General features: G+C 40.3%; 1 protein-coding gene across 1 annotated transcript; it reads right to left on the bottom strand.

The window, feature by feature from the left end:
* Nucleotides 1–3311: 3311 nt before the first annotated feature.
* Nucleotides 3312–29453, bottom strand: LOC126161643 (thioredoxin reductase-like selenoprotein T homolog CG3887). Its single transcript, XM_049917617.1, is given in 4 exon segments — nt 3312–3809; nt 20509–20704; nt 28786–28915; nt 29087–29453. Coding segments are annotated over 4 exon segments (561 nt in total). The 5' UTR covers nt 29221–29453; the 3' UTR covers nt 3312–3708.
* Nucleotides 29454–60620: the final 31167 nt, after the last annotated feature.

Raw genomic sequence — 60620 nt, 5'->3', positions numbered from 1 at the left:
AATTTATACAGGAAAGGACAGTGGACTGCAGCAGAAAAAAAAACGGAATAATAGTTGCTGATCTTACCGCTGATTTGCAAGGTCGAAATGTAACGTGACAATTTTTTTACATCATACAATGTGACAATTTTAGGAACTATACATAAAAATAAGCCAGAGCTTCCACAAAATACGACCAACAAGGAGGTTCATAGCTCTTTATTTTACTTCACAAATGACACTCCAGTGGTCAGTTATATTCGTAAGAGAAATAATTATGTTGTACTAATGAGCACACTCAATCATGGTGGGGAAATAAGTGACAGGGCTGATAAGAAGCCAAGAATTATTTGATTGTAATTCAACCAAAGGGGCTGTAAACACACTATCAGTTAACAGGTACTAGTACATATACAAGCAAATGTAAAATCAATAGATAGCCCATGATAGTTTTCTACAATATTCTTGATGTTGCTGCTGATAATCTGTGTCTAGTTGACTTTGACCTTAACTGGAATGCAAGAAAATTGACTAGGAGAATATTTGTGGAAGAACTTGGAAAGTTGCTGGTTGCAGTGCACATTGCATCAAGGAAGCATTTTCCAACAATAGAAGAGTTTTTGAAAATGGTCAGAAGCATCCAAGACACTGAAGGAGTGGCAGGTGTGGCCAAGTCAGTAACAAGACAAACATGGGATGTGGAAAAGTAATAAACATTTATGTAAAACACACGTCACCAACTTGTGTCCAAACTGCAGTGACTGAGAAGGAAAGAAAGTGATAGGGGCAGGCAGTTAGGTGTTAAGAATGACTTTGGTGGAAATGTCTGTTGTTCCTAATATACCCTGCATGAATATTAAAATAAATTTTCTTCAGTGAAGTGTGTATTATTACTACTGCTACTACTATGATTGCTATGATCATTAACAACATACTGCAATATAACTACAATGTCGATTCACAACGGTAAGAAAAATAGGTGTGAGTAGGTTTTCTCTACGTTTTATTATGGCAGATTGTATTTACCCGAACAGTACATTTGTACAGTAGAACAGAACAGGGTCAAATATCTCGGCATAACATTACAATGCGATATGAGGTGGAACGAGCACGTGAGAACTGTAGTAGGGAAGGTGAGTGGTTGACTTCAGTTTATTGGGAAAGTTTTGGAAAGAGTTGCATGTGAAGGAGACTGCACCTAGGACATTGTGCAACCTATCCTTGAGTACTGCTACAGTGTTTTGGATCCACACTAGGTCAGTTAGCGAAACAATTTAGAGATGAACTGCTAGATTTGTAACTGGTAGGTTCGAACACCATGCAAGTGTTACGGAAATGCTTCAGGAACTCAAATAGGAATCTCTACATGAAATGTGATGTTCTTTTCAAAAAACACTATTCAGAGATCAGCCATTTGAAGCTGACTGCCGAACAATTCTGCCAATATATATTGTGCGTATGGACCAAGAAGTACAAGAACTTAAGGCTCATATGGAGGCATATATAGTCTTTGTTCCCTTGCTTGTAACAGGAAAGGAAATGACAAGTAGGGGCTTAGGGCAACCTCCGCCATGCACTGTCCAGTGGCTTGTGGAGTATCTATGTAGGTGTAGATGTATTACCTCTTATTACACATTTACCACTACTCAGTCTTAAATCCCCTCAATGAGACACAAACACTCCTGTGCCACACACCATGTAATTGCAGAATCAGAGCAATGTTGAGGTTGTGGAGTAATAAGTGTAGTGTATCTTGGGCTGAGACCAAATCATGAATATATCAATGAACCTGAACCAGAGCATGGGTTTGGTGAAGCTATGACAATTTCCTCTAGTTGGGCCATGAAAAAATTGGCACAGGAGAGTGCCACGCCAGTGCCCATGGCTGTGTATATTTTGATCAAATGTTTTGCTGACAAGTGATTTGTTTTTCCAAGACATTTGTGTGGCATTATGTTTCAACTGAAACAGTTAGTACAAATAGTAGTCCACTTTACCATCAAATCTAACAAAATTATAATTCTTAATGTGAAAATATTTCTGCTGAAGCATTTTTTTAATGAGTTATTTTTTGTTTAGTAGTGGTTCGGTACAAATTCAAATCCAATGCACCACTTTTCCTAATGCAGAAACTGATGTGCCAGTTTTGACAAAAAATCTTCTATTTGTAAAAATGAATATCATAAAATGTGGTTTCTTGCCGCAATCCATTTTCTTCCACTCATATGAAGTTTACCTCGCAGGTGCAAATATCATTCCTGTGCGCCACTTTTCAATGGAAATCAGACAAAAAATATAGTGCTCTGACTAGTTGATAGCAACAGAAAATGACAGCATGAAGTATGTCCCAAACCCCAAGCAGCAACATATGAGGTGTGATCAAACAGTACTGGGAATTTTTGTTTTCTTAAAGAATATATTTATACATCAGCATCAACTTTGTTCCCTTCCAAGTAATCCTCCTGAGATACAATACACTTGTGCCAGCACTTCCTTCAATTTTGGAAGCATTTATGGAACTCGCTTTAAGTTATGGTGTTCAACTCATTCATCAATTTCATTTTTATCTCATCAATTTCGGCAAAACGACGTCCTCACCAGCAGTGCCAAAACAATGTCCTATCATGGTTCTCTTCAGCCTCAGGAATAGAAAGATTCAAGGTACCATGTCTGGTGAATAGGGTGACCGTGGCAACATGTTTTTTTTTGCCAAAAAATCACGAAAAAGCATTAAGGATGAGCAGGTGCATTATGGTTAAAATTTCCTGGAGTGATTTTCCCACATTCTTGCTGTTTTCTTCAGGTTGCTTCATACAAATGGCACATAACTTCCTTACTGACTGTATGACAATAAGGCAGGAACTCTTGAGGCTCTATCCCTCTTTTGCTGAAGAAAATGGTGAGAAGAAACTCCACATCTGATCGAACTTCTCAAATTTTTTTTCAGTCTTGTCTCTTCAGGCAGTTTCCAGTGGTGAAACTATTAAAGTACCTCACTCTGTGCTATGTTTTAAATATACGGTTCATATAAATAATGAAAATATCAACAATGAAAAATCTGTATTTTAATCCACTTTACTTTGATACGGGTGAACATTCTGCCGTTTTCCCCCTCTTCCACTTCAAATCATGGGAAGTTAAGGATGGTGTGATTCTTTTCATACTTGAATGATTTTGGAGAGTGATACTGAACTTCAACTACACTGGTTTCACCCAAGTTTTTGCCTAAAAACCGTATTTGTTAAACACTTCTTCTAAACTGAAAGTTATTAAAAATTCAAGTTTTATGAAGAATGTAACTGCATAAAAAGGAAAGCATACAACCTTTACACTAGTTTTTGGGAAACGAATGGTATTTACTATACATTTCAATGTACATAACATAAGATACAGAAAGTAATACTGTAAATACAGCTTTACATGAGCAACAATGGAAGTTCTCACTTTACAAATATCCAAAATAACAGATTTCCAATAAAACATAGTATTACACATTTAAAACAAGACATACTGGTACACATTTATTCTAGCACAAGCACTAATCATTCACTTCAACAAATGTGTGTACATCTGCTTAAAAACTTCTGGCAACTTCCTGCAGGTATTTCCCACTTTATGAAGAAGCCTTCATACTGTAGCAAATGGAAACACATTTATCTCAGTGAAAAGAATAAACAAATTAACCAGACATATTGTTAAACAAATTCAAACCAATATTTTACACCTTAATTACGACTGGCGACCAAAATGGAGGTGATTATCAATGATTTGGAATAATTCTGGTGGCTGTGGTATCCTGCCCGTTTCCAGTTTTGACCAAATAGGAACATCTGTAATACAAATAAATAATATTAATTTACACGCAGAAACTCTGAAAAATAATATGGCACGATCAAAATGAGAAATTAAAATGTTATGAACAACAACTTATTCTGGAAATAACAGTATTGCACAGCTAAGGTAAGAAATTTTCCTACAAGAAGAATGGCAACAGTATATATAAAATGGACTAAAGAATTTAAATTACAGCAAACTTCTCTAATATATCCTATACAGATGAAATAATGGGACTCAATGTTGGTTCTAGAACCTTCTAAATCAAGTGATGTTTTTCGAACAGGTAGCAATTACTCTTAAGGCTGTGCCTTCAAATGCCAGTTACCTCCAGGTAGCAGAAGTTCGGAGAAGGAGGGGGGGGGGGGGGTGGTTTGGCTTCTGCAGAGAACAGCTCTTATGGACCTCCAAAAGATTCAATTCATGCAGCCTAAGGGGATCGTACCAACCTTCACACGATTTTCACATTCCCCTGCTCCTAATGAAAGGGAAACAAAGGAGTGGCTGAACCTCTGCTGTCAAATCTGTCTCTGTATATGTCGTTATGCTTTGATGTGCCATTCATTGATGTTGAATATTAATGTTTTGATAGTGTTAAATACTGATATTTATTTCTATTAGGAGTTCTATCTATTGTAGGAAAGTCTGTAATGTCTTTCTACAGAGCAGTAGAATAAATACACTTTCTATGAATGATTAGAGAAAATATACATGTGAAACATGTCCACATGTCCTGTTACCATCAGTTGCCAAGAATTTCCTTACTTCTGACAGCATTTGTGGGATGTGCACTATACACAAATTTCTTTTTGTACATGTACTGTGCCCGAATTCCTGTAAGCCTTATTTTCTTGTAAATAACTTTAGGATACCATGAATCAAACCGCACAATATGAATTCAGTGTACATTTTATCAGGCAAACACTTGGAAGATGAGCTTCGAGTAACAGTGAAAGCACATTATGCACCCACTCATTAATCAATCAAGAACGAAAACAGTCAAACTTCAGGCAAGGATATGTACATAATTTCAATGGAACGATATGGCTGTATAGTAACATGTTTTGTGACTGACGTTACATTATGCAACACTTTTTAACAATAAACCATACTAAAAGTGATGCTTTTTGGGGACATCTTTAATGGGGTGAATCACATACATTGCATATTTTTATAATAGACACATAAATATGTAAACTAACAAATATAGCATATTAGCCTCACAAACACTTAAGTTCACATAAGGGCTATTCTGTTTTTGTCAACCGGAGCACATGAACATACATACACTATGTGATCAAAAGTATCCGGATACCTAGCTGAAAATGACTTACAAGTTCGTGGCACCCTACATCGGTAATGCTGGAATTAAATATGGTGTTGGCCCACCCTTAACCTAGATGACAGCTTCCACTCTCACAGGAATACTTTCAGTCGCACTGAGGAGAGGTATCAATGTCTGTCTGTGAGGCCTGGCACGAAGTCAGCGTTCCAAACCATCCCAAAGAAGTTCTATAGGATTCAGGTCAGAACTCTGTGCAGGTCAGAACTCTGTGCAGGCCAGCCCATTACAGGGATGTTATTGTCATGTAACCACTCCGCCACAGGCCGTGCATTATGGACAGATGCTCGACAGTGATGAAAGCTGCAATCGCCATCCCTGAATTGCTCAACAGTGGGGAGCAAGAAGGTGCTTACAACATTAATGAAGGTCAATGAAGGTCTGTGCTGTGATAGTGCCATGCAAAACAACAAGAGGTGCAAGCCCCCTCCATGAAAAACACGACCACACCGTAACACCTCCACCTCCAAATTTTACTGTTGGCACTACACATGCTGGCAGAGGACGTTCACTGGGCATTCGCCATACCCACACCCTGCCATCTGATTGCCGCGTCGTTTGGCATTTATCAGTGTGATGTGTGGCTTACAAGCAGCTGCTTGACCATGAAATCCAAGTTTTCTCACCTCCTGCCTAACTGTCATAGTCCTTACAGTGGAACCTGATGCAGTTTGCAATTCCTGTGCGATGGTCTGGATTGATGTCTACCTATTGCACATTATGACCCTCTTCAACTGTCGACGGTCTCCGTCAAGTCAACAGACGAGGCCGACCTGTACGCTTTTGTGCTGTATGCATCCCTTCACGTTTCCACTTCACTATCACATCATCAGTAACAGTGGACCTAGAGATGTTTAGGAGTGTGGTAATCTCATGTACAGACATATGACAAGTGGCACCCAATCACCTGACCACATTCAATGTCCTTGAGTTCTGCAGAGCGCCCCATTCTGCTCTCTCAGGATGTCTAATGACTACTGAGGTCACTGATATGGAGTTCCTGGCAGCACAATGCACCTAATATGAAAAATGTATTTTTTTGGGGGTGTCCGGATACTTATGATCACAGTGTGTATCTCCTAAACAACATATACACACAAAATCCTTACCTTTAAGTTTGATTTTCTCTTTTTCATGGTTCATTTAAAAAAAAAATGAAATTTGATTACTTCTGTGACATAACACCAAAGTGTTTGTTAGTTCTCATTTAATGTGCATTATAGGCCTGTATAATAACGTTCATCTACTGAATGCAACAACAGAAGTAGTTTCAATTGGGACTGCTTCATTCACCACCTCCTGTCACTTACAATTAAATTGAACATCGAGAAGTAACCTCTCCACATCCGAACTATTGCACGTGGCCAAATTGCAGATAAAGTAGCTCTTACAAATCCACTGTATTTAAGCTGTTCACAGAGTAGAAGCTGCACTATACCAGGCTTCTCATAATGTTCCAAACAGTTAACAAGGTGTTGATGGAATGACGAATATGCTTTAAAGCAAGTGTCAGATGGAATACTTTCTAACAGTGTAATTTTTTTGCTGTATTAACAGCAGCAAAATCATTCAAATACAGTGTTACATCACAAACTGCAAGGTTGGAGACATTGTGAATACTTTTGCAAAAAATGTTAGCTGTGTCTGGAGGTGTGTGTTTACATAGCTTTTGTAAACTATTCATACCTGCAGATCTGAGATAATTTTTTGCAGATGCTTTCTGTGCTAATTTCTGAGTATGCATAACAATAGTGCTTGTTGGAAAACAACCTTCAGAATTTCTTTTCAATAATAATTTGATTAAAGTCCTTCCCATAACAAATGTACGAACGGATAAGTTGTATCTTCTAGTGTTGTAATTAAACTGACAATGCTGGTACATGTGTCACTTACAAATATGCTTTGTAAGAAGACTAAATGTGATACAGCTTCATTTATTAAATGAGCAAGAATGACCTCAACAGCAGCATTTTTGTTGTGCTATTGTCTGAAAACTTTGATGATTGCTGGTAACTGCAAATCCAAGTATTACATGGCATGGAACCAGCGATTACTTCTTTTGATTATCGGATCAGAAAAATTTTTCTTCACAAATGAGGAAACTTCCTTGAAGGAACTGAAGGTATAGACTTTTCATTTTGCGAGATTAAGAAGTCTGGTCCCTTCAATCCCACAAACCAACAAACCAATCTAAATTAAGAAATGCGACTTTCACCTTACTGACAGCAGATTTTAGTTCCTTTAGTTCTTTCACAAAGATGTCACCTGCTAATTTAATTTTGTGTGTCCAGCATTTGAAAGGTATTAGATGATCTCCAATCACTATCTGAAGCTGTCAGAGCCTGATACTAAATCCACAACATTTTCATATTTAAAGTTTCAGTCTTTTAGGGTATCTACTGTGGCATGGGCGCAAGTACTTTTGTTAGCAATATCTAAAAGTTACAGGAAGCCAGATACAGTTTCTGGTCTGATTTTGCAGTTGTCGTACAAAATAAAACTGCAAAAAGTGGGTGTTTTTTGTCAAAAGTTTTGTCAGCAATAACCACAATAGGAACATCCTTCATAACATCTTTCATTTCATCACTACACTAACTGACATATTCTCATCGAAGTTTATCTGAACTGGGTATACAACCAGCAGCAGCGGCGACATGTTTATTCAAAAGTGACCTAACTTCAATGTTATCTACATTTGCCAATGGGATGTCTGCCTTTAAACACATTTTAACTATATTGTGGTGCACAGATTCAGTATCAGTTTTTTTTTCCTCCTCTCTCTCCATTGTATAGAATCCCACCAATAGCAACCTGCCTTCTAGATAAAGTGGTGGAAAACGTCTCGATAATATTTTATTCAGTCTGCTCCTGGCCATCTGGCAGCTGTACAAATGAGAATAGCACCTATACACCTCCTACTTCAGTACAGAAAAACTGAAGAAACGAAAGTACAAACAGTACAAGGAAAGGAGAGTACACAATAAAGTCAAGGAACCCCTTCCTGTCTTGCCGCATTATGCTGACAATGTCGGTTTTATTGCTGGTTAGTTTGTCCCCCAAACCTGGAATGCAGTGACCTTTCCGGAGTATTTCGTGCAAACTCCGAAACAATTTAAGATGTTATTGTTTCTACTGGAGAGTGGCTACCATAATTAGTGTCCTTTCCAGTGTAAACAATGAAGTGCCACATATACCCGGAGCTGCTTCCACAGAGTTCATAAAATTTGATGCCGAATTTGTTGCGCCTTGATGGAATTAATTGCTTCTAGTCAAGTCATCCTTCCCAGAGTGATGATTTGTCAATGGTGGTGTTCCCCTCTACAATAGAAAACTGATCTGAATTTGTGCCCCAAAATGCTCCCTAATTGGGTGAATTTTGAATAGTTTTCTGCTGATAGTGCTTAGTGGCACAGTACAAGGTATCGTCAGCAAAGTGGTGGTATATCAATAAAAGATGAAACCATTTTTCACTCAACAGCTTCCCTGTTTGTCAGATGACTCTCTCTTTGAAGAGTATGTCTTGTGCTCTCGTTTGTGACAAATTCCTTGAAATATGAGCATTCCAGTAAGTGTTTTTTACCTCAACTTGTAGTATCCCGCAAACTGCAAAGCCTTGGGCATGCCACTAAACTGTAATGAGAAGCTATGAACTGTTGTGGATATAAATTCATCTGTTCAGCATTATTTTGCACAAAGCATCATACACAAAACACACAAAACAATTCATCACATCATACTGTTTTAGAGGCACAGCTGTACCACTACAACCACTGAACGAATATTGATCACGAACTGAACTATCACACACAAATGCGCTAGTTTGGTTGGTTGGATTAAAATGGGGGGTGGGGGGGGGGAGGGACAAAACAACGAGGTCATCAGTCCCTTGTTCCGAATAAAACAATGCCAGAAGTGTGAGAATAAAACAAACGAGACTGACAACACAAGAATGGAATAAAAGGAAAATAAGCACAAGAATGATGAAGGGCAACTAACGTGTAAATGGACAAAAGGAGGACAAGAAAACCATAGAAACACAAGAAATGGGATGAAGAGAGTAAAACAACAAAGCAGACGACCATGGTTGGCTGACCATGAGAATAAAAAGGACAAGCCAGCCACCCTGCAACACATTAAAACTTCCACCCTAAAAGCACTAGGGTAGAGGACACAGAGAGATAAAGGACATGCGCTAAAACTTAGATCAAATGATAAAACCTACCATCACAAATAAAACATAAAACTAAATCAGCCAATGAGGCGTTGTCAGATAAAATTAGTGGCAGCGGGTCCGGTAACCCAAGATTCCATCGCTGGGCAGTCAAAGTGGGGCAATGCACCAAAACATAGGACATGTCATTTGGGCTCCACACCAACACTGAAGCGGGTCTTCATGGTCAAGTTCAGAGATGCCCATCTCCAGAAGTAGTTTCCGTGTAGCCTGCTTGGCCAGCCTTTCGGCAAGTTCGTTGCCTGGTATTCCGATGTGACCTGAGGTTCAGACAAACACCACTAAACGATTAGACCATTCCTGGATGGTCACTACCAAAGGATGACAGGAGAAATGAGTCTTCTGGGCATGAGCGGATGTGCTCAAGAGAAAGAAATATGGCTCCCAGTTCTGCAGTGAAAACACTGCAGCCATTGGGCAAGGAGTGCTGTTCTATATGTCTTCCATGAACATAGGCAAAGTCAACGTGACCATCTGCCATCGGGCCATCTGTGTAAACCGCTTCATGGGCCTGGTACAAGTCGAGAATCTGGAGGAAGTGACGGGGGAGAGTCGCAGGGTTAACTGAGTCCTTAGGGCCATGTGAAATGTCCAGGCAAAGCCGTGGCCTAGGTGTACTCCATGGATGTGTACGTAAATGGACCTCAAGTATAGGTGGTAAAGGGAATGACTCCAGTTCAGACAGAAGGAATTGCACGCGAACCACAATCGTTAGCCCTGACTTGGGCCACTGATGCGGGAGACAGGCTGACACAGGTGGGAAAAGGAGACGGAAATTTGGATGCGCGAGAGAACTAGGAACGTGTGCAATGTAACTGACGAGCAGTTGTGCATGCCTAACCTTCAATGGAGGGACTCCGACCTCCACCACGACACTGGTCACCGGACTCATTCTAAAAGAACCTGTTGCTAGGCGAATGTCACAGTGGTGCACTGCGTCAAGTAAATGCAATGCTGAGGGCACCGCCGAACCATAAACCACACTCCAGTAGTCAAGGTGGGGTTGAACAAGGGCTCTGTAGAGGTGCAGAAGCTTAGAGCAATCTGCACCCCATTTGGTGTTGCTCAGGCAGCGGAGGGCATTGAGGTGCTGCCAACATTTCTGCTTAAGCTGACGAAGGTGAGGTAGCCAAGTTGATTGGGTATAGAAAACTGGTCCTAATAATCAATATGTCTCCACTACAGTGAGTGGATCATCATTAAGATAAAGTTCTGGTTCTCGATGAATGGTGCGATGCTGACAGAAATGCATGACACACAGCTTCGTGGCTGAAAACTGGAAGACGTGGGCTAGAGCCCATGACTGCGCCTTGTGAATGGCTCCCTGTAGGCACTGCTCAGCAACACTAGTACTGGAAGAGCAGCACGAAATATAAAAGTCATCCGCATACAGAAAAGGTGAGTGACAGCCCTATAGCTACTGACAGACTGTTAATAGCCACTAAAAAGAGAGACACTCAATACATAGCCCTGTGGAATGCCATTCTCCTGAATACGTGGGTGGGGGTTGAGGAGGGGGTGGGGGGGCGACTATTGGAGGCACCGACTTGGACAGGGAAAGTATGGAGCAACATTAAGTTTTGGATAAAAATCAGGAACGGCCCTGGAGACCCCACTCATACAATGTTGCAAGGATATGTCGTCGCCAGGTCGTGTCATACGCTTTTTGTAAATAAAAGAAGAAGGCAAACTGGTGTTTGTGTCTGGAAAAGGCTGTTTGGATAACAAACTAAGGATAAAAGATTATCAGTAGCAGAGCGACCCTGGCGGAAGTTGCCCTGCACGAAGCCAGTACGCCACATGACTCCAAGACCCAACCCAACTGTTGACACACCACACTTTCCAGCAGCTTACAAATAACTTTGGTGAAGCTGATGGACTGATAGCTATCCACATCAAGCAGGTTTTTACTGGGTTTGAGCACCGGAATGATGGTGCTGTCCTAACACTGATGGAAATATGCCATCGCACCAGATCCGGTTGAAGAGGACAAGGACATGTCGCTTGTAGTCAGATGAGAGATGTTCTATCATCTGACCGTGGATCTGAACTGGCCCAGGAGCTGTGTTAGGGGAGCTCCCACTCTGTAAATGGGGCATTATAAGATTCACTGTTGCGTGTAGTGAATGAAATCACTTTCCCTTCCAGCCACCGTTTGAGAGTGCGAAAGGCAGGGGAGTAATGCTGCGACACAGAGGCTCGAGCATAGTGCTCAGCAAAGTGCGCATCAATCGTGTTTCCTTCGGTAGATAACATGCAATTTATGTAACAACTGTTGGGGTCTGGTACCCAAAAACATGTTTGATTTTGCTCAGACTTGGGAAGGTGACGTATGGCACCCAATGGTCGAGACATATCTCTTCTAACACTCCTGTTTCCGTCATTTGATAAGATGGCGAATGCAGGCACGGAGCCGTTTAAAGGCTATGAGGTGCTCCGGGGAAGGGTGCTGCTTATGCAGCTGTACAGCTTGCCGATGATCCTTAATTGCTTCAGCGACTTCCAGTGACCACCAAGGGACTGCCTTTCGCTGCGGGCACCCTAAAGAGTGAGGGATTGCGTTTTCTGCCGCAGAAACGATAGTTGCAGTCACATGCTCAACCATCACATCGATGTTACTGTGTGGGGGAGATTCAACAGTGACAACGGGTGAAAGTTTCCCAGTCTGCCTTGTTTAAAGCCCACCTGGGCAGGAGTCCATGGGCCTGATTCCGCGGCAGTGACAGGAAGATGAGGAAGCGGTCACTACCACACAGGTTGTCATGTGCTCATCAGTGTATAGATGGGAGAAGGCCAGGACTGCATACCGAGAGATCAATGGCCGAATATGTGCCATGTGCCACACTGAAATGTGTGGGGGCACTTGTATTTAAGAGGCAGAGGTTGAGTTGTGACAGTAAATTTTCAATATCTCTGCCTCGGCCAGTAAGCACAGTGCCACCCCACAACAGATGGCAAGCGTTAAAATCTCCCAAAAGTGGAAAGGTTTAGGGAGTTAATCAATCAGTGCAGCCAATGTGTTCAGGGGTACTGTGCCATCTGGAGGAATATATATGTTGCAGTCAGTTATTTACTGCATCACCCTTCTCCTGACAGCCATAGCTTCATTAGGGGTTTGAAGGGGCACAGGTTCACTGCATACTGAGTTCAGGACATAGACGCAAACTCCACCTGACACTATTATAGTCATTAAGGTTCCTGTAATATCCCTTATAGCTATGGAGGGCATGGTTCCACATTGCCAGGAACAAGGTTTCCTGGAAGGCAATGCAGAAAGCAGGTGTACAGCTTAACAGTTGCCGTAGCTCAGCCAGGTGGTGGAAAAAACCGCCACAATTCCACTGGAGGATGACATGATCGTGACGCTGTGAAGACATGGAACATTCAATGAGGCAGTTTATGCCTCAGGGTCACCTGCTGCCACAGATTTATTTCCTGACCAGTCTGTATCCATGGTATCTGAGGGTCCGGCGAGATCTAGGTCCTTAGCGGATACCAGAATCTCCACCTCATCCTCAGAAGCAAAGCTTGTGTGCGTGCCACCCGAAGTCCCTTGGTCTTGGGGGTCTTCTTTCAGATTTCTCTTGCTGGGTTTCTCTGGCTGGGAGGGCTTGACTGACTGTCTCCAGAACTGAGGATGGTCGTGAAGCCCTACAACCAGCTACTTTTGGGCACTTCAGCCAGTTGCGGGAGTCATCTTTACCACTAGCAGAAACCTGTGAAGGGAGTGACCCGAGGGACCCTTTCCTAGCGAGAGGTGCCGAAGAAGACTTACGTTTCTCCGGCTGAGAAGTGGGGAATGGTGTCCCTGATGGTTGGTGGAGGGGGGGGGGGGACAGGAGGAGCGGTGTTCCCAAGATAGGTGGTGTGGGGGCAACAGGGATGGAAGTGCCCCCCACCATCAAGGGGGCAGATATAGTCTTCCGACTAGGAGAGCCGACCGCAATTCGCGAAACAGATGGGGCTACAACTGTTCTCGTACCGGCAGCTTGGCAGCTTAAGAGGAAATCATAACCACAGGATGTAGATACTTAAATTTCCTCTAAGCCTCAGTGTAGGTCAGTTGGTCCAGTGTCTTGTGTTCTATGATTTTCCTTTCGCGCTGTAAAATCCTGCAGTCTGGTGAACAAGGGGAGTGATGCTCTCCGCAGCTGACACAGATGGGAGGCAGGGCACATGGAGTATTGGGATGTGACACTGGAATTACAGCGAGAAGACACATGGCCGAACTTCCAGCACTGAGATATATGCCTTTACATCACAGCAGTAGACCATCAATTTGACCTTCTCAGGCAATGTGTCATCCTCTAAGGCCAAGATGAAGTCACTGGTGTCAACCTGATTATCCCTTGGACCCAGACGGACACGCCAGACGGAATGGACACCTCGGCACTTTAAATTGGCACGCAGCTCATTGTCAGATTGCAAAAGAAGGTGTCCCTGTGGAATATAATACCCTGGACCATAATTAAACTCTTATGGGGCGTGATGGTAACAGAAACATCCCCCAGCTTGTCGCAAGCGAGTAATTTCCGCAACTGGGCAGAGGATTCTGTTTTTATCAAGACTGAGCCTGACAGCATTTTGGACAAGCCCTCCACCTCCCCAAACTTTTCCTCTAAATGGACTACAAAAAAACTGTGGCTTCATCGAAACAGAGGAGCCTCCATCAGTTCTCGTATATATGAGGTACCGGGGTGAATAAGGTTTGCTGCCATCCTTAGCCTGGCATTCCTCCCATGGTATGGCCAGGGAGGGGAATGGTTAGGGTCGTACTTCCTTGCACTGTACTGAGACTTAGAACACTTAAGACACTGCTGGTGTTTGATCACCAGCAAGTGATGACGTGATACGCTTCATCGTGCATCATCCGCCCTGATGCTATCCACTACAACCAGGGGCCATCCTCATGGGCGCCACCCAGCCGCAGCAAAGGGCACCTGGCAGGATGGTCATTACAGGGATTCCCGATGTTCGAGGAACACAGGCATCTACTCCTTGGAACACATGGGGAGTTAACGGTGCAGGCATCAACTGAGTGATCCCTGTGCTGTCGGGGCTACAACCAATACGATATATGGCAGCCCCACCACAACTGGCTACTGTGCTGGATATCAGGTGCAAGCAAGTCCATGTTCATCGTCGGCGCAGAGAGCGACACTGCATAGTGCATGGTGGAAAGTGCACACAAAAACGTGTCCTCCCCAAGAGATGGAGAACGAGTGGGACTGCAATGCGATGATGAGAAAGCAGGCTACAGATCTCTAGGGATGATGGACCATGAAAGGTGCCCTTCCCCAACTGGCTCGGTCTTCGGAAAGATTCTGAAGAACGGAGGTCAAATTCTACAGGGGACCATCACATAAAGGCCGAAACGTGTGAGACTCCTTTTAGTCACCTCTTGCGACAGGCAGGAATAACTCGGGCCTGCAGGGGGGGAACATGCTAGGTACTATTTGCTACAGTAGTCTCATCGTGAGGTGTTTCCCAATCAAAGTTGCTTTCACTAGCCAAAACATCCATATCTTGAAAACTTTCAGAATTGTCACTGAAATTATGGTAACTTTCAGAAAGCAGTTGCTCTATCTTCGAATCTGATAAATGACTTTTCACCACTGAAAAAGATCACTCACCAATGCAGCGGTAAACGTGGACGAAAAAGACATGCTTCTGCGACTGTTTCAAAGGTCACATACTGTTGACTCACACTTGAGCTGAAAATGTTCTAAGTGTCCCAGAACACACAGTGTTGCCTGAAAAAAGCTGCCATCTAGTGGCTGAAGCTCAACTAATATCACAGTTTCAATGCCAGACTGACAACTCGCCATTCCCATTAGCTACCAGCCACAGAATACAATGGACAGCTATATCCATCCAACCCACTATGAATTAGCAGAGCACGGATGGAACTTAAATAGTGGCAACACTGCTGTGGAGACACTATGCCATGGAATCAACTATTGTTGCTGATAGCACATGTTGTTGACATACCTACCTTACCTCTGAGCAAATGGACTCTCCCATCCCACATCACCAGCATGCACACAATCGAGGGAAAAACAGTCATTTGTGAGCGAGCGGTCTAACGTAACGGTGTCACTATGTTTTGAAACAGGAACGAGCTGGATCAAGATTGAATGTGTCGTCAGAGGTCATACAGCACAACAGTGTCAAGGTCTTCAAGAGGCGTGTGGGGAACAGTGGCACATTCGGTAAAAGCCTTCAACAAAGGTCGGCAAACTGTAGCATCCTAACGCATTACATTCCTCCATAGCAGACTGTCAATGCACAGTATTACTGTTCATTTATGGAACATCACCTGTGACCAAGCTTCGCGAAAGAAGCGGCAACACTTTCGGTGCAATCCACCCATCATTTTGCACGACAATGCATGGGCGTATACAGTGCAAGCTGTGGCTGCTCTGTTCAGTCGATGGGACTGGGCAGTACTGTACCATCCACCATACTCCCCTGACTTAAGTCCTTGTGACTTTGATTTGATTCCGAAGATGAAGAACCACTTCGTGGCATTTGCTTCAGAACTGTTCCAGACATTCGACAGGCAGTAGACTGCTCCATTCGCACCATCAAGAGAACCGGCTGTAACGGTATACTATGCCTTCCACATCTATAGCAACAAGTTCTACACAATGCTGGTGACTACACTGAAGGACAGTAACCTGTGGAAACATGTAACTCTTTTGTATCAGTTGTGAATAAATATTTGCCACTATTTAAGTTCCAACCCTTGTACCTTAGGCCCAATCAGGTTTTCTTTTGTATATTCAGCTGCATGACATGCTTTTAACAAATACTTTCATATGTACCACTAGGAAGTGTAGCCTGCTAATAAATTGATTAATTTTTTGGTCCTCGTCTGAATTTAACCAAGTGGTTTTTAGGGAGTCATCAGACAGGAGGCAGTAAACATCAGAAAAATACTGAGAAGGGCCTGGTGAAGCCAATTCGTGAGTATGTGTTGAGATTTTAGAGAGAAGATCTGAGACTGTCTTTCTCATAGCTTCAGATAATAATGACATTAATAAATCAGAGAGTTTTGAAGTGTTTAGTGGGTGGGCTGGATTGCGGTAGCTGCCTGTTTTACAGATTGGGGTAAGAAACTTAAGTATGGGTACCCATGGCAGTCTACTGATTAGTTTTTAGTTTTCTTTCAGAAGAGAGGTAGTTTTGGGTCAAAATGTGCTGGGCCTAAAAACATATTTGGAAGGAGGAGGATATAGTGTGAAGTTACTGTTCCATGGCAGCAGGACCACTGATGTTTCTGTGCAGTGATACAGATATTATGCTTAAGAGTAAGAGTTATAATAACTGAACACGAAATGTGAAAGAAAGTGACAGAGTGAACAGCCTCTCGAATGTTGTGTCTGTTGACAATGATTTGTTTTTTTATTGTTCATTTAAATGACGCATGGCTCAAGGTTTCCTTACTGGGAAAGGCTGTGACAATTGCTGATCAGAACTAAGGTGCCAGGGCACTATAAAAAATTTGCAGACTCATTCAAAAGTGACACTTTTGGAGAGAGAGATAGCGCAGCTAGTGTTAAGCTTTCCTCCATGCTAAATATTTTTCATGTTTTCAGTTCCAGGTGTGACACATTTTGTATTTTTAGAGTGCGTTCAATCTGCAGTGATGTTCTGTGACATTATGGTTCATGTCTAGAGATGCGTGAAATTCGAATGTCCTAAAAAAGTGAAATGTTTTGCAAGTATAAGAAATTTATTCCAACAGTACCAGGGTATAGGGTGTCATGTTTTCAGTTGATTTCAAAGAGTAATAAAACGTAAAAATTGGTATATTCAAGCAATTTTTTTGAAAATTTTTATATTTCAGCAAAGCTTATTACTTAAATGCTAAAACATCTGAATAAACAGGTGCTAGACTTGTAATGTTTTAAATATATGCATGATTATATGTGGAATCTCCTAATAAATATGACAAAGAGTGAAAATTATGATTATACAGAAATATTTCTTGTGTAGCTACATATGTGCTACAAACGACATTCTGCTAACCTGTCCAAAACACACACACACACACACACACACACACACACACACACACACACACACACACACAATGTACAAAGTGGTGGGGTAGCGCCACTTAAATGGCGAAGACTAAAAAAGCAGTGCCCTATACGCAACTCAGAATGACCTCCTGTCAGCGGGAGGACCAAGAGGAGGTCATCCAAGCCGCCAGGAATGGCTTAAAAACCTGAAGCTTATTTCATGAAGGGAGGACCAATGGCAATACTAAAGTGATGCCACCTCCCGATGGAGGGCAACAGAGATCATTGAAGGGATTATAGGAACTAGCGGGCTGCAGCCTTGGCAGCAGCGTCAGCTACCTCATTTCCTGGCAGACCGACATAAACAGGAACCCACATAAACATCACAGTGGCTCCATCAAGTGTGAGCAAGTGACAGTTTTCTTGGACCCATTGCACTAAGGGATGGGCAGTGTACTGCACACAGAGACTCTGAAGGGTGCTGAGAGTGTCTGAGCAGAGGACACAATTGAAAAGTCTGTGTCATCAGACGTACTCCGTGGCCCGATACAGGGCAAAGAGCTCGGCTGTAAATACTGAGCAGTGTGCCGGAAGCCGATACAAAAAACTGTCAGTGCCAATGATGAAGGCACACCCGACACCAGTCAGTCCATCAGTGTACACCAAGGCTGGAGTAGTGTCCTTACAAACTGAATGAAGGCCAAAGTGAACACAGGCCACCGCATGAAGCCAAGATGGTGAAGGGTTTACACCCACCAGGAAAGTTGCAAGGAGCGTCAAGTTAAGCTGCCGGAGCAAGAGCCGAATGTAAACTCCAGGAGGTAACAGATGAGAGGGTTGCGACCCATACTGGCGAGCAAAGGAGTCATCGAAAAAAGTGGCATAGGATGTGTGGCCACGCAGGGCAGACAAATGGCATGCATACCTACTGAGGAAAAAAGTCACGATGGTAGGACAGTGGTAGTTCAGCAGCTTCTCATACTCTCAACTGGGCTAGTGTATAAAAAAAGCACACACCGTCTAGTTTTGAACCGACAAGGGACCAGTACAGACAGAGAAGGATGCTTCGATCTGCACCCCAGGAAGTACCATTGAGGACATGTAGGACATTGAGAAACTGCATATGGCAGGCTGCAGGTAAGACACATGGGAGGACCAAGGGAGTTTTCTATCAAGCATGAGCCCCAGGAATTTTGTAGTTTCAATGAATGGAAGAGCAACAGGCCCACAAAGTAAAGATGGTGGGAGAAGTCAATTGAGAAATTCATACTGACAGTTTTGTCAGTGGAAAAATGAAAACCATTGACTTGTTAAGACACTGCATGCTGCATATGTTCCGTAAAAGAAGCACAGAGGCAAACAAGGCAGAATGAGCTTTGTGATTATTCTTGTTGAACATGTGGTCTTATCTCCACTAAGAATAGGGACATCAGTAGGAAGCCAACCCAGAACATCAAAAGCAACATGCCTTACAGCCAGGCCTTTTCCAGACCTTCTGCTACCTACAACAAAGAAAGACCAACAAGAAGGTGTGGGCCATGTATGAGGAAAAAACTTCGTAAATTGACTTCATATTGGTGTGCAGAATGCCAAGTTTCATTATGTACAGGACCTTGCTTTAAAATGTTTCACACTGAAAACAACATCAAGCAAATAAATTTATTAGCGTCTGCAATATATTTTATTAATTCTCATCTGATATCAATTTAAATTAAAAAAATGAAAACATGGAGGACAACTTTTATGTGAGTGAAAAGTACTGTGTGACACTGTACCAGGACACACTGGTGCAAATTACCAGCTGAGAAATGAAATTCTCAGATGGTCATTATCCCATTCTGTTCTTTGAATAGATGATTAACTATGCACAACTGGAGACAGTCAAGAATTTTGGGTTAATGAGCTTATGTGAAGCTTTGAACTGTTCAGGATAAATACAAAAATAACCGCAGGAAGTCTCTACAAAACCACAGCTTCTTGCAAACACCGAAATTCACTACATTTTATTTATTTACTACTACCACGTATTTATTTTCTTCACCACCCTCAAGATGTGCAAATAAAAGCAACAACTATTTATTATCTGAACTATTACTCATGTTTACTATACAGCAGCTGACTATCTCTTAAGAAGTGTCATTTAACAATTAAACTGCTGAGCCCTGTCCATGGCCACACATAGTTGGCAACAACATATTCAGACAGTATTGGCAACCCAAACACTGAATCTTAAACAGGATTACCTATTCCTCAGCTTTGTGTCACATGAATTTTCCTGGGCCCAGCTTCAATGACATTTAATGTCAAATGCTTTTATCTATTTGCTCCCAAAGAATCCTTTTGTTCTTAAATTTTGCCTTTTATTTCCAATTTCAGAAATGACGTAAGTAAAAATGCCTCTCTCCTCACATTGCTCAATTTACTAATCCTACTTATTCCAATGTCAACGATGTCAAATACTACCCCATTAACCATTGTCCTGAGTAGATTTATTTTGTCTTCTCTGTCTGATCCATACATGCTACTTCTCAAACATTACTAAGTATTTCTTATGACTAAATATTGTACTTCTTAAAAAATATCCACCTTAGATGGAACACCCCTCAATTTGATGTACAATAACCACAATATGGCTCATTTCAGAGCCTTCACTTAATATACTTTGCTAGCCTTTAAGCTTCTTCCAACTTTGTGCTCTTAATCCCTTTTCATTTCTGAACTGTAGAGTCATTTCATGCAGATAAACAATAAACAGTAACTTTTACTCATCAAAGTTTCTTACCTTGTTTTCTGCTATCCTCTACTACTTTAACCTCTCTCGATTTACCATTTTCTTCATGTCACTTACCTATCTATGAACTTGTTTCACTCTAATGGATTATAACTTGCTAATGCTTTTATCCAGTAACACTTCACTTTCATTGATTTCTTGAGAATTTCTAATAGGTATGACACCATCCTGCTTCAACATGTTTCTTCAAATTATTGACTACAATATGGCATATATTCCAGTATCATTCAGCAGCAGTACGCTAGGTACTTGAATATTTAACACTGATAATATTTTGAAAAGAGAGAGAATAAAAACCAACCATTGAAAGAAATTTCAAACGCTCCAGTTGAAACCAGTTGACCCTCAACTGCATTGCACACAAAAAAAGTCATCATACAGGAGTATATTTTGTTGTTGATGCACCAAGTCCACCATGGAGGTTGCTCTTGACCAAACAAATTAAATATATTCATTCCACTTAATATGCAACCAATTAACAACATTTTTGCAACTCCCTGTAAAATGAAAACAAGTTTTAAGAAAAACAAGGAAATAATCCCAAACAACTAATTTAAATTACAAATAACCATATTAAACTTAGTGTGTCACTATGGTATTGTGTACATTCCAAAAGGTCATTGAAGATTCCCTGGCAGTACCACTTATTCTGAATCAAGCCAGCAATAACAAACTAACTTAAGTTTTTCCTTAAAATACTCCATTAATTAAGCATTTATATACTTCTTTGCTTTTTTCAGCTTTTCTGTGACACTCCTGTACATCAGACAAACTTGTCACCATATGTATTGCCCTCCCTGTCCATGTCATATTTGCCTTTAAACCTAATTTGTATGGGTTCCAAACACTTCAGCAATATTCTAGGATGGGCCACACATGAGTTTTGTAACCAATCTCCTCTGTAAACTGACTACATTTTCTCACTATCCTACCAACAAACAGAAGTGTAACACATGATTTATCTATACTTGATCTTAAATATGATCATGCAATTTGATATAATCAACATGGTTACATCCAGATAATTGTACAAGTTTATTGCATAAAATTACAACTCACATTTTAATCATAGGATACTGTGCTTCTATATTTGTGAAGTGAATGGTTTTAGATTTCTGGACATTTAAGACAATGTTGTCAGTCTTAGCACCACTTTGAAATCTCACCATTTTCTGACTGGATATTTTTGCAGTTTTCCTCAGATAGTACATTTTATATAACTGGATCATCTACAAAAAGACTGTGGATACTACTAATATTGTCTGGAAGACATTTTAGTAATGTCAATCTAGTACATCATGAGAACTTTGCTAGGTTTCAAGTCTGGAGGTGCTTGCTGATCCCGACTTTTTTTGTTATGGTTTTAGGGCGCAAAACTGCTACGGTCATTAACGCCCGGTCTGTGACTTAGGAAAAGGTAAAAAATAAACGATGCTGGAAACCAGCAGCAACGGGAGCAAAACTCAAAAAAGTGGGGAAACCAAAAACAAAAGGAAAGCTTAAAAACCACTATAGAAGGGGGATTATTTGTCCCCAAAAAGAGCTTCAAATGGCTGACGTCATCTCACTGGCACTAATGAACTCTAGAACGCGATCGTCTGAGTGCGTGACATCTGCTAAAATGGAAGATATATCAGGCGACAGCTGTAGACGGGCACGTCACGGAGTAAAATAGGGGCACTCAAGTAAGAGGTGTCTCACCGTCCACAGGTGAGAGCAGTGGGGACAGAGTGGGGGAGGATCGCCGCTTAAAAGGTGTTGATGACTAAAGATCCTGGCATTGAGGAAGCGTATCAGCGAGTGTGAGTGTGTACACAAACTGATGATATGCTTCCTCAATACCAGGATCAGCAAGGACCCGCAGACTAAATCCAACAACCTTCTCACGATGTACTACATACTTAGGCTGATATTACTAAAATGCCCATCAGGGAAGAAGTGTTAGCTGTTTGTTTTGCGTATAAAGTTAAGGAACCACAAGTTTGTTCTGCCCGTTTAACTGGCACAAAGTTTGCTTTCTCCTGTGTATTGCCATATAAAGGATGATATATAAATTAGAATTTAACGTTTCACTGACACACCAGAACAAAAGAAACACAATGTGCAGTAGGGCACACAAATGTATAGAAATCATCCTAGCCTGTTGAGAAACCAACCCAAATTTGCCTCAAGTGACTAGAGTAATCAAAGGAAACAATGAGTGGTAACACAGTTAAATGACATTTTCCAAATGTATGTTCACTGCCTGAAACACAGTCATCTCAGCCGCTCCGAGACAAAAGCTGGAAAGCAACTGTATCAGACTATTACTGTGTACTGTGTTTCATTTGAAAATATACCATATGCAATTCTGCAAACAACTGAAGTGCATGGCCGAGGGTGCTTCCCATTTTACCAGTCGTTATGATCCTTCCTGTTTGATTCATGTATGGAGCGTGGAAAGAACTGACTGTTTAAATGCCTCTGAACATGCTATAATTAATTTAATCTTGTCCTTATAATTCTTATGTGAGCCATATGCAGAGGGTTTTAGTATATTTCTAAGATTAGTGTTTTAAAGCTGGTCCTTGAAGTTTTGCTGGTGGGCATTATGCCTTCCAGAATGACAAGATCATCCAGGAAGTGCCACGAAAGCATTTCCAAGACCACAATACTCCCTCCAGGTTGCAAGATGTTTGCTTTCAGACATCTCATACCATAAAAAAAAATCAACATCTGTCCAACAGAGCACAGAATAAGATTCATCTGAAAAGACCACCTGACATCAAGTTACGGTACTGCTGAACACCAGTCAACATGGATGCATGAACCACATACCTGCTGCAGAGATCTGTAAGCAGCAATGTTCACTGAAACTGTAATTGGCGAGATAGTGTTGGTAGCCCCTTAGTTCATCTGCACAGTCAGTTCTTCAATAGTTTCATGTCTATTTGCCTGTACACATCTCCACAGCAGTCATTCATGCGTATCATCTATGGCCTGTGGTGGACCACAGTTGCCTAGATGCCAGTTTTGGACAGCACCACTTTACCATACATTGTTCACTTCAATCATAGTGGCATGCCAACAGTTTACATACTTAGCTGTTTCATAAATGCTTCCACCCTTGGCCTGAAAGCCAATGATCATGCCCCTTTCAATGTCAGATAAATTGCTCCATTCCTGCATTACGACAATGACTGCACTGTTTTCCATATCCTCCCGACACCATTTACATGCCCTCTACTGCTAGTGCTGCCACCTGCTCTTTGTGAATGGTTATTGCATGTCGATGTCTAACATAAGCTATGGTCACATTAACGCGACTAGACTATATAGTATAAGCTGACCAAATTGAGACATACTGATATAGTCACAGGTTACCAGGTTTTTTTTCCATTTTGTGAAGTACATCTTTTTATGTTTCTTAACATTTAAAGCAAGTTGTCAATCACTTCCAAACCTTATCAAGATCTGACAATATTTGTGCAGATTTTCTCAGACAGAACTTCATTATAAGTAGATGCATCACTTGTGAAAAGTCTAAGACTGCTATTAAATTTTTTGCAAGTTCATTAATATACAAAGTGAACAGCAATGGTCCCAACAAACTATTTTGTTGCATACCTGAAGTTACTTACACATCTGCAGATGATTCTCCATCCAAGATAACATGTTGCACATCCTCCCTACCAAGAAATCCTCTATCAATCCAGTCACAAATTTGAGTAAAATTCTATCCAAATATCGAAAAATAGGGTGAGATGTGTGATTTGTGTTTCACATTATCAATGTTTCAGAATCCATTCTGTTTGTTGTGGAGGAGGCCATTCTTTTTGAGATACATTTTAACTCAAAGTATCTATAGGAGTCTACAACAAAATGGAGGTCAAGGATATCTGACAGTACTTTTGTGGGTCACTTCTGCTCCTCTTCATCTAGACGGATGTGGCTCTGTTCTCTTCCAACTACTGGGCTTGATTATATTAGAAGATTAGCAATTATATGAAGAGCAATTAGAATCAATGCCTCACAAAAACAAATTGACAACAGCAGGTGCACTAGAATCTTGCTAATCCGGCCGTTCCTTGTCCATATGGGTGCTGGATTAGCAAAAGTGCCGGATTATTGGCACTGTCTTAAATTCAGTGTAAATCCAAAGAGACATTCATTTTCATAGAAAACTTAGTCCCTGAGTGTGTGTGTGTGTGTATATATACAGTAGTATCACTCACTAAGAAATCTGTCCCAAATTTTTAGTTGCAAAAATATGTTATGGCAGTATGCTTTATCACACTACAGCTCTACAAGCCTTACATTAAGGCTGCATGTTCCCGATTGTTGCATAATCTACTCCAGGAAGATGTCTCAGCACCAGCAGTGAGAGGTATGTTCATGTTCTCTTATCCTACATCTTCTTCTTCACTACTTTCATCATAATTTTATTATACACTTTTGATTATCTCTTCATCTAATAAAGTTTGGTCACACAGTTGCTCATCCAACACTACTCAGCTGCAATGGCTTTTCGTAAAGAACCCCAGTTCAACTAACCTCTTATTTCAAGTTACTGTTTGAAGTCTAGCATGACGTGTACCCCTTTAAACACCATGACATTGAACCATAAAGAAAGCCATAATTTCAAACATGTACAGTATTGTAATTAACTAAAAACATTGCTGCACATGAGAATTCATTACTATATGCGTCATCTCAGCTTGAGCAACTACAGGCTGGATGCAGACTGGATTACTGAGAGGCCAGACTAGTGGGGGCCAGATTAACGAGATTTAGTGTATTTCCTAAACCCTTGAGTACCACAGTTCCACGATAAAGTCATAACTAGCAAGAGTTCTTATATTTATACCATATCGAAACAAGGCCCTGGGAGTAGACAACATTGCATTATAACTACTGATAGCCTTGGGTGAGCCAGCCTAGACAAAACTCTCTACCACCTGGTGAGCAAGATGTATGATACCAGCAAAATACCCTCAGACTTCAAGAAGAATATAATAATTCCAATCCCAAAGGAAGCAAGCGTTGACAGGTGTGAAAATTACCGAACTACCAGCTTAATAAGTTACACCTGCAAAATACTAACAAATTCTTTACAGGTGAATGGAAAAACTGGTAGCAGCAGACCTCGAGGAAATGAGTTTGGATTCCGTAGAACTGTCAGAACTTGAGGCAATACGGACCCTACAACTTATCTTTGAAAACAGATTAAGGAAAGACAAACCTACATTTCTAGCATTTGTAGACTTAGAGAAATGCTTTTGACAATGTTGACTAGAATAAACTCTAAAGGTGGCAGGGATCAAATACAGAGGACGAAAGACTATTTACAATTTGTACAGAACCCAGATGGCAGTTGTAAGAGTCGAGGGGCACGAAAGGGAAGCAGTTGTTGGAAAGGAGTGAGACAGGGTTGTAGCCTATGCCTGATGTTATTCAATCTGTATATTGAGCAAGCAGTAAATGAAATAAAAGAAAAATTCAGAGTAGGAATTAATATTCATGGAGAAGAAATAAAAATGTTAAGGTTTGCCGATGACGTAATTCTAGAGACGGCAAAGAGCAGTTCAACAGAATGTTTTGAAAGGAGGATATAAGATGAACATCAACAAAAGAAAAACGAAGATAATGGAATGTAGTCTAATTAAATCAGGTGATGCTGAGATAATTACATTAGGAAATGAGACACGAAGTAGTAGATGAGTTTTGTAACTTGGGGAGCAAAATAACTGATGACAGTCAAAGCACAGGCGATATAAAATGTAGACTGGCAATGGCAAGAAAAGCACTTCTGAAGAACAGAAATTTGTTGACAAGTATAGATTTAAGTATCAGGAAGTCTGTCTTTTCTGAAAGTGAAACATGGACAATAAATATTTTAGACAAGAAGAGAATGCAAGCTTTCAAACTGTGGTGCTACAGAAGAATGCTGAAGATCAGATGGGTAGTAGATGTACTGAATAGAATTGGGGAGAGGAGGAATTTGTGGCACAGCTTGACTAGAAAAAGGGATTGGTTGGTAGGACATGTTCCGAGGCATCAAGGGATCACCAATTTAGTACTGGAGGGTAGTGTAGAGCGTAAAAATGAAATGACTACACTAAGCAGATTCAGAAGGATGTAGGTTGCTGCAGTTACTTGGAGATGAAGAGACTTGCACAGGATAGAGTAGCATGGAGAGTTTTATCAAACCAGTCTCTGGACTGAAGACGATGACAACCATAGGTACAGAAAGATTTATGGGAAGTACTAACTGCTGTGAAAAGTCAATGACAAAACAATATACAGTGCAGATAATACAACCACAGCAGTGTGGTGAAGTCATTAAAAAGTACACATGGGCAGAAAAAGTCGTAATAATATACTGACAAGGGAGAGGTTTAAGTACTAAAGGATCCACAACACCAGCAAACTATGTAAATTAGCATTTTTCAGTAACTGCAGAGAAATGATGACAAAAATTTCCAAAGGTAGATGTATCACTTTAAATAATTATGCACTAAGAACAATGATGTTACTGCCAGCAACACAGCATGAAGTCAGTAAAACTTAAAAAAAAAAAGAAGAAAGAAAATTTCCATAAACTTACACGAAGAACCAACAGATATCCTGAAACAATGTATACAGCTCTCATAACAAACATAATAAATGAATAATTCACAGCAAGGAAATTTCCAGAGTATTTAAAAGCACAGGAGGTTTACTTTTTTTTGTGGCAGTAGTGGTGGTGGTAACAAATGCATAAAATATAACAATGGTTTTCAAAGAACAGAAAAGAACCATACAAAAACAGTAGTGAAGCTCATTGTAAAGTTATGATCAAAACAAAGGGGATTTTAACCCTACCACCAAAAAATACATTTGCCAAACAGTTAAGTAGATCGAAAATAGCCCCGAACAGTGACAATCATCAAAAATAACATTGTAATCACTGCATAAACAGCTCTGTCCATGACCATTGAACAAGACCTAAACTGAACTTTTATTACCATGTGAAAACACACAAGACTCAAAACAGCATTTTATGTTGAGGAATAAAACAGTACAATGACCAGCCAAAGGAGATTCAAACGACCACTAAAACTAACTTACTTAATAAGACAGGTAAAAAGTAGCCTAACTGTCGATTAATACAGTCTATGAATTGATGAACTGCTTGGATAACGCAGCAGTGGTTTAGTAAAAAAGATATTATTAATAATAATATAATATTTCATACCACGTAACACTTTTTTCCCCTTTGGGTTTCCTTTCTAGTAAAGCTTATACCCAAAGTTGCGTAATACGAAAATCTTATCCTCTTTCTGAACTCAACATCTCACATGTAGAGGGATGATATAATTTTTTAGGTTAGCAAGTGGGATGTTGCCATACTCAAAATTAAAACAATGTATCATCATTATGGTCCTGACATCAGTGGAGACTGTGTGTAGTGTTGCATTGTGAAAGAGTGTGTACAGTGACTAGGTGTGAGAAATGAACAAACAGTACAGCACTAGCTGTATTTAATATTAAATAACCTCTTCGCAAAACTGCATAAACCGAATAAATCAGCATCATTTTAAACAGATTGGCCTTGTTTTTGTGAGGGAGGAGCTTCCTATCTCCATCCAGCCGTGATGATTTAGGTTTTCCGTGGTTTCCCTAAATTATGGTTCACAGCCCACCACCTGTCTCATTCTTTAGAAACTAGACCTGTAACTATGTAAATACCTCTAAATATGAATCACGTTATTTCTGTCATTCTTAAATTTTAATAGCACATGATGTCCAATATCTTTGTAAAACTGATCTATTGATGAGTAAAAAAACAAGCAGCTGTTACCAACATGAAACTTCGAGATTAACAGAATCCTTCAATACTGCTTTGCAAACTCACAACAAAATCTTACCTTTCTTCTTAACTCATATGCCTAGTTATGCTATAGATCAATCTGTCACCACAATCAACAATCTAATTATGTAGACACAAAAAAATGTATTTTTCATTCTCTTCCTGTCTGAAGGAGTTTGATGTCACACACCACACGATGAAGCCAGTTTCCGATAAATGCATGGATAGCTCTTTGCAAACTTTTAATGATTAGCAACTGTTAGTGTAGTAGTCATCTAACATAGCTCCTAATATATACAGAAATCTTATGAATAAAAAGGCACAAATTAAGAAAACTTTGTTCCCAAATTTCAGTTACTCTACTGTCCACCACTCCTGCAAGTAAATTTGGAGAGTTGTATTTGCATTGATTACACCATAACATTTATCTGGGAATTTCTATATCCAGTAAGCACACTCAAAAGAACTTTCTTAACTGATCCTGTAGATTTCCTAATGTTTTGTCCGTAACTATGAAAAAAATTATCAATCGTCTTAACTGCTTATAGAAACATTAACAGACACTCCAACACTGAAGACTTTGAGAAACACTATTTTCCACTTCCAGCAGTACAAATACCTGAAATGGACTCTTTTTCTACTATTAAAAGTTACGGCTTAACATTACTTCTTCACATTGACGCACTAAAATAGCTGAATATTTAACGACAGTTAATTGGATCAAAAAGCTATTGTAACTTTACTTACCAATGCCTGAGCTAGGAAAATATTGATGTTTGGAGGTGGATATAGGTCGCCCTCTACCATTATCTCGGGATACTTTTGACGCAGTATGGCTGCATACTGCTCAAAAAGCCCCCTGTAGCCTCACGAATAGCTAAAGGGGGAAGTTTTATAATTAGATATGCCAAACACCAAAATGAAAATCTGTTTATCAGCTAGAGGTTAGAAGGTAAGACAGTTATTATAAAATTTTATATATTTAATGTATGAGGTTACATTTTGCAACAGGAGATACAATCTACTGAAATCTCGATACCAAACTTACCAATACAAAAATTTCAAAGTGGGTCCCAAGTACGAATTCATCGTTAACTTGGTTGTCGGTATTTCTTTATCGCGCCCATGGACACTTGCCAGAGCAATACATAAAACAACAGACATGAATCCTATACGCGACATAATGGCGTTACGTCTCTTTACACTGTTGCCATAAATTAATGTCAATTTAACCTCGTACAGTCATTACACAACACTTCACCATCACAACTCACTCTACCAGAGATGTTTCACTTGACAACTTTGCCAAATCGATCTTTGTTTAACAACCGAAGAAGTAGGATGTCAGTTTGTGATCGCAAGATTCTGTTCAGATTTTAATGGAATAAATTATTATCAACAGTAATTCTTTAGGAAAAGCAAGCAATTTAAAAATGTGAATACTGCAAAACGCAGATGCCCTTCTCACCATGAATATGAAAGTCGATCAAACTGCTTGAATTGCTACCAAGCTGCTGTGTATCTGACGGTTGCAGTGACATAAGCGGAGCCTTTCAAGAACTTAACTAAAGTAACTGAAATGAAGATAATACTTATGAAATATGACTAATGAAATGGGACACATACATACTGTCTACCAAATAGGTTGTTTGATAAAATCTGTAATATACTTTGTCAGAGGGCGAATACTGTGACCCCGAAAAAGTATTTTTATTTATCATTAAAAAAATCTCTAACATAAGCCGTGATACCGTGAATGTAGCATCGAGAATGATGAAGTCTTTCTACATTTTTAATTTTGAGAAACATAACAGACACATATTCGCTGTTCTTTACTTCCATGGAAATTTGTTGAGCTTTTTCTTTTGAGAATAAGAATTTCGGAGCTTGTGCTATTCACTTCGTGCCTACTGTACTGATGCATCTAATGAGTTTGTTTTCATTCTGACGTGACCACGAGGGCGTTTGAGTTCTTCGCAATTTTCTTTCGGCGTTTGTAATGTGGATCTATTGACCCAGAAGCAAATGTGATACCTACATTCTCCTATCAACAGCGCTGCATTCTCATCGGATCAGTCCATCGCCCATGCAATTCATGTCGTCAGAATGAAACATAGACAAGAGAGGACGAAAGTTTTCCATACCGCTAGTGCCGAAGCAATCAGCAATCTAACTTCCTCTGATGGTTCGTAACAGACCGACAACGAACACTAGCTATCACAAGCGAATGCCAACCGAACACGACCAATGCCGTTCACTCATGCACGCATAGTGTTTACACCACAGAGAATCCTCGCTGGCATTTCACATTCGCTTGTGTTCGTTGCGTGCTTTTTGTAGCCTCACAAACGACTTGGCTTCCGCTTAACAATCACTTTTCGCCAAGCCTGTACACAATGAAGAAGAACAGAAATACTATACAGAGCAAAGTATTTGCGTCTTCAGCAGAGACAATGGCTGGTGCATATTTAGTAAAATTAATAAAAACAAATTAAAAATTTTTATGTAAAATACGTCAACATTATTTTAAGTATGTACACAGAATAAAAATATTTACATATCAAATAATAATTTTTTGTGACTATAGATTCATATGAATTTGGTTTTGAGTAAAGGAAGATAACGATGCCTACTGGTATCGTAGGGTTTCTAGTGTGTAATTGGCTTGATTACAACATACAACGAGTGGTTCCAGGACCCTGAAACCAACGAAATCTTCGGAGGAGTTCAAGGAATACACTCAACAACGAGGCGAGTGCATCAGTTATTTGCAACAGAGGTTGTTTGCGTTGACATGGATGCAGTTTTGTTTATGGATGCAGTTTTGTTTAGGAGTGGATAGGAAACAATTATGAGCTGTGTTAACGAATTTTTAATTCGTAAAGGAAGTTTTAAATCGCATAAAGGCATAAAATATAATGAACCATGACTATTGTGAACACAATTACAACGACTGACATAGAGCAAAATGGTAGTGATGTTGTTATTAATGAAGAAACACAATTGGACGTTTCACTTAATGTACATCAGAAGTTTGAATTTGTTAATCTGCTAATTGTAATAAAAGAAGATAGTGGCATCTGCAATTTAGATTTGACATTACATAGTTCTATGCCAGTAGTTCGTCACAAAACGAGAACGAGTTGGCAATGATTTACTTTTGAAAATGTTGCAAGAAATTGAAAAGCTTGATCAGAAAATGGAGAAATCTTGTCAGAAAGTGATTCAAGTAAGTAAAAAATTTTGGCAAGCAATAAAAGGGGAATGAAAGACGGTTTCAACAAATTATACTATGCACTTGATAATATTAAAATTGAGTTTACTAATATGTCTAATCAGAAATATAGACTTGAAACTGCAACTCAAGTCTTGAAGACACACAAACAGCAACAAAACTATCAAAGTACTGTGATGAATGTAGGAATGTCGAGACACTGAACATAGTTAATGTCAATGCAATTATTTCATGTAATAACTGTGCAGAAATGGACAAATTGCGCCAGGAAGCTAATCTTTCGCAGAATCCAAAGAAATTCTGGTTGTACTTAAAGGCTGCTAGTGGCACCAAAGTTACTGTCCAGTCACCACCATGGGTGAGACTGGTACTGAAATTGAGAGCAGCAAAGCAAAAGCAGAAACGCTGAACTTTATTTTCAAATGTTCTTTTGCAAATGAAAACGCAGGAAGTCTGTCCCAACTTAATTCTCGTACCACTGCAAAGACGAGTGAAACAGATTTAGTGTGAGTGGTGTCGAGAAACAGTTGAAATCGTTAAAATTGCACAAAATCCCAGGGCTTAGTGGAATTCCTATCAGATTCTATATCCAGTTCACTTCTGAGTTAGCTCCTCTGTTAACTATAATCTATCATAGGTCTCACAAACAAAAATTTGTGCACAGTAGTTGAAAGAAAGCGCAGGTCATACCTGTCTACAAGTAGGGTAGCTGAAGTTATCCACAAAACTATTGTCCAATGTCTCTCATTTCAATTTTTTTGTAGAATCTTAGAACATATTCTGAGATGAAACGCAATAAGGTATCTCAAACAGAACGACCTTCTCCATGACAACTAATATGGATTTCGAAAACATAGATAATGTGAAACCTAATTCACATTCTTCTCACACAACACCCTGAAAGCCATGGATCAAGGCAGTCAGGTAGGTGCAACATATCTCTATTTCCGAAAAGCATTTGACTTAGTGCCCCACTTACACATATTATCAAAAGTACGGTCATATGGGGTATCAGACGCAATTATGTGAATTGATTGAGGATTTCTTTGTCGCTAGATTCAGCGTATTATCTTGAATGGTGACTCAGAAGTTACTTCAGGTGTACCCCAGGGAAATGTGTTCGATTCCTTGCTGTTCCTGTTGCACGAGGGTGAGTCAAATGAAAACCTTAAGTTTGTAATAACAAATCGAAATTTCCCGCTGTTATCCTGTAAGTTGGTAAGCGTGCTACAAACAGCGTGTAGAATGGCCTGTAGGTGGCAGCATAGTGCAGATGCACGCATACCGTCGCAGTATCAGTATAAAGATGGCCGCCCCTCTTGCGACTTGCACCAGGAAAGAACAGCGTTCTGTTATTCGGGATTTTGCATAGTGAAGGTGTGAAACCTATTGAAATTCATCGACGAATGAAGGTTCAGTACGGTGATGCATGTTTGTTACAGCAGCAAGTCTTCGAATGGAGTAGGAAGTTCACAAATGGCATGACTTGAATGGAAGATGCTCCTTGTCCAGGTCAGGCACAACGAGTTGTGACTCCACAGAACATTGCAGCAGTTGAAGCCATAGTGAAGGAAAATCGCATAGTGACACTGAATTACATTGCAGCATGTTTGCAGATTAGTCATGGGTCAGCACACCACATTGTGCATGATGTGTTCCAGTTTCACAAAGTGTCTGCAAGATGGGTGCCACGGCAGCTGACTCCTGAAATGAGAGAATGTGTTGATGCTTGTGAAGAACTTCTTAGGCGCTTTGAACGAGAAGGTGATGGCTTCCTTTCAAGAATCTTTACTGGGGATGAAACCTGGGTTCACTTCCACCAACCGGAAACGAAGAGAGTGAGCAAGGAATGGCGCCATTCCTCATCACCAAAACCAAAGAAGTTTCAAACAGAACCATCAGCACGGAAAGTTACGCTGACTCTCTTTTGGGACGAAAAAGCCATCGTTTTGAGGCATTACATGTCTAGAGGGACCATTGTCACCAGTGTATCATACACAGATCTCCTAAAAATCATCTGGGGCCTGCAATCAAATCAAAGTGACGTGGATTGCTGTCAGCAGGTGTCCTTTTGCAACATGACAATGCAAGGCCCCTTACAGCCTGTACAACAGTTGCAACAATCACAGACCTGCATTTTGAGTGTCTTCCTCATCCACTATACTCACCAGACCTTGCACCGAGTTTTCATATGTTTGGACCATTCAAACACGCAATGGGAGGAAAGAAGTTTCGTTCTGATGAAGAGGTACGCCACGCGGTGCATGAATGGTTGCACAGTCTACCAATATAATTTTTTTCTAAAGGAATTTATGCACTTTGTAAGTGCTGGAGGACTTGCAATGAGCGTGGGGGAGATTATGTTGAGAAGTGATACAGCTTCGTACCACTTCTCCACAATAAGTTACATATAAAAATATTTAAGATTTTCATTTGACTCACCCTTGTGATTTAACCCAATAACGTCTCTCATTGTCATGTGGTGTGCATGACGCTACTAAATATTTTTCTTTGTATTCGGATTTCAAGCTAGACTGGCGGGGAGCATTTCCTCCAATGCAGAGAGGAATGCAGAGCTCAACAATATGGTCATTGTTGGTTTCCATATATCTGTTGTTGTGCTACTATCAAAGTAAGACTATTGACGGATACTGCAAGAAACATGAATGTGCACATCGAGCAAGTTTATTATTGAGAATATAATTTTTTTTTTTTTTTTGGAAATGTATTATGTAGTGGTGTTACAGATACACTGCTGAATATAATCAGATCTTGATAAGATTTCAAAGTGCTACATTGATTGACAACTTGCTTTAAATGTTCAAAAATTTAAAATTGTGCACTTCACAAAACAAAGCAAAAAAACGTAATACCATACAAATATAATATTAATGAGTTACAGTTGGAGTTCTCTGCCTCATGATGACTGGGTGCTGTGTGATGTCCTTAGGTTAGTTAGGTTTAAGTAGTTCTAAGTTCTAGGGGACTGATGACCATAGATGTTAAGTCCCATAGTGCTCAGAGCCATTTGAATTTTTGAACAGTTGGAGTCTGTAAGCTCAGGCAAATAGTTGATGGATGGGAACTATCCTGAGAGACTGTACTACCACAGTTTCCAGAACTGGCTTTAAATGACGACTGAAGGGATATACTACTAACTCCCACATATTGCTCTCATAGTGATAGTGAGGAAAAGATTAGATTAATTGAAGAATACATAGAGGCATTTTAACAATCATTTTCCCGCACTCCATACGTGAATGGAATGGGAAAAAGCCCTAATAACTGGTACAGTGGGATGTACACTCTGCTATGCAGAATATAGATGTAGATGTTGAAATGGTATCCAAGTTGTAAAAGGTAGATAGACTTTCAAAGATGGACTGAAAGCCTCTCGAAAGCTATTTCATGTGGGAAGCTTGTTTGGCAAATGTTACTTGAATCGAGTAAAACTACTTCTGTATGAGAAAGACTATCAAAGTTTTGTCATCAAATGCAACTGAATATGAAGACATACTTGATGGAATTCTGCAAACAATTTAAAAACGATGTTAAAAATCATCATGGTAGTGTAGTGAATAACATTGACTCGTCTGACACATGTAATTGCAATAATGAATCACAAAAATTTATTTTCGATTTCATCACGAAAAGATGCAACAGAAGTGCATGAAAGTAATGTTTTTCTCTGTGCAGGAACTGGACAGTTTTTATTTGAAAGTACCTGTCAGAAGGAGACTTGCAGTGAAATGTAGGACCAGAACTATGTTCAGTATCACAGAAAAGAATATTAAATGAGCAGCCAAGGAAATCTGCTGTGACACCTTTATGCTGTAACCCACAGAAAACAAAAGTGATGCTTTACTGTGAGCTCAAGTTAATCGACAATAGTAGGCAGGGCAAGAGCCCTTTCACTAAAATCTTTTTTTCTATGTAAAATTATGTGTATGCTTGTTCAAAGGAACATGTAATTAATGTTTTGGTTGAGGACCAAAGAGTTCGTATGCCAATATTTATACTACATGTACAAATAACAGAGGGTGTGGCCTTCAGTTTTTTTGTGGGCGTCCAGGAGATATCTGGCTATTCACTTTTGTCTGTTACCATCCTGATCTTGTGTCAGCAATGTTGTCTGTAGCTCTGAATAATTTCTAATGTACTGAACTACCTTTCATTCAAAACGTATTAGAATAGTTTATTACGAAACCAGTCCACAAATTTATGTAAATAATCATTGTGCTGCTAGTTCAATTCTTTGACTTTTTGTGGAAGAGACACAACATTTCGACGCAGCACCGATCCACCATCGGCGTGGCTTTGGCACTAATTTCCAGTATCTATTTGTTCTTATCGTACAATCTGAACCTGCAGTAATAGAAAGAAGAAGTCCGAGAATTTTAACTAATTTCACAGCATAGAGCAGTTATCAAAAATTCCACCAGCCCACATCTTTAGTTGCGCTGCTCCCAACAGTGTGCATTACTTCAGTGCTTTGTTACTTATTTTAGGGAATGGAGGTGGACACTAAATCACAGATACTACTGTAATTGTTTATGTGACTGCAATAGTTAGCTACAGAAAACTGGTGACAATTATTAATTCAAGTGCTAAGGTCACACTTCTGGACAGTGTCTTTGCTAGAAGCTGGTCGGGGCTATGGAGGTATGGTGGAAGTGTGGTAGGGGTTTCAGATTGCAAATATTTATTTTATCGTAACTTTAGATAAACGGATTTTTTCTTTTTTTTTTTTTAGCGATCGTGTGATGGGCGCTCGCTTCTTGGACTGGATTGATATTTGCTTTGGGCCACATGTAACCTGCAGGCTGTGGGCTGGACACGCCTGATGTAAATTGATCACTCCAAGACAGGTAAAGTGTGATGCCTGTAATTACTGGTAAAAGTAATTACAATGACATACACTTAACAAAGAACATTTATCACAAATATAAAGTTTCCATGAACTGCTACATAAAGGAAAGAGGCCATTTTATCTCTCTCTTATTGCTTGTCTTTTTCATTTTTTTGGTTAGCTCTTGTCTTGTCTTGTGTTCATGGTTCTGTATGCCATTTGGCATATAGTGGCTTGCTGCCTATTCGTGTAAGTTGAATTTAAAAACTTGGTCTTGCTTTGAAACAGTAAGCTTTTTCGCTCTTTACCATTTATTTAAATGTGGACTATGCTTTGTATAGGTCAAAGCTCTTGTGGTATTTTAATTTATTTCCAAAAGTAGCTTAAAATTAGCTTTATTTCATTTCTCGCACTCTACTTTCTGAACAACCTGCATTTTAATGTTACTTATGGAGTCTGATTTTCAGTTAACACAACACAGTTATCTTTGATTGTTGAACATTTATCTTTAGATAACACCACATTAACAGAAGCTTACATTAACTTTGATTTGAGCCTGACAAAGTAATATTTCAGAATTAAAAGCATTTACAATTTATTTCAGGTTAGTAAGAACATACTTAATATTTATACCAGAAATAATTATTTGTAGAAATAAAATATATCTATGATATTAGAATAATAATTCCTAACATCACGAAATATTCACTTTATATAAAGATATATTTGAAGTGCAGTTTCCATTATTAAATGTAGGAAGAGAAGTTCATAATAATAACTTTAGAGACAAATTTTCTCAATTTCCTATAACAAAAATCGCTGAAGTCATTAGAAAGTACAGGTAGGATCTAGTTTAAATTGGCGACCATGACAGGATCATTTCAGATTGTAGATGCAATAACTGTACAATTTTGTAATTTTTGTGTATTTTCTTTATTATGTACAGCCAGTCTGGAGGACAGATGGAAAGTAGTACTTTTGTTGACAATTGGTGAGTTTCCTGGAACTGGCTGCACCTGGCTATAAAAGATAAGTAGATCGATCTTGGAATTTCATATTTCAGCCAATTGTACTTCATAAAGTGAAAACAAATGATCCTAATTTCATATTAATAGTGCGGAATAATTGGTTAATAAGTTCTGAAATGCAACATGTGAACAAGTTTGCAAATGGTGACTGCAGTTTGTTTCACGAACATGGTATCAAAGCACAATAATTTCTCATGCTAAAAGCCATTTTCATGAGTTGAAATTTGATAAGATATCAGTGTTAAATAATTGAGTGTGAAGAATTGGGATAATTATACAGTAATTACAGGTTATGGTAAAGTCTGGCGAATTTGTGAAAATGTCTTTATCTGACAAAAGTGAACATGATCGAGTTATAGACCAAGCAATTCACGAGAATTTGGAGCAGGAATGACGAGATGATGAGAACGACAGAGTGAAGGAAAATGAAGAAAACTATCAAGTAGATGCAGCCTCGAGGCGAGACTGTCAGTGAAGATAACGATCGATTCGTCAGTGCAAGGAGGACCGAGAAATGCGTGAGAAGAAGTGATTTGCGTTTTTCTTCGCAAAAAGCCTTCAACCAACTTTTCATGGCATATCAGCTTATTGTCGAGTCAGCTTTCAGCCTACGAGTCATGTATGCGCATTCATTCTGATGACTACCATTAGTTTGTGGCACACAGATTTTCCTTTCCATGTCACATGGATTTCTTTACAGCTCAAACATTTTCAGCCTTTGAGCATATGACTGACCTCAGCATTCAAACATTATGGTAAAGGCAGCAGACAACAGTGACCAAGCAAAGCCATACTGGCTGTTAGCCTTCGCTTTACCTTGAGGGGCAGAGTTGTATACCAACAAGCAGAAGAAGGGAGGAGGTGAGGTGGCCTGGATCCTGGCCTCAGGATCACATGAAACGGGACATAAAGGCTGGATGATTGCTTCAGCCGCATGTGCATGGAAGCAACACTGTTACTGTTGCACAATTACTGTGACCTTCCAATGCCCAGAAAAATTGGCCCTGAGATTATATTTATAACATAGATCTGTGAATTGTAATGATAATAAGTGTAAATGTTCCATACATTATCATTTCTTAACTACTTTATTACTTTTTTGGTGTTCAGTGTGTGGGGATCTCATTAGAACTCAAATTTATGAATATTTTTATTACATTTTGGACGCCCAGTGTTGGATGAGTTGCATATCAGTCCCTCTGTCCTTCCAATTCACTACAGTATTTTTCAGAGGAGGTTTTCAGTGATGCTTTATAGGATGCCTTATCGTGGTCACCATTTGTAAAATCGTTATTTTCTCAGTTGATTGTTGTATAATGGATCAAACTACGAGTATGTTTTTAGCCTTGATGATGTGGGAGCAGAAATCCAAAAACCCTATATGCAAGGAATTTAGGATTCCATTCGATATTCTTTTCGAGTCACTAGAATGATGAATGAAAAATTAAGTGGTATTCGCGTATAAAAAATTCACTCTCTCTCGACTGGTCAAGCAAGCAACTGGATATGAAAAGGTATTATGATGGTATCATTTATATATGGATAGGGCCTAAATGACGCATGGTGAACTTATCTGTGTCAGCATATGTGAATGATTTCGTATAACCCAGTCATTAATGTCAAAGATCAATAATTAATTAACGATTTGCAGCAATTGAAACACAGTAATGACAGTTATGTTAGTCGACTTTATAGTGTGTGACACATTATGATTCCATCTGGTGATTTCAATTATCAAGTCAGGATACAACCATTAATTTTATTTTGCGACATTGAACTTGCACTTTGGAGTAGATTTTTCTTTCCAAAGTTTAACTTCATTTTCGGATTACGTTAAAGTGAGATTTCTTTATGAATATTACCATTGTAGGACAAGAATCACACATGATATTCTGCTTGGTCAATAGTGGTACATTATAGTTGGATGGTTAAAGACGTTTTCAATTATTACATTATAGCTGGATGGTTAAAGACATTTTCAATTATTACACTAAGTTTGGGGATCATTCATGGTAGAGGCATGAGGTTTTCTCGAAACTTTTCAGTTACATCTGGGGTTAAGTCTGATGGCCAATAGTTAGTGATTGATACAGATATTAGTGCAAGAGGTGTTTAGAAACAGCCAAATTGTTGAAGCTAAAATTCTCCAGTGCCCAATGGGATATCAGTCAAATTCTATGGATATTTTGTAACTGTGTTAGGTCCCGTTCTAACGAGAAAATGTCATACATGCCTTGAACAAAAAACCGTGCCCAGTGACTGGAGAAAAAGCACTGTTCATACCCATATACAAGTATGATAACAGAAGTGATACATAAAATTACTATCTGATCTCACTTTTGTTCATCTGTTCTAGAGCCTTAGAACACATTATAAGGTCAAACGTAATTCTATATCTCGAATGGAACGACATCACTGACATGAACCAACATGGGTTCTGAAAACCTTACTTGCCTTGCTGAAATTCATGGATAAAGGCAGTCAAGTAGTGGCAGTATGTTTTGACTTCTAGAAAGCGTTTGTCTCAGTGCTTTTGCTATCGAAAGTAGGTTGGTACTGGGCATCAGACGAAATTTAAGACTGGACTGAGGATTTACTGATAGGAAGGACAGAGCTTGTTATATTGGATGGAGAGTAACAGAGAGATGCAGAAATAACTTCCATTGTGCCGCAGGGTAGTCTATGGGGTCCCTTGTGCCGATGTTGTATACTAATGACCTTGCAGACCATAGTAACCTCAGTTATTTTGCGTATGATGAAGTAGTATATAACCAAATAATGTCTAAAGCTCCTGCACAGTGTCCAGTAACATTGTGATAAGACATTAAAGTGGTACAGACATTGGCAATTTGTTGTAAATGTTAAGAAAGGTTTTAATTGTGCTCTGCACAAAACGAGTACTCTTAGTATCCTGTTGTTGTTGTGGTCTTCAATCCAAAGACTTCTTTGATACAGCTCTGCAGGCTACTCAATCCTGTCCAGGTTTCTTCATCTCTGAGTAACTACTGCAATTTCATCCTTCTGAATCTGCTTACTGTATCCATCTCTTGGTCTCCTTATACGATTTTTACCTCCCAAACATTCCCCAATATTAAACTGGTGATCCCTTGATGTTCAACCAGTCCCTACTTCTAGCCAGGTTGTGCCACAAATTATTTTTCTCCTTAATTCTATTCACTAGTTTCTCATTAGTTACATGATCTACCAGTCTGTCTTGAGCATTCTTCTGTGGCACCACATTTCAAAAGCTTCTAATCACTTCTTGTGTAGACTGTTTCTTGTCCACATTTCACTTCCATATGTGGCTACACTCCATACAAATATTTTAAGAAACGACTTCCAGTTACTTAAATAAGTAATCGATGTCAACAAACTTCTCTTGTCCAGGAACGCTTTCCTTGCTATTGCCAATATACGTTTTATATTCTCACTAATTCGAGCATCATCAGTTATTTTGCTGCCCAAAAAAGCACAATCCATCTACTACTCTCAGAGTCTCGTTCCTTCATCAGCATTATGTGACTCAATTAGACTACATTCCATTATCCTTGTTTTCCTTTTTTTGATGATCATCTTATAGCTTCCTTTCAAGACAATGTGCATTCCATTCAACTGCTCTTTCAAGTCCTTTGCTGTCTCTGACAGAACAACAATGTTATTGGCAAAGCTCAAAATTTTTATTTCTTCTCCATGAACTTTAATTTCTATTCTAATTTTTTCTTTGGTTTCCTTTACTGTTTGCTCAGTGTGCAGACTGAATAACATTGGGGATAGGCTACAGCTCTGTCTCACTCCCTTTGAAAGTATCATTGATGAGATTTTTCTAAGTAAATTATTCAGCAAACCTGCATCTGACTGACTCTGTGAACTTGTTTCCTGCACTCCTCCATTTTGCCAGAAATGCAACGTGTATTTGACTCAACAATAAAATTTAAGAGAATAATGCCGTTTGTGCAATGGCATTAAGATGGTACTGGAAAATTAACTTTTGGCCCTGATGTTTACTTGTTCTTTCATTGGTGGGTAACTTTACTCTACTACTCATTTTCGTATTGAATTTAAGCAATGGATTTGGATTATGATTCAAGCTGTTTGATTTAAACACAATGTTTATCTCAATATATATATTGTTAAAATTTTAAGTCATACACAAAACTTACCAAAGCACAAAACAATCTTACAAAAAATTTTACCAAATGCTTACTGCGTCAAACCTTGGACATACAAATCCTAACTCTGAATATTATCTAACAAAACCAATTTGAAATCATTATATATCTTCTCTCATTTATGTGCTAAAGATTGGTCAGGGGCAGCGACCTACCTTAACACTGTCACCAAAGTCTGCTTCCTCCGGGCACCTAACTGTAAGTCCTCCCTTGAAGCTGTCTGCACACATCTGCTTTCTCCGGGCACCTACCTGCGACTCCCGGTTTTTCTACTGCACGCGCCCGGCTCTCTTAACCATCAAAGAGCCTCCTCCTCAAAGATATTATACTCATTCCACCTTGCGGTTGGCAACTACTCACTATTTTCTGGAGCTACCCTGATCAGACCTTAGCACATACCTTTCACCTTCGCAACCACTGCTTCCCTTTCATGCCCTTCTCTTTCATGCCATCTGGTTTCTGTACAAGTTGTAAAGTGCCTTCCACTCCTTGTATTTTACCATTGATATCTTCACAATCTGAAAGAGAGTATTCCAATCAACATTGTTAAAAGCTTTTTCTAAGTCTACAAGTGCTATAAACGTAGGGCTGCCTTTGTTACTATGTCTTCTATGATAATTTGTAGGGCCAGTATTGCCTCACATGTTCCTACATTTGTCCAGAATCCAAGCTCATCTTCCCCGACGTCGGCCTCTACCAATTTTTCCACTCTCTGTAATGAATTCGTGTTAGTATTTTGCAGCCATCACTTATTAAACTGATAGTTCGGTAATTTTCACACCTGTCAGCACCTGCTTCCTTTGGAATTGGAATTATTATATTCTTCTTGAAGTCTGAGGGTATTTCGCCTTCTCATATATCTTGATCACTAGATCGCTTTCCCAAATCTATTAATAGCTCTGACAGAATGTCGTCTACTCCAAGGGCATTGTTTTGACTTAAATCTTTAAGTGCTCTGTCAAATTCTTCCTGTATTATCATATCACCCACCTGTAGTTCATCTATGTCATCTTGCATTTCTATAATACTACCTTCAGGTTCACCTTCCTCGAATAGACCCCTCTACATACTCCTTCCACCTTTTAGCTTTCCTTTCTTTGCTTAGGACAGGTTTTCCATCTGAATTCTTGTTATTCACACAGTTGCTACTCTCTTCTCCAAAGACCTCTTTCATTTTGCTGAAGGCAGCGTCTATCTTTCCCCTAGTGACATATGCTACTAAATCCTCACATTTGTCCTCTAGCCATTCTTGCTTATCCATTTTGCACTTCATGTCAGTCTAATTTTGTAGACGTTTGTATTCCCATTCACTGTCTTCATTTGCCACATTTTTATATTTCTCCTTTCATCAGCGAAACCCAGTATCTCCTGTGTTTTCCAAGAATTTCTACTAGACCTTGTCTTTTTAACTGTTCGACGCTCAATTGCTTTCACTATTCTCTGACTACAATATCAGCAGTAAAGAGGTGGGATTAGTCAATTAATTCAAATACCTGGGTGTAGAGATACGAAAAGGAATTATCAGTTCAATGACAGGAAACTGGGAAAATGCAATTATTCCGCAAAGGAGGCTGTTTAAAATCACTTGTGCAACCAAGTTCACAGTACTGTTCAAGTATGTGGGAACCAGACCAAATACAACTAACAGGAAATATCGAACATATCAAAGAAGGGTAGCACAAATGGTCACAGGTTTGATTGACTCATGAAACAACGCCATGGAAATGTTGAAAAAGCTGAATTGATAGGATGTTGAAGATAGAAGCAAATTATTCTACAAAAGACTACTTATAAAATTTCAAGAACTAGTATGAAGTAAAGAATCTGAAGTTTCCCTACTCATGATTCCTTAGGGTTGAAAGGGAAGAAACCCTTCCATGTAGTACCATGCTAAGAACCACCTACAAAGCACTTTACAGGAATTGCAGGGTATGTGTGAAGAGACTTCAAAAGGAAAGTTACAGTTTATCATGGCAGCCTAAGTGACTTATTGTATTGTATTGTATTGTATTGATCCAAGTAATCATAATATTGTACACACAAGTAATTTTTAGAATTATAATGTTAAAATTTTAATTGTTTCATCAAAGTTTGTTCAATTTTTTTGTTACAAGAAGGTAAGACATTACATTGTACATTCACTTGTTCATACTTTAAGGAAACATGCCTTATAATCAGGCCTAAGTGATCAATTATTAAGAAATTTGTTAATTTTTACTAACTTTTTGAAAAAATAATTTACTGTGTAAAAGTTTTGCTCCAAAAGAAATTGTTTCGTCTTTTTTTTTTAAATTCAGCGGGATAGGTTATTATACATCTGTATCCCAGCATGCAGGACTTTTTTTTGGTAGCAAGTTTTTCTGGACTGAAACATATGTAGGTCAGAATGCTGACATGTTTTGTAGCTATGAATGTGTTGATTTAATATTAACAGACTATCTTTGCTTAATGGGTAGGTTTCAACAAATGATATAATACTATAAATGTAAACAGATCGCAGTGTCATAATGCCAAGTTTCTTGAAATGTTGCCTGCATTTAAATGTTGCGCTACACATAGATACATAACACTGTTCTTCAACATAGTCACCAAGACTCTTTAAACAACACTTGGAGCATAGTACCAATCATCCGATTCCTCGATGATAGACATAGGCCCCTTTCTCGCGGAGCCATTTGAGAATCGCTGAGTGAAAGTTCTCATTGTTGGGAAATCTTTCCCCGCCACTTCCCCAGAAGTTTTTCCAGCTTGCTGGAAAGATGTACACTACTGGCCACTAAAATTGCTACACCAAAAGAAATGCAGATGATAAATGGGTATTCATTGGACAAATATATTATACTAGAACTGACATGTGATTATATTTTCAAGCAATTTGGGTGCATAGATCCTCAGAAACCAGTACCCAGAACAACCACCTCTGGCTGTAATAAGGGCCTTGATACACCTGGGCTTTGAGTTAAACAGAGCCTGGATGGCGTGTACAGGTACAGCTGCCCATGCAGCTTCAACACGATACCACCGTTCATGAAGAGTAGTGACTGGCGTATTGTGACGAGCCAGTTGCTCGGCCACCATTGACGAGACGTTTTCAATTGGTGAGAGATCTGGAGAATGTGCTGGCCAGGGCAACAGTCGAACATTTTCCGTATCCAGAAAGGCCCGTACAGGCCTGCTGAAATGTAGGGTTTCGGAGGGATCGAATGAAGGGTAGAGCCACGGGTCGTAAAACATCTGAAATGCAACGTCCACTGTTCAAAGTGCCATCAATGTGAACAAGAGGTGACCGAGACGTGTAACCAGTGGCACCCCATACCATCACTCTGGGTGATACGCCAGTATGGTGATGACTAATACACGCTTCCGATGTCGTAAAACACGGATGCGACCATCATGATGCTGTAAACAGAACCTATATTCATCCGAAAAAATTACCATTCGTGCATCCAGGTTCGTCGTTGAGTACACCATCGCAGGCACTCCTGTCTGTGATGCAGCTGCAAGGGTAACCGCAGCCATGGTCTCCGAGCTGATAGTCCATGCTGCTGCAAACGTCGTCGAACTGTTCGTGCAGATGGTTGTTGTCTTTCAAACGTCCCCATCTGTTGACTCAGGGATCGAGACGTGGCTGCACGATCCGTTACAGCCACGCAGATAAGATGCCTGTCATCTCGACTGCTAGTGGCACGAGGCCGTTGGGATACATCACGGCATTCCGTAGTACCCTCCTGAACCCACCGATTGCATATTCTGCTAACAGTAATTGAATCTCGACCAACGCGATCAGCAATGTCGCGATACGATAAACCGCAATCGCGATAGGCTACAATCCGACCTTTATAAAATTCGGAAACGTGATGGTACGCATTTCTCCTCCTTACACGAAGTTTCACAACAACGTTTCACCAGGCAACGCCGGTCAACTGCTGTTTGTGTATGAGAAATCAGTTGGAAACTTTCCACATGTCAGCACGTCAGCACGTCAGCACGTTATAGGTGTCGCCACCTGCGCCAACCTTGTGTGAATGCTTTGAAAAGCTAATCATTTGCATATCACAGCATCTTCTTCCTGTCGGTTAAATTTCGCGTCTGTAGCACGTCATCTTCATGGTGTAGCAATTTTAATGGCCAGTAGTGAAAATCATATGGTCGAAGATCTGGACTGTATGGTGGATCAGCATCACCCACGGCAGTGTGGTCTCCGTCGGACTGTTGTCACACTTTCACTACAGCTGGACGCGACATTACATTCGGTTCATATACTGCTAGAATTTCACGGTCAGTCTGTGTGCAATGTAGACGTTGTGCCCGCAAGAATCGTACTGTCCCCCTTATTTCAGCTTTGGAGTGCGTTTCTAGTTGCCGCGCACACGGTGAACCACTTATTATCAGTACTTCAGTAAAACTACGTTTGCAGGACGTCCGAAACAGGTACACTCTTCTGAAAAGCGTAACTCTTGATGCGCAGTCGTCTTAGTATGGGACGACATGTGTAACTTAGTTTTTTAAGTCGTTTCACATGCAGATGTAAATGTAGAACTGTTCCACTAGGTACGTATCTGCCCAGTGCGTGGTTGACTACTTTTCTAAACTTGAGCTTCGGTTCCTCTATCACCTCCCGCTAGATAGATATTTTGAATTCCTTTTGAAGTGTAACTCGCTTTTATCTAGCTTACGACACTGAAGAGCCAAAGAAATTGGTGCACCTGCCTAATATCGTGTAGGGACCCCGCGAGCCGAAGTGCCGCAGCACGACGTGATATGGACTCGACTATTGTCTGAAGTAGTGCTGGAGGGATCTGACACCATGAATCCTGCAGGACTGCCCATAAATCCGTAAGAGAACAAACGGATGGAGACCTCTTCTGAACATCACGTTACAAGGCGCTACAGATATGCTGAATAGTGTTCATGTCTGTGGAGTTTGGTGGCCAGCGGAAATGTTTAAACACAGAAGAGTGTTCCTGGAGCAATTATGGACCTGAGGGATGTCACGTTGTCCTGCTGGAATTGCTCAAGTCCGTCGGAATGCACAATGTACAATGTATCTAGACGTATCAGGGGTCGCATATCACTCCAACTCCACACGCCCCACGCCATTACAGAGCCTCCACCAGCTTAAACAGTCCCCTGCGACGAATTCAAGTACTCCTGCCATTCATTTGTACCGTAAGTTCTTATTACGCAAGTCCACGAGTTGGTAGAAAAAGTCACTGTAGTGATATTTTTCCCAGAGTGCTTCACCGTAAATCCAATACTGAAATTACCTGTATTATCCGTAATAATATTAATGGGCAAAGTGGAAATGAAGGCGCTCTGCAGAAACTGCTCAACACTGTCGCTTTATGAGTATAAAAGGGTATGTAAACAAGCAAACGAGAAACATTGTGTGCGTGCTTAGGCGTTTTATTCATAACAGAGAAGAGGAACAATAAAAAGCGGTTTGTGCAGGTGTAATCCAGTGTGTGCAAAAGTGTAGGAAAAGATCTTTACAGTCATAAGTTAATGTAATGCGTATACGACACTCCCGTAAATTTTATAATACTCAACAAACAGTAACAGGGTAGTTCATAAACAAACGTCACATCTGGATCCGCGGTCCCAGTATAGTTTAAATTACTACAATAACAAACAGGTGTAAATGTGATCGTGACTATTGTGATTGCAAAAGTGCTATCATTTGGAAAGGTACACGAACGATATGAACTGCAGTTCGTCTGAGTTCTATGCAGCCCAGAGAACGTGAGTAACAGAGCCCATAACGTTACACTCGACTGCGAATTTTCCACAGCATATAAAGTAACTTCACATGTACGTCAAGGAAGCTTAATAGACCTCTAACGACCTCAGTAAACACCACTCGCCATTAATATTGCAAAACTAGCAAATACAGAAAATTTTCTTTTGTGCCTTTACAGTACACTAGAGAAACAAAAACGTGATTACCTTTTAAGTGATTTGCGAGTGTGTAGGGTACGAAATTTACAGCAAAGAGCTGCTTCCTCTGGTAGGGACAATCGTTCTAAGACGGATGGTCTTCGAGTCGTAATGTCACTATATATCTGTTACAGATACATCATTTGATGCTCCTTCATCTCTACACCAAATTCATCGATCATAGTGGGCTGCAGGTGACAGCCTGCGAGCCACATACCAGCCTATTATCAGATATTAGTAGTAGGCAACCTTCATATGGCCCCACTCTCCATTGTAGCCAAATTTATTCAAGATGGCGGATCCAAGATGGTGGCGGTAGATATGGCAACATCACAATGAGGTCATGGTAGGAAGATCAAATTTTGGCTGGAAAATATGTAAATTGAGCTACTTCCACTAACCTAACCCCCTCTCTTCTCCCTCCCTCTCCTCTCGCTCAGAAAATGGCAGGAAGTTCAAATTTTGGCGCGGGAAAAAAGGTCAATTGAGTTACCTCCACTAACATAAGAAAATGGCGGGAAAAAAGGTCACTTGGCCTACCTCCACTAACCTAAGTCGTCCGACCGCCACCTCTTCCTTGGAATTGGTGGGAAAAAGACTCAGCCTGTCCTGGGCTGCTGGATAGGATGGACATAAGTCTTTATTTTGCAGGCAGTCTTATTTAAACAATTTGAGGCAGTAGCTCCATCCAGTGTGTTCCCCATGAGGTCTGGAGTCCAACTGACCTAGTACACAGTACTGCCACCAGAGGGCGCTTTCATACCTCCTGTGACATAACCCAGGATGGCGGTCTGGGGGGAAAATGGCAGGAGCCAATAGGAACCCTTAATCTAGTCTTGTGTTAGACTTCAGCCAGTAGGATGGCGGTATCTGGAGGGGGTATAGGGCAGGCTCAGCAGCTCTGGGACCTCAGTCTCACTCAGCAGCCAGCAGCAGCAGCGGAAGAAGAAGAACCATGAAGTGTCAACAGCAGTCGCAATCCAACACAGCCCTGCAGAACAGGAAGAAGCGGAAAAGTACCCCATATCAAACCTTTGTCTATGGTTAGCGTTATTATTATTATTATTGGTTGTTTTCGCATCTTGGTTCATATGCAATTCTTCCTCGCCTTTTTTCAGCAGTAGCCCTGGATGCGTCCAAGCCCACAGTTTCGAGTGGCAACATGCCAACCTCTGCTGTGTCCGGACTTGTAGCAACCTCGACTGCCATTTTCTCGAGACCTGCACCGACCTCTGGACCTGCGGCAGCAACAACTTCCAGCATGTCTGATACTGTAGCTACCACGTGGGATCCTATAGTGCACAGATCCCACTTGCTGGAGCAGGACAAGGAGCTTTTGTTGTCTGTACCACTCATTGATTAGTGTGATGAGGACACGTGATCTGCTCCTAATGCATCGAACGCTGTTGGTGGTCCTAAACAACAGCAAAATGGAGGACAATACTGGTAACCAACATATGACCCATCCCAGTAGAACATTCCAGTGCTAGTGCAGGCACAGAGTGTAGATGCTGTGGATAAGAAGGCATCAAGTGTACCCATGCTTTTCAGTTCTACATATAACTTAACTCCCAGTGGAACGAAACGTGTAAACGTTGGAATAGAAGCACATCATGTCTGAGGCTTACATGCAAGAACAGAAATTGAAAATACATCGAAGGGTGTTAAGGTGCCAATTTCTGAGTTCGACTGGGACGAAATACGCCGTGCAGAGCGCTATATCAATCAGCAGATGACTACAGAGTATTATCCAATTCGTTCTCCCCCAGACATTCATCTTACTGGTGTGACACTATCTATTACAACAGTGTATGATGACTGTGCACTATGTGTGAAATTGGATGACAAGTGTGTTTTTCTAAGGCACGCCTCAGTTATGAACTTATACGATCTGGATACTGCGCTACATCTTGCAATGGAGAGATTGAATCGTTGGTTGCCGAGCGTAGACTCTGCATACAATTAATTGTAAACTTTGTACGTGTTCATAGTGTTCATGTTGATGATTTGGAGCAGTACCTATGTTTGCATATGAACGCTGAACCAAAAGAGAAACAGCTTAAATTTGTGTGTGAAAAATCGGAGTACTGTGAGGTATCCATTAGCTTGAGGGAGATACGCGCGGAATTTATTGTACATCAAAAAGCTTTTCTTGGGAAATACTGTACAGGTGCGAAGAAGAAGTTAGAGTCTAATGATTTTTTTTGAAATTCTGCATCCCATGCTGTTGTTGTTTCTGTGGTCTTCAGTCCAGAGACTAGTTTGATGCAGCTCTCCATGCTACTCTATCCTTTGCAAGCTTCTTCATCTCCCAGTACCTACTGCAACCTACATCCTTCTGAATCTGTTTAGTGTATTCATCTCTTGGTCTCCCTCTACGATTTTTACCCTCCACGCTGACCTCCAATACTAAATTGGTGATCCCTTGATGCCTCAGAATATGCCCTACCAACCGATCCCTTCTTCTAGTCAAGTTGGGCCACAAATTTCTCTTCTCTCCAATTCTATTCAATACCTCCTCATTATTTATGTGATCTACCCATCTAATCTTCAGCATTCTTCTGTAGCACCACATTTCGAAAGCTTCTATTCTCTTCTTGTCTAAACTATTTATCGTCCGTGTTTCACTTCCATACATGGCTACACTCCATACAAAACTTTCAGAAACGACTTCCTGACACTTAAATCTATACTCGATATTAACAAACTTCTCTACTTCAGAAACACTTTCCTTGACATTGCCTTTCTACATTTTATATCCTCTCTACTTCGACCATCATCAGTTATTTTGCTCCTCAAATAACACAACTAATTTACTACTTTAAGCGTCCCATTTCCTGAACTAATTCCCACAGCATCACCTGATTTAATTCGACTACATTCCATTATCCTCGTTTGCTTTTGTTGATGTTAGTCTTATAACCTCCTTTCAACACACTGTCCATTCTGGTCAGCTGCTCTTCCAAGTCCTTTGCTGTCTCTGACAGAATCACAATGTCATCGGCGAACCTCAAAGTTTTTATTTCTTCTCCATGGATTTTAATTCCTACTCCGAATTTTTCTTCTGTTTCCTTTACTGCTTGCTCAATATACAGATTGAAGAACATCGGGGATAGGCTACAGCCCTGTCTCACTCCCTTCCAAACAACTACTTCCCTCTCATGCCCCTCGACTCTTATAACTGCCATCTGGTTTCTGTACAAATTGTAAATAGCCTTTCGCTCCCTGTATTTTACCCCTGCCACCTTCAGAATTTGAAAGAGGATATTCCAATCAACATTGTCAAAAGCTTTTTCTACGTCTACAAATGCTAGAAACGTAGGTTTGTCTTCCCTTAATCTATTTTCTAAGATAACTCATAGGGTCAGTATTGCCTCACGTGTTCCAACATTTCTACGGAATCAAACTTATCTTCCCCGAGGTCGGCTTCTACCAATTTTTCCATTCGGCTGTAAAAAATTCGTGTTAGTATTTTGCAGCAGTAGCTTATTAAACTGATAGTTCGGTAATTTTCACATCTGTCAACACCTGATTTCTTTGGGATTGGAATTATTATATTCTTCTTGAAGTCTGAGGGTATTTCGCCTGTTTCCTATATCTTGCTTTCCAGATGGTAGAGTTTTGTTAGGACTGGCTCTCCCAAGGCTGTCAGTAGTTCTAACGGAATGTTGTCTACTCCCGGGACTTTGTTTCGCCTTAGGTCTTTCAGTGCTCTGTTCAAACTCTTCACACAGTATCATATCTTCTATTTCATCTTCATATACATTCTCTTCCATTTCTATAATACTGTCCTCAAGAACATCGCCCTTGTTTAGACCCTCTATATACTCCTTCCACTTTTCTGCTTTCCCTTCTTTGCTTAGAACTGGGTTTCCATCTGAGCTCTTGATATTCATGCAAGTGGTTCTCTTTTCTCCAAAGGTCTCTTTAATTTTCCTGTAGGCATTATCTATCTTACCCCTAGTATGCGCCTCTACATCCTTACATTTGTCCTCTAGAAATCCCTGCTTAGCCATTTTGCACTTCCTGTCGATCTCATTTTTGAGACGTTTGTATTCCTTTTTGCCTGCTTCATTTACTACATCTTTGTATTTTATCCTTTCATCAATTAAATTCAATATCTCTTCTGTTACCAAGGATTTCTATTAGCCCTCGTCTTTTTACCTACTTGATCCTCTGCTACCTTCACTATTTCATCTCTCAAAGCTACCCATTCTTCTTCTACTGTATTTCTTTCCCCCATCCTTGTCAATGGTTCCCTAACGCTCTCCCTGAAGCTCTCTACAACATCTGGTTCTTTCAGTTTATCCAGGTCCCATCTCCTCAAATTCCCACCTTTTCGCAGTTTCTTCAGTTTTAATCTACAGTTTATAACCAATAGATTGTGGTCAGAGTCCACATCTGCCCCTGGAAATGTCTTACAATTTAAAACCTGGTTCCTGAATCTCTGTCTTACCATTATATATCTATCTGAGACCTTCCAGTATCTCCAGGCTTCTTCCATGTATACAGACTTCTTTCAAGATTCTTGAACCAAGTGTTAGCTATGGTTAAGTTATGTTCTGTGCAAAGTTCTACCAGGAGACTTCCTCTTTCATTCCTTACTCCCATTCCATATTCACCTACTACGTTTCCTTCTCTTCCTTTTCCTACTATCGAGTTCCATTCACCCATGACTATTAAATTTTCGTCTCCTTTCACTATCTGAATAATTTCTTTTGTCTTGTCATACATTTCATCAATCTCTTCGTCATCTGCGGAGCTAGTTGGCATATAAACTTGTACTACTGCGGTAGGCGTGGGCTTCGTTTCTATCATGGCCACAATAATGCGTTCACTATGCTGTTTATAGTAGCTTACCCGCATTCCTGTTTTCCTATTCATTATTAAACCTACTCCTGCATTACCCCTATTTGATTTTGTATTTATAACCTTGTATTCACTTGACCAGAAGTCTTGTTTCTCCTGCCACCGAACTTCACCAATTCCCACTATATCTAACTTTAACCTATCCATTTCCCTTTTTAAATTTTCTAACCTACCTGCCAGATTAAGGGATCTGACATTCCACGCTCCGATTCGCAGAACGCCAGTTTTCTCTCTCCTGATAACAACGTCCTCCTGAGTAGTCCTCGCCCGGATATCCGAATAGGGGACTATTTTACCTCCGAAATATTTTACCCAAGAGGACGCCATCACCATTTAATCACACAGTAAAGCTACATATCCTCGGGAAAAATTACGGCTGTAGTTTCCCTTTGCTTTGAGCCGTTCGCAGTACCAGCACAGAAAGGCCGTTTTGGTTAATGTTACAAGGCAAGATCAGTCAATCATCCAGATTGCTGCCCCTGCAACTACTGAAAAGGCTGCTGCCCCTCTTCAGGAACCACACTTTCGTCTGGCCTCTCAACAGATACCCCTCCGTTGTGATTGCTCCTACGGTACGGTTACCTGTATCGCTGAGGCACGCAAGCCTCCCCACCAACGGCAAGGTCCATGGTTCATGGGGGGGGGGGGGGGCATCCTATGTATGATATTTAAATAAATATATACATAATCTCAAACCGTGTTTGTGTTTTATTTCACACCTCTCTCGTTATAGTAAAAGTATTACGCTTTTTAATATCATTATTTTTCAATGTTACACCTATAATGATGCAGCTTACAATTACCACAAAGAGTGCCACACCAGTTATTGACAAAATGAATGATAAAGTTACTCTTTATGGGTAAAATATATGTAGCTGATTTCTCTGTGTAGCCAATATAGCTCAGTCGGTTAAGTGATGGAGCTATAGTGGCTACATATACTATTACCGTCCCTTCAAGTGTATCTTTCTATATATGCCAACTACTTGTCAGTGCCTGGCGTAGTTCGTATATGGCACGGTGAGTGACAGATCCTCATCACAAGGACTTTGTTGTCGGTGATTGGTCCTGTGAAGATGCAAAAGAAGACCTGAAGAAGAAGAAGAACGGAATTCTCCTTCCAGATAATATACAAGTAATTATTGTAGGTCCATCCAATTGTGGCAAGACTAATGTTCTCCTGACGCTGATAACGCATGTAGATGGAGTCCGATTTGAAAATGTTTGTGTATTCTCAAAAACACTGTTTCAGTCCAAATATCAGCTATTACAGAAGATGTTGCATGGTGTAGATGGTGTTACATACTCGACATTCAGTGAAAGCAGTGATATCCCCCCAGGCTGAAAAAGCAAAACCAAACACTGTCTTCATATTTGACGATATTGCTGTGGAAAACCAAGATCAAATTCGAAAATATTTCTGTTTCGGTCGTCATATGGGTGCTGATGGATTTTATCTAAGCCCAACATATTCCAGAATCCCGAAACAGTTGGTTAGGGATAATGCAAACCTCATTATAGCCTTCAAACAAGACAATCTGAATTTAAAACACGTTTACCAGGCGCATGTAGGAACTGACATGCCGTTAAATGATTTTTTTAAAGATTTGTACTGATTGCTGGTATCATTTACAGTATGGGTTGATAAAACAAGAAAACTGAGTGATGGTACGAACAGGCGAAACTTTCAAGTGTGTCTGCATATATAACCCGATAAGAGAGGTTAGTACATGAGTATACGCTACATCATGGACAAATACGCGCATGTCTAGCTCTCAACCCGAGAGAATGGGTGCAAACAGACAGAACATACGCCTGTACATGGATGAGAAAATTCAGGCTATTGTGCATAAAGTTTGGAGGTATGCGCAGGGAACTAGAGACGTATTACCAGACTCTTCTGAAAATGATCAATGCTAAATGAGTTAGTTAATGAAATCGGTAAGAAGGTAACCGACTTAACTGAAAGGTCGAGGCTATTGAGGGGAAAGTAGATGTTGAGTTCCTTGTTGCTGAGAAGAGGGAGCAGGCGCATAATAAGGGTAAGAAGAAGAGTTGATATAAAAGCCTCACGCTGCGGAGACGTCTGATTAGTATATACCGAAATGTCAACGAAGCAGAAAGTGATTCAAGCGCGGAAAGCGTTTCGAGAGAAATTACGGTTGCTAAGGTTAGGGCATTTGGGTCGACAGCAAACACTAAGAGAGACCTTTAAGCCAGTTACTGAATCTCTCAGGCAGCTCTCAGCAAAAACGAAACCACATGATAACGATGGTGTTGCCATTGACAAATTCATTATCCGTCACGCCCCTGGTCAAATAGATAGAACATTCGGCATTAGCAGGGGAACTCAGTTAGTGATAGGGAAATGTACCATGAAATACTGCATTTAAATGATGTACATAAGATAAGAAAAAGCCTGAGCAACATGAATATAAAACCATTATAACACCAATACTTGATTTCGAAAACAACAACAACAGCAGCAGCAGCAGCAGCGGCTATGGTACTGACATTGCGCATAAAGCAGTGAACAATCGAATCCCGCAGTATATATATTATGATGACCCCAACGAGCTAATAGATTGAGTACGGCTGCTCATGGCATCAGCTGCTGCAGGTAATACAGCTCATTCGAATGAGGCTCTTTCAGTAATCTCTGAGCTTAGGGAGAGAGGTTTCATCGAATACATGTGGAGACAGTAGTTCGAGAACTGCATAAACCAGCACGCAAAACGTACCCTTGTAGGCATGTTATGATTAAAGGGTTGGATGACTTATGGGAAGCTAATCTTGTAGATATGAGGGAATATTCACATGAGAATAATGGAATCAAATATATTTTAATGGTTGTTGATACATAATCCAAAGTTGCCTGGGCATTACGTGTTAAAACAAAAACGGGTAGAAATGTCTCGGATGTGTTTGAGCGTTTGCTACAGACAGGGATGAATCGATGCTCAACCTCCAAACCGATCAAGGGGGAGAGTTTTACAATAGGTATTTCAAGACCGTGATGTAATGGTATGGAATACATCACTACTCAACATTCACTCACACGAAGACCAGTATCGTGGAGCACCTGAACCAAACAATAAAAGGTCGTGGATGCGTTTTAACCTTTGCGCCTCATACAAATGGGCAGATTTCTTCTCAGAAATAATTACTCTGTACAATCGAACCAAATATAGCACAACAAAAATGAGACCAATCGACGTTCGTGATAATGGACTCATGGAAACGGTGTACTATCGCATTAAAATGCTGGATCAACGCAGATATTTAATGTAGGTAATTGGTACGTATCTCAAAACACAAGACAGCATTTGAGAAATCATACCTACTGAACTGGCCAACAGATATATGTACAAAGAATGAATCCTAGAACTTGTATATTGAAGGATAGTAAAGGCGAAGAAACTTCAGGCTGCTTCTACACCGTGGAGTTGCAGAAAAGCTCGGAACCGGATGTATTTCTCGCGGAGAGAGTCATAAGACGTCGGGGAAATAGAACACTAGTCAAATGGATTGGTTTTTCTGCAGCACAAAAGAGCTGGATTGATGCTAACGATTTGCATATAATGGGGGCACACAGTCCACAACCACCGCAATAGCATAAAATGCGTGCTAGAAGACGCATTAGAGGAGATGGTGGTATTCTAGACAAACTGCCAGCGGAATTACACATTCCGAGGTATAATTACTGTGGACCTCGAACAAAGGTTCAGAAACGCTTGGCAAGAGGTGATGAGGGGGTTAATTTGCTCAAAGAAGTGTGTATGGAACATGACATTCCATACTCTGCAAATAAAGATCTCTCAAGTCGTCACATTGCAGATAGGATTTTAGCTGATAAGGTTAAGGCGATACGGAGAAGTAAGAATATTGGTATAGGTCAACGCATCGCAGCATTTGCAGTTGATAAAACCATGTGTGGAAAAAATTAAGCTGTGTTTAGAAGTGATGAATTTCAAGCGAGTTATGAATGCTGCACGTTGTGCACTAAACAAGAAGAAGGGCAAGGGCAGGAAACAGAGCTATATGAAGAACTGTGTCCTGACAGCGATGTACGCAGCTAAAAACGCACTGAAGCAGAAAGGTACGGGAAGAAGAACAGGATCGGTTACAGCACCTGGAGTTCCACCAATACGCAAGACATCTGGTGGTTTTCTTCCATTTCTCATCCCAGCCCTCTCCGCGCTCTCGGCGGTAGGGTCCATCACTGATGGTGCTGCAGCTATTGCACTAACAGTCAAGAACGCGCAAAACTCCCAAGTGCAGTTAGAAGAGGCAAGAAGACATAACCGCATGATGGAAGCCGCAGCCACTGGAAAATGACTACTTGAAACTGTATAGGAAAGGGCGTGGTCTATTCATAAATAAAAAAACCCATTAGCGGTCCTACCAGATCGACAAATACTAATCTTAAGTTTGTTAGAAAAAAAAATCAACATTCCAAGATTCCGTGGCGTGTTTATGCGGGATACATTACCGAAGACTATGGGGAAAACTGGTGAATGTGGTATTGTGAATTTAGATGTTGCTGGAGGCCCCGGCGCCAACTGGGTGTCATATGTTATGAAAAATGCGGATACCGTCTACTATTTCGACTCATTTGGTGACCTGAAACCGCCAGAAGAATTGCAACGATACTTCACTCACAGAAGATATGTGTTCTACAATTATCGGCGCTATCAGGAATTTAATACATATCTCTGTGGACGTCTGTGCATCATGTTTCTCTTGACGTTTACAAAGGAGAAGCAGACTATAAAAGGAGGAGCTTTAAACATTCCTTTATCAGTTGAGGTTCAGATGCAATGTTATACACTTTGATGTTAAACGAACGATCTTTTGTATTGCGTGCAAATTACTTCCCGCCAATTGATTTGAGCGTTGCTGAATGGAGTATTGCACTGATTGGACTGGAGACGTACAACAGCTTGCCAAATATCACCGAGGCTAACAACAAACTGCGCCTGTATATTAATGGTGAAAAAGACATTGTGGAATTAGAACCGGGTGCATACGATATCGACAATTTAAATGAAGTCTTAAAACAGTTTGGAGAAGGTATTGAGTTACGGGCTAACTTCAATACACTTAAATCTGAAATAATTACTGTAAAAGCAACGATTGACTTTAACCAGAAAGATTCAGTAGGGTACCTACTGGGTTTCACGAAAGGGCAGGTTTTGAAGAGGGATCCTAGTAAATTTTACAAGTCAGATCAGACTGTGGACATACTGCCCGTCAGCACAATCCGAGTCGAGTGTAACATTGCAACGAACTCCTATCTCAACGACAGTCTGATTCATACTATTTACGGATTCTTCCCCTCAGTTGCAACTGGGTATAAGATTGTTGAGACTACTGCCAATGCAATATACCTTCCAGTGACAGCTCAGACATTGGATTATTTGGAGCTGCGTATTTTGGACCAGAATAATCAACTTGTTGAATTTCGTGCTGAGGAAATCATTGTACGATTACGTCTAAGGCAAGATGGCTGTACGGTATAAAGCCAGTGTACGCAATCCACAGCATGCCACTTCGCTGCCGAACAGCAAAGTGTTAACATGTGCGAACTACGAGTTTCTTAAATCAGTTGGCTTGAAATCTCGCAATGACGTCCTCACTCAAAATAACCAGTCCAGTAGAGTATGATGAGAGAATTATACGTCAGGAATAATTCTCGCATAAACCTTACGCTTCAACCACATTTAACAAGAACGATGAAATTAGGATTGTCATCCAGCACCAAGATGCACTGGCGCTTCCATGCAATAGTTTCATGTTTCTAGAGGGGTCATTCAAGAAAACCGACGGCAGCGATACAGTGGGATCCAAGTTACAAGCAACACTTTAGCATTCCTCTTCCAAGAAATATGTTATGAACTCAATGGGTCTGAGATCGACCATACATGTAATGTCGGCATAACATCAACCCTTAAAACATATGTATCTGCATCACGTGCAGATTTGCAAAGTGTAGAAAATGAAGGATGGTTCATAGACGATCCAGAGGATAGAACAACTCCAGAGTACAAGTGATTTACTGTATGCATACAACTAAAAATGCTTATGTGGTACTTCGAGGACATGAGACAGATTATTATGAACGCTAAACAAGAACTCATTCTGGTACGGAGTGTGACGGATAATAACTCATAGATTCAAGGAGCTCAAGGGGAGAATATGATCACAATCAGCAAGATTGCCTCACATCAGTGTATCAGACGATCAGACGAGAAGCGTTTGAAGCTTTTAAAAGTCCTGAATTCCGGTACATTTCTGTCACTGACATTTCGCTCATGGGAGGTTTTCGAGTACCTAATGTTACCGACTGTGAGCAGACAAACATGGGCTATTAAAACCTCTTTGCAGCTAGAGACACCTAGACTCCTCATACTTACGTTTCAGACTGATAGAAGAGGGAATATAGTAAATGATTCCATCATGTTCGACAACTGCAAGTTAACTAATGCTAAAATCTACCCGAATTAAGAATTCTACCCCTATGACAATTTACACCGGCAGTGGAATGAAAATGTACACAGTCTAGCATATGACAAGTATGCAAGATTTCGTGCTTCTTACTATGAAAGTACTGAAGGAGGCGCAGGGTGTCTACTCAGTCCACGGAAGTTCAAGGAGCTATCACAGATTATCGTAATAGACTGCTCGAAACAGAATGAGATAATTAAGTCTGAACCTACAGATGTGTGAACTGATTTTCAACCTTCAACAAATTTTCCGGAACACACTGCCGTGTATGCTCTAGTTCTAATTGACCGTGTGATCAACTACTGCCTGCTTACCCGTGTTGTGCAACAGGGGATAGGCTTTTCTTTGTAAATATCAACAACAAAGATGTATGGTGAAGAATTTTTTTCTTCGTTTATTCAGCTCACACAAATACAATATAGTTCTTGAGGCACAATAAAATTCTTGAGGTACAATATAGTTTTTGAGGTACAATATAGTATTCTTGAAGTTCAGATTGACTCTGCTATTCTAATGCACAAATACTATTAACTTACACGCTACAACTGTAACACTGGTCGGAAATTTCTTTTTTTATAAAACTAATACAGAGATACTTTCTATACTACAACTAAATTCCACAGCCCCAGTACCACAGATTTTACATTCTGATGGACTGTGCACACTTAGAATCTAATTTAAACAGTCCCCAATAGCAGAGGTTTTTCCAATAAAAATTGTGATGGACTGCACTTAAAAACTATTCTGACTTCGATGGCTAGCGGCAGGTGAAAAACTTAACAGCTGTTCTATTTACGAGACACACATGGTGGATATACAGGGTGTTACAAAAAGGTACGGCCAAACTTTCAGGAAACATTCCTCACACACAAATAAAGAAAAGATGTTATGTGGACATGTGTCCGGAAACACTTAATTTCCATGTTGGAGCTCATTTTAGTTACGTCAGTATGTACTGTACTTCCTCGATTCACCGCCAGTTGGCCCAATTGAAGGAAAGTAATGTTGACTTCGGTGCTTGTGTTGACATGCGACTCATTGCTCTACAGTACTAGCATCAAGCACATGAGTACAAGCTTCAACAGGTTAGTGTTCATCACGAACGTAGTTTTGCAGTCAGTTCAATGTTTACAAATGCGGAGTTGGCAGATGCCCATTTGATGTATGGATTAGCACGGGGCAATAGCCGTGGCGCGGTACGTTTGTATCGAGACAGATTTCCAGAACGAAGGTGTCCTGACAGGAAGACGTTCGAAGCAATTGATCGGAGTCTTAGGGAGAACAGAACATTCCGGCCTATGACTCGTGACTGGGGAAGACCTAGAACGACGAGGACACCTGCAATGGACGAGGTAATTCTTCGTGCAGTTGACGATGACCCTAATGTCAGCGTCAGAGAAGTTGCTGCTGTACAAGGTAACGTTGACCACGTCACTGTGTGGAGAGTGCTACGGGAGAACCAGTTGTTTCCGTACCATGTACAGCGTGTGCAGGCACTATCAGCAGCTGATTGGCCTCCACTGGTACACTTCTGCGAATGGTTCATCCAAGAATGTGTCAATCCTCATTTCAGTGCAAATGTTATCTTTACGGATGAGGCTTCATTCCAACGTGACCAAATTGTAAATTTTCACAATCAACATGTGTGGGCTGACGAGAATCCGCACGCAATTGTGCAATCACGTCATTTTCTGTGAACGTTTGGGCAGGCAGTTTGGTGATGTCTTGATTGGGCCCCATGTTCTTCCACCTACGCTCAATGGAGCACGTTATCATGATTTCATACGGGATACTCTACCTGCGCTGCTAGAACATGTGCCTTTACAAGTACGACACAATATGTGGTTCATGCACGATGGAGCTCCTGCACATTTCAGTCGAAGTGTTCGTACGCTTCTCAACAACAGATTCGGTGACCAATGGATTGGTAGAGGCGGACCAATTCCATGGCGTCCGCGCTCTTCTGACCTCAACCCTCTTGACTTTCA

This window comes from Schistocerca cancellata, chromosome 2 (genome assembly GCF_023864275.1).
Source record: "Schistocerca cancellata isolate TAMUIC-IGC-003103 chromosome 2, iqSchCanc2.1, whole genome shotgun sequence".
NCBI lineage: Eukaryota > Metazoa > Arthropoda > Insecta > Orthoptera > Acrididae > Schistocerca > Schistocerca cancellata.
The sequence above is the reverse complement of the archived record's forward strand: the minus strand, read 5'-3'. Positions and strand labels throughout refer to the sequence as shown.